At 42.3% G+C, this 72089-nt stretch overlaps 1 protein-coding gene and 1 non-coding gene across 2 annotated transcripts; both read right to left on the bottom strand.

Moving 5' to 3' along the window:
- Positions 1 to 16259: 16259 nt before the first annotated feature.
- Positions 16260 to 64511, bottom strand: LOC124796087 (c-Myc-binding protein-like). Its single transcript, XM_047260173.1, has 2 exons — positions 64302 to 64511; positions 16260 to 16502 (listed from the first exon to the last, which is right to left on the bottom strand). The coding sequence occupies exons 1-2, from the start codon at positions 64509 to 64511 to the stop codon at positions 16260 to 16262; spliced, it is 453 nt and encodes a 150-aa protein (XP_047116129.1).
- Positions 49516 to 49588, bottom strand: Trnaa-cgc. Its single transcript has one exon. It is a non-coding gene; the product is annotated as a tRNA-Ala (tRNA).
- Positions 64512 to 72089: the final 7578 nt, after the last annotated feature.

Here is a 72089-nt window from a genome sequence, read left to right as displayed (position 1 = left end):
GGGGAATTTTTGCTGTAATTTCTCTGCAATACTTATAAAATGTTTGTTAACATAGTTTGCTAAGTGCTGTGGATCATTTATTACTTTATCCCCCTCCCTTAACAGTATGCTATTCTGCATTTGTTTGCCTCTCCCCATTTCCTTTTTTATAACATCCCAGACTGCTTTGCTTTTATTCTCTGCATTATATATTATTTTGTCATTAAATGACTTTTTTTTGCAGCAATCAGCACCTTCCTACAGATCTTTTTGTATCTACAATAGAAAGTTAAGAATTCTGGATCATTGCAAATCTTTTTCATGGAACTGAGGTGTTTAAGTGTTTGGGAGGACTTCCTTAATACCTGCTGTTATCCATCTGTTTTTGTGACATGTTGATACAGATATGCATACTTTTGCAAATGCTTTTCGAAAGTTCAATTTAAACAATGTGGAGAATTTAGAGTATTTCATATTCACACTTCATCCCAGCTTTGTTTTTCTAGTTCTTTTGAAAAATTTTTTATTTTGATTTCTGACAGATGTCATTTGTAGGCGTGTGGTTTAGAGAATGATTGGATGCCTGACCTTACTGTTGTTATTTGACAGAGATGGTCGATAGTCTGAGATATTTTACAGCTACATCACATTTTTCCTGTCCATATTTGTGGCCACATGGTCAATTACTGATGAAGTCATTGTGGTAACCCTTGTTGCACTATTGACCAATAGGGACATGCCAAAACTTCGAAGGATGTTTATGAAGGTGCTGCTGGATTCATTTATGATATTAGTGTTGATGTAATCTCCCCACACAGAATTATTTTGACCTTTGTAGTTGAGACTTTATCTAGAACTTCTGTTAACTTATTGAAAAAAAGTGTCTGCACTACCACTAAGAGATCTATACACACACAAAATGATTAATTTCTTGGTGTTATCAAGCCCTGTTAATTCAACAGCTGATATTTCAAAGTGTTTGTCTTCACTTAGGGTATTGAGGTCATGTCTTGATTTGAACTGTGTTCCTTTTCTGATGTAAATGAACAATCCTCCACCCCTTGAAGTAGTTCTGCAGTAAGAGTTTGCCTTTTCATTTAATGATAATACTACATGTTGGATTTCTGTTTCTCTACACCAGTGCTCAGTAATACAAACTACTGTGCAGTTCAAAGATTGGAGCTCAACTTCTAACAGTTGTATTTTATTTTTTAGTGATTGCATGTTTTGATGGAGGATTGTTAAGTCTGTGAAAAGCTCCATGTTACTCTTTCCCATGGTTTGTTTTTCTTTTATGACAACTGGTATATGTGACATTTGAGGTGTTAAAATCTGTCTTGTGAGTGATTGTTTCAGTATTTTTTAAAGTGCTGGAGATACTCTTTAGGCAGGGGAACCCGTTGTCTGGATTTATTCTAAAAGGACCTACTTTTCCTACCTATGGCAACAGGTATTTGACTATGTGTGGCTCGAGATCCACCCCCTATACTTTCATGAATTAGCTTTACCAATCTTCCCTTCCAACTTCTGTTTAGGTGTAGGCCATGCCTAGTGAAACTCCATCTGTTGATAGGCCCAACAGGCACCAGAGAAGCATGAGCAAAGTTGGCTGTCCTGAGAGCCATCCCTAACCCCACATTGATTTGCCTCACAGCTCCATCAAGGTGTGGTTGATCATGACACTGGAACAGCTCAACAAAGTGTAAATTCGTGCCATGAGTCAGGGAAGCTATCTTGTCCAGGTCACCACCTATGTCATATGCCCCATCCCTGTCCAAACTGTTTCCCGCCCCACCCACTATCACTACATGGTCCTCTTTTGTAAAGTCCTTACATAAAAACCCTAGGTCCTCTATCACATGACTTAGCCCTGCATTTGACTTGAAGGTACTGGTGGCCTGGTTTCCTGTAACTGAGGGCCTACACCTTGCCAATGGGTACTACCTAGCAGCAGCACTTTCTTCTTCCTAACACTTTGTACATTCCTAGGCTTCTTGACTGTGATTTGAAGTGTGCTGCACATTTCCTGCTCCTCGTTCTACCTGAGGCTCTTCTCCACTTAACTCTGGCTGTGATGATACCTGTACTTGGTGTTGATGATGAAACTGTCAGATCATGTTCTCTTTCTTCCTATCCTCCAACCACCCTCCTCCCCCATATCTCCCTTGAATCTTACAGGCTCCTTCCTTGCTTCCTCCAACTGTGCCTGAAGGGCACAGATTTTCCTTTCCTGTTCCCCAATCAAAATGTTCCTACTCCTTACACTGCAGTTCCAGGAGAGAGCCTCTTCTGTTCTCCCAACATTCTCCCCATTGCAGCCCCCCCCCCCCCCCAGTGAAAATATTTCCTACAAGATTGGCAACAAATCCCTCTACTCACTACCCTATAACAGCTCCCACAATTCTCACTCATGGTCAGTTTAGAAAGAATAATTAAGTTTAAAGAATGTTTTAAATTTGTCAAGGATGATAGATTCGCTGTGTGTAAGCAAAAAATGACACAAAGGTCTTATGTGTGGTGGTTGCTTTTTTGTACTGATTTAGAGATACAATGACAGAAAAATGAAATTGTAATTAATTTGCTTGTAGAGGATTTTTGTTATCAGGCATATTTGGTCAGGTTTTTAAATTTTTATCACTTGGAAAATTTAGGCCTAGATCATGTCTATCTAACCAGTAAACAATATGAAATGTGTTACATACATAACTAGCAGGTTAACTGTGAACATGTCATGTTTAAATGGCAATGTAGTCACACTGCATACAACTTGGTTTCATATTTCATGTTTCTCAACAAATTCTGAATTTTATTTCATTATTTTTGGCCCAATGAAGACATAATTTTTATCTGGCACTAACAACCAGTATACAGACAGGCACAGGCATTTCCACGGATTTTTGTACTCAGTTTGCTACATAATTTTGACTTATTTAGTTTCATAATGAGGAAAAGGTTTTTCACATGTGCACTTGTTTGTCAAAATATTGTAGCACTTTTGCAGCTTCATTATGGAGACATGGAAACTCTACCTGCGGAAAACGATGTAGAAGTCCTGGACAGTTTTAGTGTAAAGGGATTTGTCTTTAGAATGGGAATTACATTGCAGATCAATCAGCTACATCTGTACAGACAAATGGGAACTTTCAATTGAAACAGCAAACAGAGTCAAAAACAGCTGAAAAACAGATGTAAGATTGGCAGTGTCCTCAAAACTTTTAGAAAATTATCATTTTAATTCTTTCAAGGCCTGAATGAATTCCTCAGACCTCACATTGTTCTTAACACCAGTGAGCTTAGGCAACTGGACTGTGTTTGTCAGACTGTGTCCCTTCTATGATGTAATTTTCTCTTTAAATGCTTCCCCATCAAATCAGAAATAAGTTCTTTGTCACCCTGAAGAGTCTTACTGTGGGGTTCAGTCAGTCAATTCCACTTAAAAACTGATGTTTGCAATCCATTCCAGATGTTGTAATACCCTGTTTTGCACTCCTTTTTCCTCCATAAATTCAACAGCAGCAGATTTTAAATAGAAAAATCATTCCAGTCTAGACCATTACCTTAACAAATACACTTTGAAGTAAAATATAAAGTAACCACACTCTTCATTCAGTTCCATCAAAAACTGTTGTAACTGTCAGTGAAATAATGTGTGTGACTTCAGAAATTTTACTTTTTGTACCACCAGTTTCTTCACATGCTCCATGCTGTCAAATGTAGCACAAAGTGCTTCTTGACATACAGACAATGAACCTTGTCTGACAATCATTGTAATTTTTTGCTGTTTCATTGTCAAATAAATCTTTAAATTCTTTCTGCATAGTATTGTAATGTTGTTTCACAGTAAATCTGCAGTATTCATCAATTATGCAATCACATAATAGATATTGAGAACTGTCATCCCTCTCTTCCATCATTTTTATTAATTTTTAAAGGCTTGTGAGAATAGACAGCTAAACTGTCTGTTTCTATGTAAACAGTCACTGGATCTGTGAAGACCCTTCATACCATGAACAAACACCAAAGCATTCCAGCACTGACACAATGATTCTGCTGGACAGCAGACAGTCTTCCTGACTAAAAAATGACACATCTCAACACTGAGTGGAATGTTGTGATAAACTGAGCAAAGCGGAGACAATCTGATGCTTGACCTGCACGTGATCTGCACATCTACCTTGCATGCAGTTTGGCATGCCATGACCAGCCCTGCTCTTTTGTATCCCCTATACTTGAGAAACACAATCTTCTGCCACTTATATCATCTCCAAACAGTAAATATGCTCTCCTGGGCAATTTTAACCAGCTTCCTTTTCCTAGACCATCAGACAAGTCCTAAGATCTACCTATACTGTCAACAACAAACTACAACATCTGTCTTATGACAAATTAAGACTTCAACCCTCCCTCTTTCTGCCTAACTGAAATCCTATCAGTCTTTTCAGCCCTATATCCCACCTAACAGGTCCTTCCCCAATATGCTACCAACAGATTTCTTAATATAAAACACTCTCCAGTCGCCTTTCTCATTTAAATTCTTCATTTTTTAGTTACCAAGAGCTCTTAGCATCACCATTATCACAGAGCATAAAAAGAACATTTTCAAAATAATGATTCTAGTATACCTTCTCCATTTTCTGTTTCTTTCTCCTTTCTTCAGATCAGTTTGGCAGCTGTTTTCATTTCCTTCCACCCACAGAAACATTCCACTTTTAAACTTTCCTCCTAAACATTTGTATCCTCATTTTTTCCCAACTGTTTCTAGAATTCTTGAATTTTGGTGATTGTTGATCTTTGTTGTCAGAGATACATGAAAATTCATTTGATTCATTTAGTTTCATTAGTTCAACAAATATGTACAAAAAATAGCAAACATCTCTTTCTTATTATTTCTGATATGTTTGCTATGTTCTCATAAATTATATTATTTTGTACCCTCTGAACTCTGTCTGAACAGGCTTTGAAAGGTCTAATGTTACTGATCGACCACCATGTCAGCCTGAACCAATAGGCTTCATTGGATGCGGACATGGAAGGGCATGTGGTCAGCGCACCGCTCTTCTGGCCATTGTCAGTTTTCATGACTGGAGCCACCACACATCCCAACAGAACTCAGCCGACCCAGGCAGTCACCCATCCAGATGCTGGCCAAGGCTGACAGTATGTAACTTCGGTGATCTGATGAGAACTGGTGTTACCACTGTGGCAAAGCTGTTAACATATTATTTTGTACACTACAAATTCTAAAGGCTGTAGAAGGCCTAATGTTTTCCTTATAATTCCTGTTTGTAATTATTCTAATTTTTCAAATGGTTCAAATGGCTCTAAGCACTATGGGGCTTAACATCTGAGGCATCAGTCCCCTACACGTAGAACTACTTAAACCTAAATAACCTAAGGACATTACACACATCCATGCCTGAGGCAGGATTCGAACATGTGTCTGTAGTAGCAGCATGGTTCTGGACTGAAGCACTAGAACTGCTCGGTCACAGCGGCCAATCAAATTTTTCAAGTTTATAGTTTAGCATTAAATATTCACTGGCAAATAGGCATTCTGGTTTCAGTACTGTGTTGTACTGCTTCATTTTAGGTTATTCAGACAAGCACTTTTTTTAATAAGTGTTCTTAGATTTACTACAGCAGATTTTTTAAAAGTGTTTACTTGGATTTTTTCTCCCAAAATATTTGAATTTCTATACTTTTTTTATTAGACTAACAGTGTCCTAAATTTTTTTGGAGCGCTTTTTTATAATTGACGTGTATTTTCTTTCTTCTACAGAGATTTCTAAGCCTATCATGTCAGCTGCCCTTCCAGGAAACTGACTTGTATTGCTGCATTTTTTCAGACCTCCAGAAAGAAAATGAGAAAATAATCTTTAAAAGCTAGACAAGTTATTGCAAATCTTTAGCTTTCTTCCCAGCATGAGTGGGAATGTTTTGTGTTCTTTGAGCTTTTCATTCAAATTTCCCACAACTTTCTCAGGATGACAGTTAAAAGGAATGGAGATAAGTTTTTGACTTAGTTTGGAAGGTCAGCATACCTTGCCTATAAAGTTTACTTTAGGAATTGTGTATGTAATGGTTTCATGGATTAGGTTTGCCAAGTTAGATTTAACTCCAAATTCAGGACAGCTTTGTCTAGGATTTTTCTGTAAACAGTGAAAACTTTTTTGAAACCAATATCAATTACGGTACATTTTGGGAATTCATTAACCTGTGAGGAATATTATGGACATGAAGTTGGAAATGTATACAGAACAGGTTTTTTTTCCATTTGGTGAAATAGATGTACTTCTGTTATTGTCAACATCATGCTTTCTGCTCTTCTTGTGTAATGGGTATATTAAAGACACTTTCCATTTCTTCAGGATCTTTCTTGTTTTCCAGATTTCTTAAATCATTAATGATTTTTAGTTAGGAATATTTTAAAATTTAGTTTTTATATTTCTGTTATTTTTTAAATAAAGATTGAAGAGCAGTGACTTGGCTTGTGACATCCTTCTGTTGATAAGTGGAATAGAAACTAAGAACAATAAACAAACAACGTGGTGCTGAATTAAGAATTCACTCTGCTTAATATACTGTTTTCAGACTATTAACTCTTTTCATTTTTTAGTCTTATTGCTGAAGAGTAGTTGAAACAACTACATCTGTATCTCATATGCCTAAAGTGAACGAAATGATAATAGAAGACAAAAAGTGGCATACTGCATCTCAGAATTGTCCTTGCAGCTATACTCTTGCTATTGAAGGACCTAACAGGCAGCTAAATGTCACACAGACAGACGTTATTTTATTTGGATCTGTAGATGTGATTACATTTGACAACACGTCTTCCATAATAAAGAGTAGCCAACATTTTTGAAACTGTTTCAATCAAAGTAGAATAAGTCCTTTTTTGCCACATAACATTATTCACCTAAATGAAATAGCATTTCAGTTATTGTTAACCATATACAACAGTACATTAATTAGTTAGTTACAGTAATTACTTGTTCCATAAACTATATTCACAACAAATGGTATAACGAGGAATGTGTCAAAAGAGAAAATACATTTATGACTATAAATAACTAAAAAGTAGAAGAAAAAATATTTTGTGGATTTGTGCTGGCCATTAAAATGTTTGTTCTGTCAAAATGACTATTTCTATTCAAGAGTTCTTCTGTGGTACAGTAGAAGTTATACAGAAGAAATGTGTTGATGTACTTTTGAAAATACTTCTGGTATCTGTCAGACATTTTATTTGCATGGGTAGATGGTCAAGGACTTTTTTAGCTGCATATATCACCCCTTCTGTGACAAAGTTAGACTCAATATATGTAATTACAGATCATTTTCCTCTCTGGTGTTGTACTTGTGACTGTCTTTGTTAATCTCAAACCCAGGTGGAGTGTAGATGACTATTTTTGTATGTGTATAAATATACTGCAAGATTCTGTTTAATATTCCCAGATGCTCAAAGAGATTTATATATGTGAACTCCACACATAATTCTAATTGTCTCCTTTTGTGGAACAAATACTTCTTGCGTAAGAGAGGAGCTGCCCAAAAATATTATTCCGTAAGACACCAGTGAATGAAAATATGCTAAATGTTGGATGTGCTTTGTTTATTTCAAAGTTTAAAGCTAGCCAATTTGTGCAAAACTAGCCAGTATTTTCACAAAAACATTAATTTATATTTTATCTGTTGGTGCTTCTTTGCTCAGCAAGATTTTTTCTGCTGTCTAATTTCTCCCCATTGCAGATGATGTAGCATCACTCATTGTATTACTCAGACAGCCTAGCATAACTTTCGGAATTCTATGTCTTAAATAAGAACTAAACCAGGCACCTGCTGAACAATGCATTCTATAAAAAAATAACTTCTCTAATAGAACATTATAACTGAAACAATCAAATGTCTTCAGTAAGTCACAGAAGATCCCAACTGTGAGATTTCATCACATATTATAGAGCCCTAACTTTTGACTGTCTTATGGAGAGTCAGTTCAAGCTTAAGGTTTAGTCCTTCAGTGGATCTCAGTCTTTAAACTATATACGAGTGAGTATTCCTTAATTTTATGGAAAAGTCAGATTGTTTTCTTTTGAAGCCAGACTAACTATAAGGAAGTGACAAAAGTAATGAACTAGTCTGTTACCAAGTGTGTAAGTAAAGATGTTTTTTGTTTATGGTAACAACTTCTGAAAACAATTCTGTTATGTGTTACTTCATAGCAAATCTTGCTTAATTTTGGGGCAGGAAGTGTGGTGCAGTAGAATGTTGCATTATGAAATTATGTTGTTGTGTGCAGTGTCACAATTGAGTGCTTTGTTTGCAAACGGGAATGAATTGCAGTTTTCATAAATATCTATACGTTTATTTTTGTGAGTTGGTAATTTTTGCTTAAGTGTCCAGGAGATTCTTGTGGGCAGTGTGACGCAGGTCCCAACGTAGCAGAAAGTGGGCTGGCTTAAGTCTTCTGGACTCCTGAAGTTCCAGCAGTGCCCACCAATGAAGAAGTGTGATAAAAGTTTTTTTTCAAATATTGTCATTACCAAAAAGTTTATATAATTTGAGTCTTTTATGTGCAGCTTCTACCTGATCTGTAATGCCCATAATACATTGGGATGAACCCTTTTTTATATGTTAAAGTTTCATTCTGAAGTGAAAGGTGAATAAGTTGTAATAGTCAACAGGACTCACATAGTGAAATACATACGAGAGTCATCCACAAAGTAAAGTACAACTGTGTACCACATCCAGTGCCGATCCCCCGCCACCGTGAATGCAAGCATGCCAGTTATCTCCTTCCCCCATCTTAGTGTGAGACGAGTTCTGTTGCCGAGCAGTCACGCCTTTAAGTTCTATAAACTTTTCAAAATAGTGGCACTCTTTGAAAATCGCGCCAAATGTGAAGAGCGGACTGTCATTCGTTTAATGAATCCACAAAATATTTTGCATACTGAAATTTGTAGACAAATAAAGAATTTTTATGGTGATAGAGAAATGAACGAGTCGCCATTGACATGGAATATTGTCTGCAAAGGTGTTTTGATTCACGACTATGTGCAACCCGAATACAGTAAGGACTTACGTCTTAAGTGAAAATTATTGGATACCACCCTTACAGCCCTGAATAGGCACCAAGTAATTTACACTTATTCCCGAAATTAAAGAAATTTTTGGGTGGAAAACAGTTCTCAACTAGGGAAGACCTCAAACAGGTCTGATGGCTCAAATCTTTGGTGGCAGAGAAGTACAAGGGAACTGAAATACTGATCCCATGTTGCAACAAGTGCCTTGACAGTTGTAGGGACTACATTTAAAAATAGGGTAAGGTATTGCAACTTCGGAAATAAATTTTTATGTCGATATCTTTCATTTTCATTTAGTTATACAACAGTGTTCTTTACTTTCTGGATGATCCTCCTATATTGAAAGCTGATGACAATAAGAACAGAAGTGCAGGAATTCGATTTTACACAAGCATTAAAAAAGAATAACACTTCACTGTTTCCTTAAATCAATTAAAGGAATGCCAAGATAATGGCACTGGAAAAAATGGCTTATTATCTTCTGCATCCTTGACACATCTCCATGAGCTCCATCGCAAGTGACCGCATTGTCAACAAAATATTAGTATTTGCTTCCTTTACCTCCGATAGAATGTATCACTGTTAAGTCCTTCAATAGTGCTTCCCTTTTTCCATGGATTTCGTAAACAAATATCTTCGGAAACACAGCTCGCTGCATTCGTTTGTGAAATCCAAAGTGTTGTAGACAAAGGCGTCGATGCTGATACCGTGCTCTTTGACTTCCAGAAAGCATTCAATACAGTCTCATACTGTCATTTAGTCAACAAAATACAAACTGGTTCCAGTACTTCACTGCAGTTATAACACAATACATTGCCAAATGAAACTATATGGTTCCAGAGACCTTTCCAAGTGTTTCTGGTACCGCGCGCCATGGTTTTGAATCTGTGCGAGGCAGCATGGACGTCGAACGCCACTAGAGGTCTCTGCACCATCACGCCGTGAGCCGTGGCGGCGCGCGCCTCCTGGCCCACGTATAATGTGAGGGCGCCACGGTGGAACACGTGATCCCAGCGGCCAATAGCGGCATACCCGATCATGTATTTAAACGCCTGCCTCTCGCTCAGCTGGTCAGTCTGATCTTTGCTTGTGTGTATCGACATCTCGCCTACAGACAGCTTGTTTACGTTACTTCGTTCTGTGTACTAGTGGATGTGGTTGATTTGTGTTTTTTTTTGTGACTCTGTTGCTTCTTGCGTGTTGTTGTTCATAAGGTATCGCTCGGTTGTCCTTCATTGTTCTTGTCCGTCCTTTCCCGTTTGTGTTGTTGTCGGTGGGTCCCGCCGCGCTTTCCTTCACTGCAACCCCACGACCGTTATGGTCGCGGTTACAACAGTGTTAAACATGTCTGATGTATATATGCAGACTGAGCGATGAATGAAAATTTGTACCATGGCTGGAATTCGAATTTGCCTCTCCTATTCACTAGGAAGATGTGTCAACCACAATGGCGTCCTAGCACAGTGCCTTTGCACAACTGGATGAACTACCCTAGCATGCCTGTCTCCTGTTTCCAAATTCCTATTCACGACCCAGCTGAGGTGTGCCACATTGGTGAAGTGGTTAGTGCATCTGCCTAGTGAGCAGGAGACACAAGTTCAAATCACTGTTCTGGCACAAATTTACATTAGTTGATTCAGTGTGCAAATATACAATAGCCTACATGGCAAATGTAATTTGAGGAGTACCCCAAAGGAATGTTATAGAGCAGTTACTGTCCTCAGTGTACAAAAATTATCTATTGGATATTGTCAGAGTTCCAAGAGACCGTTCACCATCAATGCTGTTGCCTACAACTTTGCAATGGCAGAAACTGAAGTGAAAAGCAGAAACACTTTAGAAGTACTGATGTTAGTGCAGAGGCTGGCTTGTGAACCTAAACGTGAATAAACTTAGTGTACTGCGTGCAAATAGACGAAGAGAACCACTACTGTTCAACTACACTATTGGTGACAAATTACTGGAAACAGTAACTACTGTAAAACACCTACGAGTAGCTATCTAGAATGACCTACAGTTAAATGACCACATAAAACTATCTGTAGGACATATACAGGTCAGGTTGAGAGTCAGTGAAAGAAATATAATTCAACCAAGGAAGAAGCTGCTGATCAAACACTTCTTGAGTTGTGCTTGTGAATATGGGATCCTTAACAGATAACACTGACGGAGGAAGTAAAGAAGATCCATAGAGGAAGAGAGCATTTCTTCAAATGATCACGTGGTAAGCTCTCATGTGTCATGGAGATGGTCATCCAGTGTGAGAGGCAGACATTACAGGAGAGGCGTTGTGCATCACTAAGTAGTTTACTGCTGAAATTCTGAGAGAGCACATTCGAAGAAGAGTCAGACAATGTACCACCTCGTACAACACAAATGTCGCAAAATGACTACTACTAGAAGATCAGAGATACTGGAGCTTGCACAAACGTTTATTGATTGTCGTTCTCTCAAACATCATTCTTGAATGGAAGAGGAAAATTATAGTGGCATCAAAGATGTCCTCAGCCGTACCCCATTAGGTGGCTTCCAGAATATAGATGTAGAAGTTCAGGTTATGCACAAGTATCTCCAGTGTTTCAGAAGTCGATTGTTCGAAACATAGAAGAGACACAGCAAAATGACACTTGTCAGTGGATAGAGCATGTCTCCAATTTTTGTTTCATAATACGCAGCATGGTGTAATTGCAGAGCACACCACTAGAGGGCAGGCATGTTAGAAAATGGCGTACAATGGAGCGAAGTGTGTAATTTTTTTCCCTTGAATTCGCTAAATATGAGTCCCCAGAGACGGTTCAGTGAAGATATCGTATCATATATCTGGTAAAAGTTCCAACAAACAAAACAACCCATGTGTGGTACAAGACATTCCACGAGAGTTGGTGCTTATGTGGTGAGAAGATGTTGGCTAGGAGTGTCAGCAGAGAATGTAGGTCATGTGCAGGAATCATTGGCCAGGAGCCCAAATAAATCGATGACACGTGCGAGGAGAGGACTCCAGATACCGTAGTCAGCGTCTGATACATTCTATGTGAACATTTGCTTGTAAATCCAAGGCCGCTGCAATTGGTACTTGTGCTGACTACTGGGGACAATGAGCTTCACTTTGATATTTGCAATGACTTTTCGATTTAGCGGATTTTCTCATGTGTCTGGAAAGGTGAGTTTTCATAATGTATGTGTTTCAGGCATGGAACATCCTTGCGAAATTGCGCAACAAATTCGTGATTCACCTAAAGTTAATGTTTTTGTGCCATAAAAGTGTCTGGATAATTTTTCCTCTCAGAGAAAACCATGACTCGTTTCGCGTATCTGCACATTATAACAATCGTAGGTTGACAATCTGTGGCCAGGACTGAACCTATTAATGCCCGATTTCTAAAGTGAAGACACGAGTATAATTTTTTTAACTTACATGCTTTTCGTTTTTGGCAGGTGAGATTTTTTTATATGTTCAGAAGGCGTAAATGGTGTATCTCAAAGAAGAATAGGGATACAGGTACTGTACATTTGATTAAAACCCATTTGAATAAGAACAGCGATTGGATGTATTAACAGAAATAATGTTTTGAAATAACACATTAATTTCTCCTTTTGATGTACAAAAATTTATTTCACAATTTATTATTTCATACCTCTGTAACTTCTTGGAAGCTATCTTTGTTTTACGTGTACTTTGATTTTGGAAGGGTGGGCTATTTGGCATGTATGTAACAAAGTATGAGGAAGGAACTGAGTTAGCATTCTTGTACTTCGGTACTAATTGGTTATTGCCTGTAGAGAGTTGTTGGATATTTGGATTATACAAAGAAAAGTCTGATTTCACTGTCATTATGATGAAAATGGAATGTATTGTCTGTGTCAAAAGCACACAAAGAGATTTCTCTTGGATTGAATAAACAGCCAAAAAGGAATTATGCATTTTATTCAAGCAATTGATAAAAACCTGAACCATTATTAAAACCAGGTTAACAGAAGAAATCACCCTCGAGACAATGCTGCTTCAGTTAAGTATCTGCAATCAAAAATGAATTGTACTCGTCTCCAAATTAAGTCAAAGTGCAAAACAGAATCTGTTTGCTCTGAAATGTCTTCACTAACTATTTATTCTCAGGAATATCATTGTGGGATCTGGGTACATTTGAACGTGCTGCAGCAATGGCTTATGCCACAACTGTAGCAAGACGGTGGAGATTTTATTTTGCCAACAAAACTGTGCTCTACACACTTTGTTTCATACGTTAGTGATTACTTAAAAGCCGAACTACATCAATGTTGGACTGGATGTGCTTCCATCGTAACTCTCCACTTCTTCAGTGATCGACATGGTCACCAGATTTAATTCCACGTCATTTTTCCTTAGGGGGAGTGTCTGCAAATGATTGTGTCTCCTGCCTCCACAGTCACTTAATGTGGAAGATTTGCAATGAAGGATAATTAATGCGGTAGCTGATAGTGACCATGACATTTTGGGACATGTGTGGCAAGAGGTTGACTAATATATTGACTTGCATGAACGAAAGATCTCCTCGCTAAGCCATGGAGGCCCAATTGGTGTCTACCGGTTGCTGTCATCCTCTGCCTTGCGGCTTCATGCAGATGTGGTGTAGAGGGTCACGCGGTCAATCACACCGCTTTCCTGGTAGTTTTGCAGATTTTCCAGATCGTGGAGCCACTACTGTTTTGTCACGTAGCTCCTCAGCTGGCATTACGAAGGTGAGTGCACCCCTCACCAGTCCTCCCACGAAGGAAAAATTCTTAGCAGTAAAGGGAATCGAACCAGGGTGCTCCACACGGCAGTTATCCACACTGGTCACGCGGCTACGGAGGCAGTTGCATTGACATGTACTATATCAATATTTAGCACCTGTAATGTGATTGAACAACGTGGAGAGATGCCCTATCCAGCAATGTGTGTCTAGTTCCTGTACGAAAAAAAATTGTTCAAATGGCTCTGAGCACTATGGGACTCAACATCTATGGTCATAAGTCCCCTAGAACTTAGAATTACTTAAACCTAACAAACCTAAGGACATCACACAACACCCAGTCATCACGAGGCAGAGAAAGTCCCTGACCCCGCCGGGAATCGAACCCGGGCGCGGGAAGCGAGAGCGCTACCGCACGACCACGAGCCGCGGACGTTCCTGTACGTCTTTCAATGTTTGCACAGTCGCGTTCTGAAACCCCGGAGGTACGAGTATCATTTGAAAAGTTCTACACACCTTATGACAGCTTCCCAACGCTTTGGAAACTTCTGTATTTCGAGTAGGGCACCTTCATTGTTGAGCTGTCTGATTACTCGGGTCATGTCACTGGAAGCTTCATCAGTTGTATCAAAACGTTAGTCCTCCAATTTCGGAAATAAATCGAAGTCTGGTGGGTTCATATCAAGACTCCATATCAAGTACTTCTTACCCAAATTTGTCGAGCATTTCTGTCACTGGTAGGGCAATACGCGGTCTTGCATTATCGTGCAAAATGACACCAACTCCGAGCATGTAAGATCTTCTTTGACGAATTATCGGGTGGAAAACATTATGCAGAAACAGCTTGTAGTACGGGCCTGTTACAGACGTCCCCTTGGGCACTCTATTTGCGAATATGAGTCCATTCATGTCATACGTAAAGACAATCATCAGTGGCATCTTTAATTGTTGGTGACAAATTTTTTCGGGCGAGGGAATCGGAACTTTTCCCTTGTGACGCCTGTGACTTCAGGTCTCCGCCAAAACGTGGTATTCAAGTTTCGTCAAGTCAACAATACTTTTCAGAAGCTATTCTCCCAATTCCTTTGCGACCTGACTTCCATTCTTCACTCAGGTGATGCGGAACCTCTCTGGCAGCAATTTTTCTCATCTTTAACTTTTCAGTTAGATTCTCTGAGATGAAGTGAGAGACATTCTGGCCTCATATGCAATTTCCTCACAAGGTTTTCGTCTATCTCCTCTCAGAATGTCATTAATAATAACTTGAAAGATGTTGTCTGTTGCAGTTGAAGTGTTTCCACTTCTTGTGTTGTCCTCAGTGCTTACTCGACCTTCATGAAAACAGGCAGACCATTGTGATAATGTGCTAATATACTTCGCATATTTTCATACGCTTCTGTCGTATGGTATTATTTTTTGGGGTAGTTCTTCTGATTCAAAAAGGGTATTTTTGGCTCAAAAACGGGCTGTTAGAGCTATATGTGGTGTAAGTTACAGAACCTCTTGGCGACCCCTATTCAATAGTCTGGGAATTCTGACATTGCCCTCACAGTATATATTTTCTTTAATGTCGTTTGTTGTTAGCAATATTAGCCTATTCCCAAGAGTTAGCAGCTTTCACTCAGTTAATACTAGGCAGAAATCCAATCCGCATGTGGAATGCACTTCCTTGACTCTTGTGCAGAAAGGAGTGCAGTATTCTGCTGCATCCATTTACAATAAGCTACCACAAGAACTCAAAAATCTTACCAGTAGCCCAAACGCTTTTAAGTCTAAACTGAAGAGTTTCTCATGGCTCACTACTTCTATTCTGTCGAGGAGCTCCTGGAAAGCTAAAAAATTAAGCAAATTCAGTGTTACAGTGTTTATTTTCCTTATTTAAACTTACTACTTGTCACCTGAATATGTTTTTTTATATTTCATTTTATCTGTTTCTAATATCGTGTTATAATTTCATGTATTGACTCGTTCCATGACCATGGAGACTTCTCCTTAATTTGGTCCCATTGAACAATAAATAAATAAATCCACTACGATATTCCCACAAACCTCTTCCAACGTGTTATAAATTTCCGTTACTGTTCTTTCCACGTAGGAATTCGATTTTGATGTAGGAACGCTGGGCACTACGTATAATCCGAGTTGACTCCGTTTCAGCTTCCATTTTGAAACTGAATTACGATACAGCTACGTGAACCAGTGAAACACATATACGACCGTCGGGCCTTAAGTCTCGGTCACTACTTACAAGAATTTCAACTTGATCGAGTGAATGTAACGGCCGGGGATGCGCAGTATGCAAGACTTTTGAAATGACCCTCGTACTTACGAATAACACTGTAAATGTAGATTTAGCTGGCAACTTCGAACCACGGTTCAAGGAGTCATAAATAATGAAAAAGAGTAGCTCCCTTTCCGGAATAAAATGGTTGCAGCGAGACGTTAGTTTAGCATCAGTTTTATTGACGGGAAATTAGCGTGGCGAGGCGCATCACTCGGCGGGCGCGGCCACGACCTCCTCGGTGACCTCCAGCGCCGCAGCCTCCGTCTCTTCGGCGTGATGCTCCTCGGCTGGTGCGGCCTCTGCTTCGCCGCCCTCAGCTGGCGCCGCCTCCTCCAGGTCGTCTCCGGGCCGCGGCTGCGCCAGGATCTCGTTCTCCGGCTCCAGCTCCGCCAGCTTGCCTCGCAGCAGGTCGTTCTCCTCGCGCAAGTTATGCAGGGCCGCCACGCTTTCCTGTGCGCATTTTTATTTATTTAACAATTACTGGCAGTGGTCAAATTGGCTCTCTTCAGCTATATGATTACATACACTACTGGCCATTAAAATTGCTACACCAAGAAGTAATGCAGATGATAAACGGGTATTCATTGGATAAATATATTTATTACGCCAGAACTGACATGTGTTTACATTTTCACGCAATTTGGGTGCATAGATCCTGAGAAATCAGTACCCAGAACAACCACCTCTGGCAGTAATAACAGCCTTGATACGCCTGGGCATTGAGTCAAACAGAGCTTGGATGGCGTGAACAGGTACAGCTGCCCATGCAGCTTCAACACGATACCACAGTTCATCAAGAGTAGTGACTGGCGTATTGTGACGAGCCAGTTGCTCGGCCGCCATTGAGCAGACGTTTTCAATTGGTAAGAGATCTGGAGAATGTGCTGGCCAGGGCAGCAGTCGAACATTTTCTGTATCCAGAAAGGCCCGTACAGGACCTGCAACATGCGGGCGTGCATTATCCTGCTGAAATGTAGGGTTTCGCAGGGATCGAATGAAGGGTAGAGCCACGGGTCGTAACACATCTGAAATGTAACGTTCACTGTTCAAAGCGCCGTCAATGCGAACAAGAGGTGACCGAGACGTGTAACCAATGGCACCCCATACCATCAAGCCGGGTGATACGCCAGTATGGCGATGTCGAATACACGCTTCCAATGCGCGTTCACCGCGATGTCGCCAAACACGGATGCGACCATCATGATGCTATAAACAGAACCTGGATTCACCCGAAAAAATGACGTTTTCCCATTCGTGCACCCAGGTTCGTAGTTGGGTACACCATGGCAGCCGCTCTTGTCTGTGATGCAGCGTCAAGGGTAACCGCAGCCGTGGTCTCGGAGCTGATAGTCCATGCTGCTGCAAACGTCGTCAAACTGTTCGTGCAGATGGTTGTTGTCTTGGAAACGTCCCCATCTGTTGACTCAGTGATCGAGAGGTGGCTGCGCGATCTGTTACCGCCATGCGGATAAGATGCCTGTCATCTCGACTGCTAGTGATACGAGGCCGTTGGGATCCAGTACGGCGTTCCGTATTACCCTCCTGAACTCACCGATTCCATATTCTGCTAACAGTCATTGGATCTCGACCAACGCGAGCAGCAATGTCGCAATACGATAAACCGCAATCGTGATAGGCTACAATCCGACCTTTATCAAAGTCGGAAACGTCATGGTACGCTTTTCTCCTCCTTACACGGGGCATCACAACAACGTTTCACGAGGCAACGCTGGTCAACTGCTGTTTGCGTATGAGAAATCGGTTGGAAACTTTCCTCATGTCAGCACGCTATAGGTGCCGCCACCGGCTCCAACCTTGTGTGAATGCTCTGAAAAGCTAATCATTCGCATATCAAAGCATCTTCTTCCTGACGGTTAAAATTCGCGTCTTTAGCACGATATCTTCGTGGCGTAGCAATTTTAATGGCCAGTTGTGTAATTTGGTAAAAGTCTACATCAGGGCCAGTGGCCGGGCTTTTGTGTTCGTGCAGCAATGTTATCAGCATTTTCCACAAAGTATGATGAGAACAAAAATATGTGCTGCAAATAGTCTACACGGGTTTGCCGCCGGATGACTTTGTGCAAATTCCACAATATTTCCTCGGAGCAACTGTCCGACAACTTCAGGAGGTTGAATCTTACTGGTGGCTAGGTACGACTGACGGTATGTGCACGTCGACGTCCCTTTATATAGAACACGCACGCAAAGAGTGTTCTGTGTACAGGGGCGTCGACGTGTAGATACCGTCAGTCGTACCTAGCCACCAGGAAGATTCAACCTCCTGAAGTTGTCGGACAGTTGCTCCGAGGAAATACTGTGGAATTTGCACAACGTCATCCGGCGGCAAACCCGTGTAGACTATTTGCAACATATCCACTGGGAAAACTTGAAGAGTCACAAAAGTGGGTGTGTCCGTTGCTCTATCTACACAGCCAATGAGAGAGAATCGGGCAGAGAACACGTTTGAAAGCAAGAGAGGATGGAACATTGTCACTTTCTCACTTCAATATTGATGCGAAATCAGTTGAGTATATGCGATGAAAAAATAGCTGTGCCGTAAGGTCCCAGCATACCCTCAAAATCTTATATTGTGGCGTATTTGAAAAGAACAGTCAAATGTTTCTGACAACAATGATTATATACATTCTAAGGTAAAAAATAAATCAGTAAACAGACGCATCACGAACGAATTATGGAACTGTCCGAATGGAATGGAAATCGGTAGATGTGATGCAGATGTACAGACAAATAAATGATTATAATTTCAGAAAATTTGAATGATTTATCCAATTAAAGAGCTTCACGAATCGAACAAGTCAACAACTCGTTGACCCACCCCTGGCTCTTATGCAAGAAGTTTTTAGGCTTGATACTGATTGATAGAGTTGTTGGATGTCCTCATGAGAAAATAATGCCAAATTCTGTCCAATTGGCGCTTTAGATCGTCAGAATCCCAAACCAGTTGAAGCCCCCCCCCCCCCCCCCCATGACGCTCTAAACGTTCTCAATTGCGGAGAGACGGAGAGATCATGCGACCTTGCAAGCGAGGGTTGGCTTTGGTAAGCAAGATGACAAGTGGTAGAAACCCTCGCTGTGTGCGGGTGAGCACTGTCTTGCTGAAGTGTAAGGGGCTACTATCACCGACGTACTGCTGTTCTGTAAGGCTGCCACGAATGACAACCGAAGGGATCCTGCTATGAAAAGGAATGACATCCAGACCATCAATCCCGGTTGTCGGGCTGTATGGCAGGTGACAAGTCATGTGGTATCCCCACTCTCCACGGCATCTTCACACACGTCTTTACTTTGGCTCAGTTCGAAGCGGGTTTCAATTCTACTTCAGTTAATGAGATTCCGGGCCCCGATGACTAGTGATGATGTTTTCCAAGACGTCCCAGACAGCAATGGGATACCAACCTGAATATTGCCCGCCATGCTGCCCGACAGCATGCCCTCTTTAGTTATCATATGCGGCACCCTCACAGCACAACGGTACATCGACGATATTCTACGCCCCGTTTCGTTGTCCTTCATGGAAAGTCATCCTGAGCTTACATTTCAGCAAGATAACGCCCGTCCACACGCGGCAAGAGTTTCTACTGCTTGCCATCATGCTTTACAAACTCTGCCTTGGGGCCAGCTAGGTTGCTAGATCTCTCCCCAATTGAGAACGTTTGGAGCATTATTGGCACGGCCCCCCAACCCTCTCCGGATTTTGACGATCTAACGCGCAGTTGGACAGAATTTAACACGATTTTCTCAGGACATCCAACAACTCTATCAGTCAATGCCAAGCCGAAAAACTTACTGCGTGGGAGCGAGAGGTCGACCAACTCGTTATTGACTTGCTCAGTTTGTGAAGCTTTTTCACTGAATAAATGATCCAATACTTTTGAAAATGTAATCGTTTGTTTGTCCACACATGTACTTCACGTCTACAGATTTTCGCCCCATTCGGATAACTGTTTCTTGGTGCGACGTTTTTGTTTTGTTTTGGAGTGTATTACATTACTGCTCGTAGAAACTTTCGTGTCTCTCGCTGGTTATGGAAAACTCGCTACACGAAACTGGTGCATTGCAAATGAATGAGCTGTAAAGAAACACTATTGTGACTGTCACTGGCTTCAATCTAGACTTTAGTCCACACTTTTTATGCTTAATATAACATAATTCAAGACATTACAACAATTAATGATAATTATGACAAAATGATGATGATGATGATATGTGCACTGGAGAGGATGTTATAAGGAAAAGTATGTGGGATTTCTGTATGGAAAGCATCTGAAGGATATGAATGGAATGACAGTTGGGCAAGAAAATTTTTGTCACAGCCTTCATTTGGGATGGGCTCGTTAGGGTATGTCATTGTTGGCAGGATGAGCAGATTTCAGGAAGGATGGACTATTGAAATCCCGCTGGGAAAGGACGTGAAGTATTTAGAGATGGAGGGAAGCTGGAGCATGGTGATAGCGGCACAGCAGCGGGTCAGAGCTAACAAGACTGTGGGGAGACTATTGAGTGTTGGGACTCAAGTTTACCAGAGATGAAGAAGAGACACGAAAATTCCAGATGTTTGACAAGATGTGGAAAATTTGTGAGCCAGTACAGCATGTTGATGGGAGAAAGTAGATTGGTATATGAAAGTGAGGTAGTGTGTGTATAGTTCAAGAATATGGAGTGACTGATAAAACTTGGCTGGAGAGCAAGTCCATGCTGTACTTGCATAGGTCAGTATAGAATGGATGAATGTTTTGTATGTAGATGATAGGTGTAGGATTTACTCTCCATATTCTGTCGGTTAGTAATTTTGTGGGGCTAGTTGGGAAGGCATACACGTTAGATTTTGATTGAATGTTTGTCCGAGGCATTTTATTGTTTTAGTAAGGTAGGTTAGACAGTTGTGGGTTGTCAGACAAAAGCCTCTGGGATGGAATTCATGAATGGTGTTTCATATAATTATTCCCTTTGTTTTTGCAAGATAGATGGGAAGGTACCAGTGGTCACATCAGAAGGTAAAGTTGTTGAGAGAGGTTCAGAGGAATCGCTGGGTAGGATGAAGGATAGGATGGATTACAAGGGAGGTAGTGTTATCAACATATTGGAATAGGTACACAGCAGGGGATGGTTATGAGAGGACAGGTGTGTATTGGAGATAAAGGAGCAGTGACAGGGTGTACCATTGCGGCATTCCTGAATGTAAATGGAAAATTCGGTGGCGATGTGTGTTGTTGATTGTTATATAAGATGGACAGTTAGTTGGAATCGAAGCCTGTGCTTGCTTTGACGCAACGTTCATACGCTCACAGATGTTTTATGCCTTACGTTTTGGCTCTTCAAATAAAATATTTAAGCCATCTTTAAGAACATTAAGTCATCTCTTTATGCATGGGTCCATAACTGTTATGCATTTTTGAATGACAACATTTTTATAACTGACTTTAAAAAAAAAATAAACGCTTTATTTCATGCAATGAGTTTTATTCATTACACTTAATTTTATTCCTTACACTTTTTATTCATTATACTTTATGTCATTGGCTAATTTCGCCTACATCACACAAAATATTACAATGTACTTGTTACACATCATGATCCACACATCAGTGTAAGAAGAACTACACAATGGGTCTCTATCAAAAATCATGTGCACGCAACTATCAGATATGTAAAGTATTATATAGAATTTACAGTACACTGCACTTTTTCCTTCCAACACAAAAAACTTCAAATTTTAGATAGGATGAAGGAATCCTTCCTTCTTTCTAATTTCTTATTCATAATTAAATATTTTACACAATTGGAGATCACTCTTTTCAGTTGTCAGGAAAATCCGGTGCATAATAATCTTGCTTTACTTCCTCTTCAGTTTACTTAACCACTTAATCTCCTTTCTCATGCCCACGGTTGATGATTTCACATTGCATAGTATGTCATACCACTCTGTCTCTTTTCCATCACAAAACTTGAAAAGAATTCCATCTTCCATTAAAAAGTTTTCATAAGGCTGTGCTTTTCTACATGTTTTGTCCCAGAAGCAGATCAATGTTTGATAGTGAAGGAATGCTCTTTCAAGACTAAAACCCGTCTTGGTATCCTTGAAATCTTTCCTATCCGTAATCTTTTCGGATGCAGTACAGTCTGCTACAACTTTGAAATATATTCCTAGAAAATACACTCACATTTCTTTAACGCATTAACTGAAGATAAACTTCAAACTCATAACTACTATATTTGTCTTACTCATATGCAAGATCGGATGGAACTTACCATTTAGAGATTTTTGTAATAACATGGCACCAAAGCCCTCTTTGCTTGTGTCTGTACGTAGCTCAGTTTCTCATTTTGGGTTGTTGATTTTAACAACTACATCCACTGAAAGGATATCTTTGAGCGTCTTAAATGCTCACCTCTGCTCTTTGAAACTTATACTCTCGATTATTTCTCAATAAATCACTCAGAGGTTCGGTAATTGTAGAGTAATTTGAGATAAACTGGGAAAATACCCTATTAGTTCTAGAAAACTCTGTATTGCTGCTTAAAGTTTCGTTTCTGGAAAGTTTTGAACAGCTATTGTTTTATCAGAGGCAGATCGGATTTATTCACACTGTATAGCATATCGAAGAAACGAACAGCTCTCTTCAAGAACTGGGATTTTGCTAAATTAATTTCCAAGTTGTATTCTGCTGTAGTTTTTAATACTAAACCAGCCTGTTGAAATGCCTCATCATTACTCTTGGTTCATATAATAATATCGCCCATGTAAATAGATGCAATGTTCTCTCGAGCCAACGACAAAAACGTTCTTCTGTTCAACGTTATAACACTATAAACGAATTTGAGAATTCGAATGAAACTTTCCTGAATTGCAACTTCTCTGAGTGTGTCGCAAACGAGGTCTATTTTCGGTTTTTCTTTTCAACATCAGCGTGAAAACAAAATTCTTGAAGTCTAGCGTGTAAAGCACACATGTGTCTTGTAATTCATTTAAAAGATCTTCATTGGGGGGCAACGGGTAACCACCTTTCACTGTAATTTTATTTCGTTTTCTGTAGTCTATACAGGCGCAATGTTGTCTATTTATTTTTACAACTACAACTTGGCTAACATATTCAGATGAACATGGTTCTGTTATTCCTTGATGAAGTCACACCTGGATTTAGTTGTCAACAGTTTCTTTCACTCCTGGTGACAATGTTCTTGATTTACTTTAGGCTGGTTGCTCTTCTTTCACAATAATCTTCACTGAGACATCAATGGACCTTGTCATTGTTGGAGTGTAATTAGTCACTAAATCTTCTATAGGTTCCTCTGTTTTATCACTAACGGAGCTTTCAGTATCTGATTCTGGTCTGTCAGCTATATGAATACAGAAAGATGAGCTTCTCGTTCTGGCTTCCTAAGAGTAACTCTGTCCTTGTTTACTAAAACGTCAGTTTGGTCTAGAAGATTGCTCACAACTTCTATTTGCTAATTCATGGTACCTCTGGAAACCAAATAATGAACTGTTTCAAATCTCTGATTTGGTAACCTCAATCAAAATGGGAAGGCTAACATGGTTAGGACATGTTCAGCGGATGACAGATGATGGATGATGGAGAGGGTTGTGTGAGCGCACGACGGCAAGGTCTTCAGTGCCCGCTCAGTAACAGACTGAGATGGGTGTCTAGAAAATACTCAGAACAGTAAGATAAGACACAAAGTAAAACACATGTAACAAGGTTGGAAAAATATGTGCCTACCCACACCGAAACGTGGGACGAAGCATGCTGTCAGCAGTAAAACATGGACAACACAATAAGAAAGTGGTAGAGGGAGCTAAAACAATATAGCAGATGGAAGTGGCTGGCTGACCTCAAGGAAAAAAGGGAGGAGCCAGCCACTTTGCAATAAACTAAAACCTCCAGCCTAAAAGTTTAGTCCAGAGTCCAGACACATCACAAAACTTTAAAACCCTAGACACACACGTCTCAGCATTAGCTAAAACACAGGGCAGATCCCCATCAACTTTTGCTTCTGCTCTTGGATCACGGTATAAAACGCAGTCTGTTAAAATGTGCCGGACAGAAATGTGCACACCACAAGCATCGCAAAACGGGGGATCCTCCCGCCGTAATAGAAAGCTATGTGTGAGAGGACAGTGCCCAACCCGAAGACGCATGAGGGTCACTTCCTCCCATCTGAGCAACCGGTAGGAGGAACGCCGTGGCCGAGTTGTTGACTTCACCAACCGCAATTTATTGGCCGTAACCGCCAGCCATTCTTCCCTCCACAACTCCATGCACTTCTTGTGGAATGCAGAAATGACACAGTGCAAGGGGATAGGACACTGGACCACATCCTGCTCTCTGCAGGCCTCCTTGGCAGCCCGATCGGCCTGTTGATTGCCCTATATTCCTACGTGAACAGGCACCCCGCCGTTGGAGCAAGTACAGTTGGTCATATATCAGCTGGACAATCTCCTCAGTTGGGCACAGATACTGCAATGGTTGTAAGGCACTAAGAGAATCGGAGCAGAGTAGAAATCGATTGCCCCGAACACGATTCATCTGCTCCAGTGCCTTCAGGATCGTGTGAAGCTCCGCTGCGAAAACGGAATATTCATCAGGGAGGCGAATCCGGGTAACATGATCAGGGAACATAGCGGATGGCAGAAGAAAGGCTTCCAAAGAAGATGATGATGGGACTTCCTGGTGGTAGTAGAAGGAAAGGAAGACCGCGTGAGAGATGGCTGGAAGATGTGGAATCCGACCTGAGAGTGGAGGGAGTGAGGAGGTGCAGGCGTGCTGAACACCGAGACGATTGGAAATCTGCGAGTAAGGAGGCCAAGGTCCACAGAGGACCGTAGTGCTATGGAGTAAGTAAGTAATCTTCACACCATCAATTTCAACAATGCCTATAACATACTCACGTCGAGAAACGAAATTTTTCCCAAATCCTGTCAATACTGCCCCTGTATCTTACGAATGTGGAGCATTGATGATCTGGGAAATATTTTGTCTTAATAAATTAAGTTGACCGCCAGAGTCAGTAAGCATCTTCGCCTCTCATTTACTTATTCGGAATGCACTCGAGGTCTAGGGGTAGTGTCACAGATTAGTTATCGAAACGTCCTCCGTCCCATGCTCGAACCCTGCCACGGCTTAAATTTTGAATAAAAATCGTTAGCAATGGCGTGGCGAAAGACTTCTGGCATAAGATGCCACTCTCGTTCTGCCAACAGCCTTGTCAAAGGGGGCAAAGGAATGGGGAAAGGCTCAGGCCACTCTCTTGTCCTTGGGGTGGGAAACTGCCCCGACAAGGCCGAAGAATCAGCAATGATCAATGGCGTAAGGATACAGAAGGCTCTGGAAACCACTGCATTAAAGACACATAATATTTATCCACAGGGCATGTTGCCTGCAACTGAAAAAAGTGTCAGGATGATCTATCCATCGGCAAAAGATTTTGGACTAATTCCCAACGCAGATCTCTGGTAGGGGCTCCAAGAGGGGAGGTAGCCATGAGAAAAAGACTTAATAACCAGTAAAATGACGCTGTTTTACGGGTCGAGGCGTGGAATGTCAGATGTTTGAGCATGGCGGGGAAGCTGGAACATCTGAAAATGGAAATGCTCCTGACTCAATCTAGATAAGGGGGAGGGGGGAGTCATGAAATTAAATGGAAAGAAGACAAGGATTTCTAGTCAGGCGAGTATGCAGTAATATCAACAACAGCAGAAAATGGTATGACGGGAGTAGGATTCGTTATAGGAAGGTAGGGCAGAGAGTGAGCTACTGCGAACAGTTCAGTAATAGGTTTTCATCATCAGCATCGGCAGCTAATCAATACCGACAACAATAGTACAGATATATGTGTCGACGTCGCAAGCAGAACACGAATCAATGGAGGAAGTACATGAAGATACTGAACAGATAATTCAGTAGACCTATGTACCGGGAGATGAAATTCTGATAAGTCATGGGTGAGTGGAATGCAGTTGTAGGGAAAGGCGCACAAGAAAGGGTTACAGGATAATATATATTGGTTGTTTGATTTGGGGGAGGGGAAGAAACAGCAAGGTCATCAGTCCCATCGGATTAGGGAAGGATGGAGAGGGAAATCGGCCGTGCCCTGTCAAAGAACCATCCCGGCATTTGCCTGAAGCGATTTAGGGAAATCACGGAAAACCAGGATGGTTGGACGCGGGTATGAACCGTCGTCCTCGCGAATGCGAGACCAGTATGCCAACCACTGCAGTTAGACAACATCATGGTTATGCAGAGATTCCGAAATCAGATATTGGACTTTAAGGCGTACCCAGGAGCAGATATACAGGGCTATTACAAGTGATTGAAGCGATTTCATAAATTCACTGTAGCTCCATTCATTGACATATGGTCACGACACACTACAGATACGTAGAAAAACTCATAAAGTTTTGTTCGGCGGAAGCCGCACTTCAGGTTTCTGCCGCCAGAGCGCTCGAGAGCGCAGTGAGACAAAATGGCGACAGGAGCCGAGAAAGCGTATGTCGTGCGTGAAATGCACTCACATCAGTCAATCATAACAGTGCAACGACACTTCAGGACGAAGTTCAACAAAGATCCACCAACTGCTAACTCTATTCGGCGATAGTATGCGCAGTTTAAAGCTTCTGGATGCCTCTGTAAGGGGAAATCAACGGGTCGGCCTGCAGTGAGCGAAGAAACGGTTGAACGCGTGCGGGCAAGTTTCATGCGTAGCCCGCGGAAGTCGACGAATAAAGCAAGCAGGGAGCTAAACTTACCACAGCCGACGGTTTGGAAAATCTTATGGAAAAGGCTAAAGCAGAAGCATTTCTTAAACAGGAGATTGGAAAACCGAAGGATCGGTCGTGGTGCAGATCATGATCAACAATTCATGTCATGGCCTCCACGCTCTCCCGATTTAACCCCATGCGATTTCTTTCTGTGGGGTTATGTGAAAGATTCAGTGTTTAAAACTCCTCTACCAAGAAACGTGCCAGAACTGCGAGCTCGAATCAACGATGCTTTCGAACTCATTGATGGGGACATGCTGCGCTGAGTGTGGGAGGAACTTGATTATCGGCTTGATATCTGCCGAATCACTAAAGGGGCACATATCGAACATTTGTGAATGCCTAAAAAAAACTTTTTGAGTTTTTGTATGTGTGTGCAAAGCATTGTGAAAATATCTCAAATAATAAAGTTATTGTAGAGCTGTGAAATCGCTTCAATCATTTGTAATAACCCTGTAGATACAGATCACAATTTAGTAATGATGGAGAGTAGTCTGAAGTTTAAGAGACTGGTCACGGAATTCAAGGTGCAAAGAAGTGGGGTTCGGAAAAACTAAGGAATGAAGAGATATGCTTGAAGTTCTCTGAAGCCTTATGTACTGGGATTCTGAACAGCTCAGTAGGTAGTTTGGTTGAAGACGAATGGACATTTCTAAAAAGGCCAATCGCAGAAGCTGGAAACAAAAACATAGGCACAAGGAAGGTAACTGTGAGGAAACTATGGGTAACAGAAGAAATACGACCGTTGCTAGACAGAAGAAGGAAGTACAAAAAGGTTCAACAGAATTCAGGAATGCATGGGCACAAGTCACTTAGGAACGAAATAAAAAGGAAATGAAGGGACGCGAAAGTGAAAAGGACGTATGAAAAATGTGAAGAAATCGAAAAAGAAATGATTGTCGGAAGAAATGACTTAACGTATGGAAAACTCAGAAAAACCTTCGGTGAAATCAAAAGCGAGGGCGGTATCATTAAAAATGCAATGAGATATTCCACTGTAAGATGCAGAGGAAAGAGCAGATAGGTGGAAGAGTTCATTGACGGCCTGTATGAGAGGGAGGACTGGTCTAATGACATGACAGAAAAGGAAACAGGAGTTAGCAAGGGAGAGACAGTGGATCCATAGGGTATCTAGTACTAGAATCAGAATTTAAAAGAAGTTTTAAATATTTAAGATCAAGTAAGACAGAAGGGATAGAGAACATTCCTTCGGATTTTCTAAATTCCTTGGGGGCGGGGAAGGGGGGGGGTGGAAGTGGCAACAAAACGACTATTCACGTTGGTGTATAGAATGTACGACACCGCTGACACGCCATCAGACTTTCGAAAGCCAATCATCGACAATATTCTGAAGATTACAAGAGCCGAAAAGCGCAATAACTATAGCACAATGAACTTAACAGCTCATGCATCCAGGTTGCCGACAAGTGTAATAATACAGAAGAATGGAAAAGAAAATTGAGGATCAGGTAGATGATGATCAGTTTGAATTCAGGAAAGGTAAAGGTACCAGAGAGGCAGTTCTGACGCGGTTGACAACGGAAGACTGAATAAAATGAAGACACATTCATAGGATTTGTCAACCTGGAAAAGTATTCGATAGTGTAAAATGGTACAAGATGTTCGAGATTCGGAGAAAAATAGGATAAGTTGCAGGGAATGATCGGTAATATGTAGCACGTACAAAAATCAAGAGGGAACTATAAGAGTGAGGACCAAACTGAAAGTGGAAGACTGAGTTGGAAAGGGTGTCAGACAGGGATGTATTCTTTCACTCCTACTGTTCAATCTGTACAACGAAAAACAATGACAGAATTAAAAGAATGGTTCAAGAGTGGGATTAATACTGGAGGAGAAAGGATATCAGTGATAAGATTCGCTGATTACTTTGCTACTCTGAGTTAAAGTGAACAAGGATTGCAGAAACTGTTGAATAAAATGAACAGTCTAATGAGTACTGAACATGGTTTGATAGTAAATCGAAGAAAGACGAAAGTAATGAGAAGCAGCGGAAATGAGACCAGTGAGAAACTTAACATCAGATTTGGTGATCAGTAATTAAATGTTAAGATCGCAGTCTCAATTGAATGACATTCGACAATGAGCGAAGTATCGGAAATACACCCTGCTAACGGCTGTGGCTCTGGAAATAGAACTATCTGTACTATTCTTATGATTTGACATACTCTTCCCTTTGCAGTCACAGTATTCCAAGTCAAATTCATACCTTCCTATGCACATGTCTGAACACAAACACATGCTTTATAAGCCTGATGCTCAAGGCGAACCTATGGCGCACCCCAACTACTAAGTATAATACTTTGTCAATAACTGATCGCTGGCGACGCGAAATAATACTGACCGAAAACCAACGATGGGTGGACATGTCTCATAAGTTTTTCTTGCGAGTGCTACCAACGTGTCTTAGAAAGAGCAGTTTAATTGTCTTACAAGGCACGAGATGTTAAAAAACCCATTCCTGACAACTGCTATATGTTACTGTCACAAGGAGTCTTGGTTCTACATGTGCACACAAGTATCTACGTTAAAAGTTATATCAGCTTCATAAATCCACGTATGGAATTACGTACAAATCATGTGGTTTTTCCAGACAAATAGCGAGATGGTGATCACAGGAGTGTATATTACCAAACCAGCAGTCTGGTTACACGTAGCCCACAATGCAACCTCGTAGTAAAATCGCTGAATTTTTAAAGTGATTCATCTAAGGAGTGTGGTATGAAACCGGTATTAGCAACCCCCCTCACCCTGCCATAACTAGATATTTCTCCAGTATTTGTAATGCATTCTGTCTCGATGCAATGTCAAAGGGTTGGTGATACATCCACTGGGGTATAGGAAATTTTTGATTGAGGAGGATCACAAACGGTAGATGGAATGATGATTAAGGTCATAAGAAATGTACATTAGGTTTTCAGATATTTAATGCCACACTAGCTGCTAGAAATGCTGTCTGGGATTCGGAATCAAGTACCTCCATTCAATAACATACATGCATTGGATACTAGGTAGAATTCTTTTAATGATTATAACCACGACTGAATCATAATTCTGGCACTCTCATTACTCGAAGCGACTCACATTTCCCAAATTTGTCTGATACAGTCAAATTCTAGTCTCGTTTTAGGTGGTCCCCATACATCCGGTAACAGCCCTCTCAGACTCTGCACTACCATCCCTGCAGCTTGGCGCATGTGATCGTTCAAATGTAAGTTGTAATTGGGTAGAAGTCGGAGGAAACCATACCTACCACCTTCTGCATATCATGTAGAAATGGACTAAGCTGGGACAGGACTGTGTTTTGACCATTCCATGGAAACAGGAACTGAGAGAAGGACGAGGATTTTGGCTTCTGCACTGTGGTGCAGCCGCAAACTACATACATGTACTACAGATCGACGTCCATTCACATCTGTCTTCCCAACATGCTATCTTCGTTATTCTTTAACATCCATCAGAGAAAAATTACGAACTATAAAAGCTCATCTAACTTCATCCGATAGAGAACTAGATGAGATTTTTACCGCATCTCCCTCCTCCCATATATCAGAAACAAATACATCATGCATGCAAGCATCGAGCACATGTGACAATCCTACTAAATATACAGTTAGTGATCAACCGCACAGGCCAGTTTAAAGTTCCATCACATGTACTCTAGGAGGATGATCGTATCCCAAGGACTGTACTGTAAGTCGCAAGAGACACCCCCTGTGGCCCAGTCATGTTGCTTGAAACATACAGAAAACAGAGCAAACACTCTCCAATGTGGAGGTGACTCGACACAATCAAGTACCGTGGTATACTACACCTCCCGATCAGTGCATCTGGGCTAGGTTTTGGTAGCTGTGCTACATTTACAAGGAATTTTAAGGCAAAGAACGAGAGGTTATGTCATGATCTCATTGATAGATCTGATACAATCGATAGAATCGCGAAAAATGACTGGGGAATAGGTATAAATTGACCGAATATACACCGAAATGCGGGGGAAATCGAGGAAGAACTTGCGTATCTTTGGGTTCGCCCAGAACAATCTCTACATGGGAACAAGTACGTGGGAGCAAGAGGAATCCGAGAAAACGTCGACATGGAAATGAAGGGAATCAGGAAGCAGCCAATTTTTCTCCGTCAAGGCAGTATTACACTGTATATCTCTTGAGGTACCAGTGATACACGCGAGTTGACTACTGTAGTGGACACTTTGTAGGGAGACAGAGAAGCATCCGCCTCTAAACTTACATGCATCTGCGTTAAAGGATAACAGAGTGTGGATGGGGTGATCGATTGAGATGGAGCTGTAACGAGGTACGATTTAATGATTGACTGAGTCATTCTAGAGAAGGGGAAGTAGCTGGAGGTCAATTTTTTTCCAGTGTTCTGTCCGGATGCATCAGTTGCGTGGCATAGCCTGCGTTCTACTCGTATACAGCCACGTGTTCTGTATGCGGTTTAAAGCACTGTCTACTTGTGAATGATAACGGTAAGCTTGTCGGTCATCAGAGGACTTCCATCTCATGTGTGATGAAACTTGACACATTCCTCTAAACGAACTTTGATTTATGCGATGTATTCCACCCCCCTATCGCATCTCGGGTGTAAATTCGAGACTTCATCATCGTAACTAAGTTAGAGATAGGAACTTGTGAGGGGTTGCAATCCCTGTGTACACATTCGCCCGACAGATGTGCTGTTTACAGAGTTAGTGGCGGAATGACTTGTAATTTTCACATGTCGGGCGCTGCTGCTATACGTTTATCTGTTTCCTTGTAAGTGGTATTCCCCATTACTAATTATCATTTTATATAGGGCTGTGTATAATTTCTGAACCGTGATCGGATGTGATCAGTGGACGCTATATATCTCTGGAAAGCTATATTGTTGTCGTATCACACAGAGCCAGTGTTTTAAAGCAGTCGTTTTTTCGTTTTACGGTTCGGTGACATAGTCTATCAGAGAGAAACCGGGAAGAAGGACGTATGTCCTGCCCTTGAAATATATTTCTTACATTGGAATATTAACAAGCCGACATTCCATACGACTGATGGTCGGAAATGCATGTGATACAAAATTATAGCCCGTTTTAAGTGCAGAACGCCTTAGGGGTGCGTGTGTTTACGTTATCTCTTACCAATACCTTCCAGGTACTGACACTAGACTCTGGAATAATACTTTAAAAGTGATAGCTTGGTTGATTTACGTAAAAATGCGTCAAACTCCATCCACCTGGAGCTCCATCGCGCATAAAAACTTTCAAATCTGTTACTATACATTGATAAGGAGTTCTAATCTTCTCGACATGGGCGCGTCTTGAGCAATCTTCTGTAGTTGGACGGGTGAGGACTCGGTAAGCTCCATTCATTCACAAGGCGTGGAATACAACGGTCTACTTCTGGTCAGTTGCAGATTAAATCGGCAATGGCGCTGCAGGGCAGGTTGGTCGGTGACAGTGTGAGGGGGGTCTTTCAGGCTCTAATTTTACCCTAAAACTGCGAGAATGCTCTGTGACTCCCATCAGCATAGAGATAGATCATAAATTAAGCACTATGCTTGAGGTGTTAGAAATGCGGAAAGCACTGTCTGAAATACTTTGATGATGTTTGTGTTCGAAAATTAACAGTGAGTGGATGTACTGCATTGTCATCTATCCACATTCGCAATGATACTCGCAAAGTGGGGAAGGGGTGGTTTATCTATGATGCTAAAGTTGGGAAACACGCTGTCACATCATTGGTCGGTGTTGAAATTAGTTTAAAATTGCTAAAATCGTTGACAGTGTCAACTGAGATGCATATTATTTCAGTACATCGGCGGTGTCTTTCCCATCCCATCCGTCCACTGGCATGCTGTTGGTTACAACATAATAATTTGACAGCACTTGTTTGAGTTAGAGAAGGAGTTTTGTGAAGGGGTAACACCTTCTGGGGATGGTTAGCACTGAAACAGTGATCGTGTACATGATTGCAATATGAGGAATCAGTCAAAACGGGATGCAGAGCCATCAGCTATTCGGTCAGTGTGACAGATGAGATTAAATGTGGTTTGGAAACCCACGCCAACGCCGTAAAACTCTTCCAATTTCCTTATGTTGTAAATGACTTTTATTTAAAATCATCCAGTGTGTGAGGTGCGTAATGGTAACAGCAGTAACAATATGATTTACACACTGTGACGTCTAGAGGTAGCCTAATTAACCTATCTTTCCTCCAAAATTAAAACTTTCCGCTAGGGGGGCTTGGGAGCGGCGTGTGACACTTTGCAGCCACCTTGGGTAATATTACTCACGTTATCACCTGACGTCACGTCAGCCATCTTGAATGACGTCAGTCATGTCACAGTGCAATGTCTTGGACAACTGTTCTTTGGGGTGATGTCTTTGTTTTCTGTGAGAGGCCATGTATCAGAACGTGTTAATGAATGACATCAGTCCGCAGCTCGTGGTCGTGCGGTAGCGTTCTCACTTCCCGCGCCCGGGTTCCCGGGTTCGATTCCGGGCGGGGTCAGGGATTTTCTCTGCCTCGTGATGACTGGGTGTTGTGTGATGTCCTTAGGTTAGTTAGGTTTAAGTAGTTCTAAGTTCTAGGGGACTGATGACCATAGATGTTAAGTCCCATAGTGCTCAGAGCCATTTTTGAATGACGCCAATCGCATCATCAGCTGATATCACAGCAGCTATCCTGAATGACGTCAATCATGTCACAGTGTGACATCTTGGATAACGGTACTTTGGGGTGATGTCCTTGTAGTCTGCGAGAGGCAGTGGATCAGAACGTATTAATGCCAGTTTAGAACCTGACACAGACCTCGAAGTCGTGGCAGAAAAACAAATTGATTGGCAGTGTAGAAAGCGAGTTAGAGCAGAAAATTTTAATGTTCCAAACATCGAGACAGGGCCACAGGGGGTGTCTCTTGGGACTTACAGTATAGTCCTTGGGATACGATCATCCTCCTAGAGTACAGGTGATGAAACTTTAAATTGGTCTGTGCAGTTGATCAATACCTGTATATTTAATAGGATCATCACATGTGCACGATGCCCGCATGAACGACGTATTTGTTTCTGATATATCGGAGGAGGGAGATGCGGTAAAAATCTTATCTAGTTCTCTATTGGATGAAGTTAGTTGAGCTTTTATAATTCGTAATTTTTCTCTGATGGATGGTAAAGAATAACGAAGATAGCATGTTGAGGAGATAGATGTGAATGGACGTGGATCTGTAGTACTTGTATGTAGCTTGGGGGTGAACCATCGTGCAGTAGCAAAAATCCTCGTCCTCTCTCGGTTCCTGTTTCCATGGAATGGTCAAAACACAGTCCTATCGCAGCTTAGCCTGCTTCTATACGGTATGCAGAAGGTGGCAGATATAGATTCCTCGGACTTCTACTCAATTCCAACTTACATTTGAACGATCACATGCGCGAAGCAGTAGGGATGGTAGTGCAGAGTCTGAGAGGGTTGTCGCAGGATGCAGGGGGACTACCTAAAACGAGGCTGGAATTTTACTGTGGACATGTGACTTGCTTTGAGATATGAGAGTGCCAGAATTATGATTCAGTAGTGGTTGTGATAGTTAAAAGATTTCTCCTTAGGATCCAATGGCAAGTATGTGCTTGATTCCGAATCCCAGACAGCATTGCTAGCAGATAGCGTGGCATTAGAGGTCTGTAAAGCTAGTGTACATTTCTTACGAATCAATCATCAATCCATCTACTGTTTGTGATCCTTCTCATTCAACCATTGCCTATAGCCCAGTGGATATTTCACCAACCCTCTGACATTGCATAGAGACAGGATGCGTTACAAATACTGGAGAAATATCTAGTAGTTGCGGGGTGAGGGAGTTGCTAATACCAGTTTCATACCACGCTCCTTAACCGAATCACTTTACAAATTCAGCGATTTTGTGACGAGGTTGCATCGTGGGCTGCGTGTAACCAGACTGCTGGTTTGATAATATACACTCGGTATGTGTCTGGAAAAACAACGAGATTCATAGGTAATGCCATACGTGGATTTATAAAGCCGACATAGCTTTTAACACAGATACTTGTGTGCACATGTAGAACCAAGACGGCTTGTGACAATAACATACAGTAGTTGTTGGGATCGGGTTTTTTAACATCTGCCGGTTTGTAGGATGATTAAACCACTCTTTCTAAGACACGTTGGTAGCACTCGCAAGAAAAGCTTATGAGACATGTCCACCCATCGTTGATTTTCAGTCAATATTATTTCGTATCACCAGCGATCAGTTACTGACAAAGTATTATACTTAGCAGTAGGGGGTACGTGATATGTTTGCCTTGAGCATCAGGTTTATAAAGTACGTGATTGCGTTCAGACATGTGCATAGGAATGTATGAAATTGACTTGGAATACTGTGACAGCAAAGGGAAGAGTATTCAAGTCATAAGAATGGTATAGATATTTCTATTTCTAGAGCCACAGCCGTCAGCAGGGTGTATTTCCGATACTTCTTCATTGTAGGATGTCGTTCAATTGAGACAGTGATCGTAACATTTAATTGTAAGTATTGTCCGCCTCCGTAGCGTAGTGTAGCGGTAGCGTTACCGTCTACCATGCAAGGGGGCCTGGGTTTGATTCCTGGCAGGGGACTGGCTGTTGTGTGTCCTTCATCATCATTTTCATCATCACTCACACGCAAGTCGCCGAAGTGGCGTAAGTGAAAAGACTTGCAATATGGCGGCCGAACCGTGAAGGTGTACATCCTGGCTGATAAATGCCATACGATCATTTCATTTCATTTCATTGTAAGTACGGTGACAAAACATATATGTGACCTGTTTTCTAGGGTGATTCTGCCTATGCATGATTGACATGGAGGGACAGTGACGGGGATGATTCACGTTTCCCATTAATGGTAGGAGCTGTCCGAATGGAAAGGCCTGTTGGAGTGTAAGAATGTAGCTGACTTAACCGTGTAGTCCTCTAGACGGCTGAACAGCGAACTGTTACTTAGTATGTGTTGGGCAGCTTTTGTGATCACGTAGAAATTTGAGCAGATTCAATATGGACGTGTGTTTGTGCTGGGACATTATTCACGCCCATGTAAATTGTTCGGTTGACTGGTCCTTCACATTTCGCGTCTTTATTTAGTTAAGGGAACGTTGATTGTGGTGTATGCATCTAGCAGTTGGAAGACACTTTTGCTAGTTCTCTACACATGAGAAACGCGTTATTTGACTTTGCAAATTATAGAGATGACTTGGAATCTGTTACATCAGCGAAATCGGTATTGGCGAGTGGAAATATCAGTTTGCTCTATGTTTCTTTTGTCGCGTTTTTTTCACGTAAAGGTCTTCACAGATGGGGTAAATTTCTAGTTACTCAGTGGTCTAGAGCACGCTCCACCTCACTGATGTTTGGGGTTTCTAGGGAAATAATTTCCAGTCTATATCTTCGGAATTATGTTGCGCGATTGATTGGTAGTCTACTGCTGCGTGCTTGATATCGAGAATTACCGCGAAAATGATATAATATTATGGCAAACCATGCGAAAATAGATGTGTTCTTGTAATCCCAGAGTCTGGAGATGGGTGTAGAAAAGCAAGCAAGGAATCAGGTTTGGACCAGAAACAGTAAAGCAGGTGTGCTGAGTGGGAACGAGCCCGAATTTGTAGAACTGTTGTGAGAGTGACTTTGGTCTGCTCTAGGGTGCTCTGGTCACCTGTCGGGAATGGATGACCACTGCCTCGCAGGGAAATATCTAGTGCTGTGAGGAGTGTATACGTTGCTGTCTGTCTTTGTGGTATATGTACGAACGATGTAAAAGGGCTGATTTTGTATGGCACTGGATACAAATTGTATGTTTACTACATAACATGGTATGCAATGATATATTGCTTGGTTGGAGATCAGTCTCATGCTCTAATATTCAACTCTTCAGTGAGAGAGCAGAGTAATTGAGTAAGAGTTTTTCAGTATTAGACGATATGTAGAGGCACTTTTCAAGGTTTAATTGTTGGTGCAATATGGCGATCTGTGTAAAACAGTTTTTGCTGCTTAAAGTCTCATCTGTAGAAAGAAAAAAAAGGTAGTCCGTTTTTCCACACTGGTGGCATCAGTAATTCGGTGGGTAAATTCTATAAGAGCCAATCATAATGCACAATTCATCCACAAAACATCCTTTGTGCTGGGATATAGGAGTCTCTATATAGTGGTGAAAACGTTTGCGCATGTTGAAAGCAGAAAGGGTAACATGTGATGGACGCGGTGTCACATTAAGATCGCGAGGAAGAATGCATTCGACGTTATTCTGGGCTATTTTCGTAAACAGATTCTGTTAGGGCAAGAATTTCCGTGCATACAAGCTGAGACATCACAAAAGTGCAATTAAGTATTTCTGGGGCACTATACGATTTCCAAGAGTTCAACTTGGTTCTTATTTCAGATAGCCATGTGGCTTCAGCATAGCATTGAGAACATTGCTAGATGTGCTTGCAATGGTATTTAGCTATGAACAGTGATGTGTCAGCCACACATCACTTAAGTCCCGATGGAATTGCTAGGGAGAAAGCAGCCTGTGCTATTCTAAGATGGATTTCTGTAGCGTCTGCGAGGGTGTGTTGATCGGCAATTAGGTCTTTGCTGGACCGTATGTAGAGAGAAGGTTCACACCAGCAGCAGTGAAGACACGCTCGTGTGACCCAGAGGATGACTTGACACCTATTTAGATTGACATGTGACATCAGTGTAGCACTTGAAGAACTTTAACTGCAGAGGTGACTTTGGTATGCTGCCGGCAGTGGCGTGAAAGTGATGGCTTGCTCTGGCTTGCATCTGGTGGTGGCTCATGGTGGTGTCAATGCGTGCGCGCACTTCGAACGTCTGTGCTCTGCAAATAGGTCTTTGCTCCTGTCTGGTCGCGCCAGCAATGGTGCCCAGGTGATCACGAATTTCGAGAGGAATTTCTCAATTGTCAAGTATGAAAGGGATACCGCCACCTCATGCTTGAGGGACCAAATGGGCACCTGTGCATGGCTTGGCAGCTGCCAGTGCGTCCCTACTTCTGGGAGAGTTTGCAGTAGCCTCCTGTGTGATCCAGGGGACAGGGGGTGGGGTGCGGTGCCTGCGTAGGTTGTTTTGCGTGTCTGTTACATTATTTTGTGAGCAGGTCTGTAGGCTGTGCTATGGGTCATTTGGACAGTTTATGAGTTTATTTTGTGTCTGCACATCAGTGTACTGCAATATTTAGGGGGAGTTTGAATGTCTGTGTACTGAAATTATTTCAGTAATTTAATAGTTGTTTGCGTGTTTGCAGGGCGTTATTTCAGTAATTTATAATTAGTTTACAGTTTCAGTGGGCTGTGTGGTGTGATCCCAAGCATGTCAGAGAATGTGTTTGTGTCAGTGTGATAAATATACTATCTAAAATCCATCCCTAAATAAATTGTTCCAAAATAAATAAAGTACACTTTTTCCTCTCTCCAGCAGACCAGCACAGACTGTGTCATTTTCCCCTCCACACAGATATCTTGGGTTACGTCATGGAATGGACAACAGCATCCTCTGGTGGCAGGACTGTGTACTAGGTCTGTTGGATTCTGGATCCCATGGTGACTACACTTGATGGTGGTACTGCCCCTAATTGTTTAAAGAAATAGTGCATGCAAAATAGAGACTTATGTCCAGTATAGGCTGAGTCCTTTTCCCCCTCCAGTTCCAAGGAAGAGGTGGCGGTTGAGTGACTTAGGTTGGTGGAGGTAGCCCAAGTGCCTTTTCTTTGCTGTAGAGATAGCACAGGTCACCTTTCTTTACTGCTAAAATTCACACTTCCCACCAGTCCCTAGGAAGAGGTGGCAGTTGCGTGATAGAGGTTAGTGGGAGTAGTCCAATTCACACATCTTCCTGTCATTTTAGTAGATTAGTGGAGGTGTGTTGCTTTATCCTGATGGAATTTGAACTTCCCGCCAGGGGGGTGTGGTACTTTCCCGCCAAAAGCGCCATCTTAGTTAACTGTACTTGCGCCATCAGCTGACGTCATGGCCGCCATCTTGGATGACGTCATGCACTGTTGCCAAGTCTACAGGCTGCCATCTCGGATGACGTCATCAGCGCCCTCTTGGATACATCTGGCAACGATGGAGAGTTGACTGATAAGGTAAGGAACAAGGAGATTCTCCAAAGAATCGCTGAGGAAAGGAACATACGGAGAACACTAACAAAAAGAAGAACATCTGTTAAGATATCAGGGTGTAACTTCTGTAGTATTGAATGGAGATGTAGAGAATAAAAGCTGTAGAGGATGACAGAGTTTGGAACACATCCAGCAAATAAGTGCAATTGCAGCAAACCAGTGAATGGACTGATGAGTCAAACAAACAGATTTTTAATTTTACAGTTGTTAATACTCTTCTTAACGATATCTGCATTCATTGCAGCCTTTTGATTGTTCTCAGTCGTGAATTCTGATGAGATATGGACACACACGTTGTATCTGAACCATCAGTAGCCCTTACCATTGTGGTTGTAATCACTACACCTGTGTCCACTGGCACTTGTTGGGATACCAGGCTGCGCTTTTAGTATTTCTGTTACTTGAGTTTTTAGCATCTATCGTTCTGGAGTTCCAGAATTTTTCATCGCTGTAACTGTTGTTATTTCTTTTCGGTAGTAATTTCACAACTCTTTCGCAATGCCTTAGGTTTCCTTAAACTATTTCACACTTCTAGCGTAGTAGGAGTTTTGTACCTGGATCGTCTTCTATTCCATCAACCAGATACTGATGTAACGAGTCGTTATCAGTATCAGCATGGCTGACAATTTCTTTCATTAGGAGAAAATATTTTTGAAGGGACTCTTCCCGTTTCTTTTTCTGTAGTCGACTTGAGTTGGTGGGTGTCCGCAGCACTTTCTTCCACGTCGAATTCTTGCAAGGCTTTCTTTGGTGCAGCCCACGATTTAAGACTATCCTCAACGTGAATAAACGTTTTAGACAAATCTTCAAACTTCTTCTTTTTTTTTTTTTCAAACGAGCATCTGGAGTTGACTCCAACCCATTAAAAACGCCGGTTCCTCGTAATTAACGATCCACATTTTAACTAGATATCCGTCACTGCCGCTAATTTCGTCTGTTTCTAAATCGGAATCTTTTTCCGTCTTCTTTTCAAACTCAATCTACTATCGCTACCCATTTGGATTGTATCCTCTTCATCATCAGCGTCATTGCCGTCCTTCACATTCTATGTCATCGCTAATTTTCACCACAAGTTTGTCACTGTTACATAAATAAAAACAAATTTCGATAGTCATTTAATTTCCCCTCCAACTGTCTATGTCCAATATGGTGAGATGACTCCGAACTCCGCTCCTGAAAATGATACTTCAATAAATGACATCTTAGCTTCAAGTTCACCAGGTATTGATTAACAAATAAAACCAGAAAATTCTCTCAGTCGTATTCAATTTTTTTGGAGCCGTTTCGAAAATTAATTTATTTAGAAATTTAGTTGTTTTAACGGGCGAAGGGGTTATACACTACTGGCCATTGAAATTGCTACACCAAGAAGAAATGCAGATGATAAACGGGTATTCATTGGACAAATATATTATACCAGAACTGACATGTGATTACATTTTCAAGCAATTTGGGTGCATAGATCCTGAGAAATCAGTTCCCAGAAGAACCACTTCTGGCCGTAATAACGGTCTTGATACGCCTGGGCATTGAGTCAAATAGAGCTCGGATCGCGTGAACAGGTACAGCTGCCCAAGCAGCTTCAACACGATATCACAGTTGATCAAGAGTAGTGACTGGCATATTGTGACGCGCCAGTTGCTCGGCCACCATTGACCAGACGTTTTCAATTGGTGAGAGATCTGGAGAATGTGCTAGCGAGAGCAGCAGTCGAACATTTTCTGTATCCAGAAAGGCCGGTACAGGACCTGCAACATGCGGTCGTGCATTATCCTGTTGAAATGTAGGGTTTCGCAGGGATCGAATGAAGGGTAGATCCACGGGTCTTAACACATCTGAAATGTAATATCCGCTGTTCAACGTGCAGTCAATGCGAACAAGAGGTGACCGAGACGCGTAACCAATGGCACCCCATACCATCACGCTGGGTGATACGCCAGTATGGGGTAACCACAGCCATGGTCTCCGAGCTGATAGTCCATGCTGCTGCAAACGTCGTCGAACGGTTTGTGCAGATGGTTGTTGTCTTGCAAAGATCCCCATCTTTTGACTCAGGGATCGAGACCTGTCTGCACGATCCGTTACATCCATGCGGATAAGATGCCTGTCATCTCGGCTGCTAGAGATACGAGGCCGTTGGGATCCAGCACGGCGTTCCGTATTACCCTCCTGAACCCACCGATTTCATATTCTGCTAACAGTCATTGGATCACGACCAACGCGAGCAACAATGTCGCGATACGATAAACCTCAACCGCGATAGGCTACAATCCGACCTTTATTAAAGTCGGAAACGTGATGGTACGCATTTCTCCTCCTTACACGAGGCATCACAACAACGTTTCACTAGGCAACGCCGGTCAACTGCTGTTTGTGTATGAGAAATCGGTTGGAAACTTTCCTCATGTCAGCAAGTTGTAGGTGTCGCCACCGGCGCCAACCTTGTGTGAATGCTCTGAAAAGCGAATCATTTGCATATCACAGCATCTTCTTCCTGTAGGTTAAATTTCGCGTCTGTAGCACGTCATCTTCGTGGTGTAGCATTTTTAGTGGCCAGAAGTGTATTTTAATTAGGTTTTTAGCTTTCACCCAACGCTGCCATTTCTAGATTTTTTTCCCCGGCTATTTCTGTTTTCGTCCGAATGTTTAAAAGTTCTCCTCGTGTCGCTCTGCTACTGCTACTCGTTTTTAAAATGTGAATCCTCGTAAAGCTGCCACGTGGGGCAGCCGCGCGGTCTTAGGCACTTCGCCACGGCTCACCCCCCCCCCCCCCTAATCGGAGGTTCGAGTCCTACCTCAGGCATGTCTGTGCGTGTTGCCCTTAGCGTAAGTTAGTTTAAGGTAGATTAAGTAGTGTGTAACCCTATGGACCGATACCTCAGCAGTCTGGTCCAATTTTTTTCCTCCTCGTGGAATCCAGAATCAACACATTTTCACGTTGCTACGCCTCAGAAAAGTTTGTCGTAAACGTCGTAGATCAGGCAGGAAAACTGCGTCGTCCCTCTTACAGTTTATATCAGGCAGAGGCCCCAAAATGTGTAGGAAACTGGTTCTAAATTTCAGGTAGAATTATTTCATTATTTTCACAGTTGAAATCTCTAATGCTCGACGGAAAAAACAGCAGATTCGTATTTTTCCGCCGGGCGCATTTTCTCTCGTGCTTCGGCAGATATCTGCAATTTCGTTTTTGCGATGTGTTGATGGAGACAGCTCAAACTAATACTGCTCATCAGGTCTTTCATGCGACGCCCAGCGTCGACGATAAGCGTCGACATGTTTCCCGGTACAAAGAAAATAACTTTTAAAGTGGAATTTTACGTACCCATTCCATACAGCTCCCTTAAGTTAATGAAGTGCGATGTTTTGTTTATGTGTATTAAGGGGCATTGCAGTAGCAACCTTCGCGGGCCAGGGCAGTGCTGTCGCTTCTACAGTACTGACTATGCTTTGTGTTTTACTGTCCCTGTTACAACGTATCGAAAAAACGAATATTGCGTTAGATAATCTGGGATTGTTCTATGGAAAGGGCACACAAAATTCCGCTTTAAAAATGATTTTTTTTGTTATGGGAAACACACTGAGAGTTTCCGTCGACACTAGGCGTCGTATGAAAGACGTGTGAGGAGCCTTTGTCTGATCCGACTCCATCAACACATTGTAAAAATGAAATTTCTGGTATCTTCCGAAACACCAGAGATAATACATCAGATGGCTCTTAGGAGAGATACCATGTATATTCGTAACCTTTTATCTGAATTAATTGACTCCATCTAAGCAACTTGATTTATTACATTTACTTAAAGCAACAGCAGTCTGGCTCGCCGTCATATTAACTACACTTGTAGAAGCCGAACGAAGCATATAAACATTATGAGTTGGGGCAATCAGTTATCTGACTTCATCACGTTTTGCAGTTTAAGATCACTAGCAGTAATTATTAGCTCTCTGCACGAAATTAAGCTTTAGACGGGCCAAGGTAAGTCGATGGCTGCTATTGTGGACGATCGCTGCTGACTGAATGTACTACAGAGTGAACTAGTATATTAGTGACGTGACAGAAAGGGGCTTTCTAATTACAGCATTAGGTGGAATTTACACTCTGAGCTTGTTTTCGGATCTTAAAGGTTAAAGACTGGTTTAATTATTCTTGCAAATTCAGGGTTAATGATTGCATATCTGAGGGAGCAGCCCCATTTGCACTGCTTGGTTCTATAAGCCCAAAACAAACACATCATTCAATTCTTGGACAATTTCTTGATGAATCACTACTTTTATTTAATGTTCAACAGTAGCGACGCAAACTTAATTTCAATTGCGCTTAAATTTTGTAAACGTGTAAGTCTTGACCGTTTTGTTAAACATTTGTGTTCACACATCGTTTCGAATTTGCTTTCTGGGCCATAAAGGTTCATATTTTACTAAATTGCGTAATAGTTTACAACGTTAACTAATTTTTCGTGGTAGCACTTTAGATTTTTCTCACAAACACATCTCAGAACTGTTACACTCAGGGGCTACTCAGACTCGCCAAGTATGTTATGGTACTCTTGGTACATCTGTGATAGTTTATGTAGTCAGATGGAAGACGCCTGTTTTTTGAAGTATTTCTTGTATAGCAGCTGTCACATGCTGATATCGAGAATATGTGCTGCCTGGCTCTTTCGATTTTTGGATGATTGAGTCTGGTTTTAGGCACATGTCTCTCTCTGTTGTCACCGTGAATAATACTGGAAAACTAAGCTTGCACTTTTAATAGAAACGGTGGCTCTAAGCGTGTTACTAACATCGAGAGTCTATGTAAACCATGCTTTACAAATGGGAAGCATTTTATTACTGACTATTGATGGTATTTGAGGATGAGGAATATCGTTTCCTGCTGTGTAATAAATTAAACTCTCTTCCTTTGTGTTTGCTTTTCTGCAGTTCTAGTAAGATGAGCGACATCAGCACTACGTTTAGAATAATCCCTTATGTTTCAAACTTCTCCAAAAGTCGTTTCCCCTCATTGCTTGTGAAACGTTCTTCACCCTTAGATCTACATTCATTCAGTTCCTTGCACTGACTGGCTCGCACTTGACTGTGACTGACTGTAGTATATTGCAAAGTGAATAAAGCAGTAAACTTCTACGACCATCTAGAACTTGGCTGACAGCACAATGAACAGTAAAGTCAATAATGTTTCCAAAAACTTATGAAAAGCTATGCCATTTCAGCCAGTGTAAAAGGATACATGTAGACATATACTTTCTAGCCCGTGTTATAAAAAGGATGCATACTCATAGTCTTCCACCCGAAGGTCATATACACTCTAAGGCCAAAACTCGATGCGTCACGAAGAAATTATCCCAATGTGATGGAAATTCCTAGATGTGATGTATGTGTACAAACAAACAAATGTTTATAATTTCAGAAAAAAATTGGATTATTTAATCAAGAGAAAATGTTCACTAACTGAACAAGTCAATAACGTGTCGGTCCACCTCTGGCCCATGTGCAAGCAGTTATTTAGCTTGGCATTAACTGAGAGAGCTGCTGGACGTCTTCCTGAGGGATTTCGTCCCAAATTCTGTCCAGCTGGGGCCTTAGATCGTCAATATCTCGAGATGGCTGGAGCACCCTGCCCACAATGCTCCAAACGTTTCCAATTGGGGAGAGATCCGGCGACATTGCTGGCCAAGATAGGATTTAGCGAGCAAGAAGATAAGCAGCAGAAACTCTCACTGTTTATGAACGGGTATTATCTTAGTGAAAGATAAGCCCCAGGTGGCTTGGCATGAAGGCCGACGTACCTGGTGAGCTGTGAGAATGCTGCAGATGGCAACCAAAGATATCCTATTATAAAAAGAAATGTCACCGTAGACCAGCACTCCTGGTTATCAAGCCATATGGCGGGCGACAGACAGGATGGTATCCCATCATGTCTTCCGACTCGTATCTCATTGGCCAGAGAAGCCGCGTCTGGAGATTCTTGAGGTGTGGAAGTACATAACTATTTTTTACTAAAGTCGTCTGTGTTAGTATCGCAGCTATACCATCACGAAAGCCCCGACTCTTGGGGTGACATCCGGAATGCTGTTCTACGACCACAGTTCAACTCTACGTCAGGGCAGCCCGTCCAGAGATCACGGGACGCAGAGCCGCAACCACATTGGGCCTGCCTGGGCCCGGAAGTAGTGTGCCCCGGCCGTCAACGTGATTCAGTGGGTCACGGCTGTTACGTCATCTGCTGCCACCGTTGGTAGCACGAGGAACACAAAGTGTGCTGCTGCACAAATGGCCGCAGCCAGCTGTAGCCGTCGTACCCGGAATTATCGCTGGCAGGAGAAATTGCGTAGCAAGCCATCGCTCGGCATATGCCCACTCTGTCAGCACTGTTGGACGATACGTCACACTGATGCTGCCCTGTAATGAATCATGGTGGGAAGCCACAATAAAGTAACTGGGAATTACTGGCTGTTTGGCTAGCCCCGCACGGCATCACCCTGAATCGTCCTGGCACCAATCTCTACAATAGTGCCAGAGACTGATGTCGCCTTTTCAGCAGTGTGTCTAAACCAATAGCCCTTAGGTAGTGTGAGTCAAGAAATTTAATTGTTGTTGGAATGTCTTGGTCATGAAAAAAAGGCTTGACTGCTACGCTATTTGTAAAATGATTTACGTTAAAAGTAAGAATTTAATGGATTTTCCACACCTTAGGGGAAATGGAGGTCATGAATGGCCAGGACATGTCAGACGTATGAAGTGTAATTTAGAAGGATATTCAGCACCACGTACAGAATCAGTGTTGGCAGTGTTTCACATGTAAGCATTACGGGCATATTACTAGACAATGCAGAAAACCGAAATGGTCGATGACTATATGTAACAATTAGGTAAATGTGTTTTGTTTTGTGTGTAATTATTGATGTTACAGAATGAGTACCAAGGAGGACAGGGATTTGGTAAAGTTAGAGATGCAAGGTGTATCAGAACCAGAGGCAGTTCGCATATTATTGGGAAAGGCAGCATAATTGACATCAGAAAATACGAAGTTACATGGTCAAGTGGAGTTGCAGTCGCCACAGCGAAGTATAGATTTGTCAGTCACAAGTTTAGTTGCTCCTTTCTCTGGTAAATCAGCTGAGGATGGGCAAGCGCTTTTCGAGAATCTTAGAAATTTGGCATAGATGGAAGGGTGACCAGACACCGAACTATTGAGAATAGCAAAAGTAAGATTAATGGGAGAACGAGTGCTTATACGGGCTATACGGAGGCTCTCAGGGGAACTGGAACATTTAAAGAATTTAGAAAGGGATTAGTTCAAAGGTGTGCAAATCAGAACAGTGCCAGACATTCCAGGGAACATCTAGGCACGGTAACAAAGAAGGATGCGGAGTCAATAGAAGAATTTGCGGATTGGATAAGGAGGATAACGGGTTGTACATGTGAGTTGGGAAAGACTGTTATGGTGAATGAAGTAATTTTACAGGAGGTTGAGCAGAGGACGCTTGATGAATTTTTAATAGGGGTGCCTTTGGAGACGTCAAGAAGAGCGGTTGCAATTGATTTGTGCACAGCTGCCAGATTAGCGCCAGAGTGTGGGAGCAACATCACCAGCCACAGCACAGGGAAGTGGGGACAGAGGTCAAAAAAAAAAAAAAAAAAAAAAAAAAGGCTCTGAGCACTATGGGACTTAACATCTGAGGTCATCAGTCGCCTAGAACTTAGAACTACTTAAACCTAACTAACCTAAGGACATCACACACATCCGTGCCCGAGGCAGGATTCGAACCTGCGACCGTAGCAGCAGCGCGGTTTTGGACTGAAGCGCCTAGAACCGCTCGGCCACAGCAGCCGGCGACAGAGATCAGCATAATGGTAATGGTATTTTCAGGAGCTGGGTATTCGGAAAGGAGCGGGCGTTAAACGTAAAAGAGTCTACCTACGATAATTCCCAGTAACATTAGATGCTACCAAGTCTTATGCAGAGGTAGATTGTTTGGTCGTGGGAATAGTAGGGAAAAAGAATTGCACGATATTGTTGGACACACGGGTGCATGTGTTGGCTACCAGTGGTGATCTGGTGGAACATAAGCAGTGGAACCCACTACCGCATAGACTGTGTGGTCTGCGGAACAGAGATATCATACGATTGGGAGCGGTGGGCTTAGTTTCTTGCCTGGGTACAGTTAAGTTCAGGCAATGTGTAGGGACTGAGATACACGTGAGTGAGGGCTTTGACACGATTCTTGAGTTGGATTCCTTGGATCAGCATTGCGCCATAATCGATCTTGGACTGTACATGGTGGAGCCTGATGAAACAATGTTTCATTTGGATGAAACCATCGCCAATGTAGCAGTGTCATAGGGTGAATCCAAGAACCATTTAAACCGCGAGCAATCACACAAAGACTCAAGTCACACGATTGGGTACCTAAGGTTACAGGGAAATCGCTTTGTGTAAATGTTCAGCGTAACTTACTAGTAGGGATAATGCGTGTGGTGGAACCATTGGAACTAAATGAAGTATTGGATCAGGTAAGTTACTTAATGAAAGGAAGTATTTTATTAGTAAGTGAGGTAAATGGTGAGAAAATGGTATCTGTGTTTATTTATCATTTTAGCACTGATGATCTGAGGTTAACAACGGGCTGTTGATCGCTAACAAGGATATCCTGGAGGAGGAAGAGTGGAGTACAAGCGGTGCCGGGCATGAACAATTGGGAAACACTGTTTCAACTGCGTTATGACGGGAGGTGAAGCACGCGAAGGTAAGTGATAAAGAACACTTGGAAGGTTTCTGTTGGAATATTGAAATTTATTTATTTATTTATTTTTGAGAGGTCCGTTACCAGCAACGCATATTACGCAGCACCAAAAACCAGCAGGAGATGAATCAACTGTTTACTGCAAACCATAGAGAGTCCTGAGGTACTTGCAGCATATTCTGGAGGAGTTTATCGATTACCAGCTGAAGGATGGAATTATTGAGGAAAGCAAAAGTCGATAGGGGCAGGAGTTGTTGTCACGCCCAAGAAAACAAAATGGTTCAAATGGCTCTGAGCACTATGGGACTTAACATTTTAGGTCATCAGTCCCCTAGAACTTACAGCTACTTAAACCTAACTAACCTAAGGACATCACACCCATCCATGCCCGAGGCAGGATTCGAACCGGCGACCGTAGCGGTCGCGCGGCTCCAGACTGAAGCGCCTAGAACCGCTCGGCCACTTCGGCCGGCCAAGAAAACAGTGGCTGGGTCTTGTAAATATAAGTTTTATTGCGATTATCGACTTCTGAATGCTAAGACTGTAACGGATACCTACACTCTGCGAAACATTATAAAAACCATAGGCCAGTGCAAGTATTTTCAACGATGGACTTAAGGAGTGGGTGCAATCAGCTACAAGGTGCTTGAGAGGACCAACCAAAACCAGTAATTTCTTCGTTGTAGGGTCATTATCAATACAGGAGGATGCCTTTCGGATTAAAGAATGCACCTGCGACGTTTCAGAGGTTTTCGGACGCAGTTCTCAGAGGACTGGAACTACGTCAGTTCATGGTATCTTGGTGATATAACCGTCTTTGCGAGTAATATAGGCCAGCACATACAACGCCTAAGGGAAGTATTCCTGAGATTGAGGACCGCGAATTTAACGATGAGTACAGGTAAGTGTAATACTGTGTTAAAAGAGTGGCACACATTGGTCACATAATTAACAATGATGGGTTTAAGACAGGCCCCGAGGTTGGTTAAAGCTATATATAAATTTTCGGTACCTGAAACAGTGAAGCAACTACACTCATTTCTTGGGGGTCGCAAATTATTATAGAAGTTTCATAAAGGGTTTTGCAGATGTTGCCAGACCATTGACGCAATTGGTGGGGGAAGACTCGAAATTTGTTTGGTCAAAGGATTGTCAACAAAATTTTGATAAACTGAAGGAAGCTTTTGCAGCAAGTACTAACTTAGTGTTTCAAAATTTCAAGAAAGAATTCATTCTGTCATGTGATGCATCCAGCCATGCTTGTTTGCTGTCTCAAGAAATAGAGGGCGTGAAACACACGGTAGCCTATACATCAAGACAAATGAACTCATCAGAGAGGAATTACTCCACAAAAGAAAAAGTAATGTTGATTCTCATCTATGGAATCACCTACTTCAAGTTATCTCTGTGGGAAATAGTTTAGAGTGAGAATGGAACATGTTGCGTTGAAATGGTTTCTGGGGTTGAAGGCTCCATCCACTAGGTTGACACGACGGGCAGTACAAGTGAGAGACTTTGACTCTGAGGTCGTACATAAGCCTGGAAAGAAACACGGTAACACGTGATCTGAGTAGGAAAAAACGGAGGAGGAGGAGATTAGTGTTTAACGTCCCGTCGACGACGAGGTCATTAGAGACTGAGCGCAAGCTCGGGTGGGGGAAGGATGGGGAAGGAAATCGGCCGTGCCCTTTCAAAGGAACCATCCCGGCATTTGCCTGAAGCGATTTAGGGAAATCACGGAAAACCTAAATCAGGATGGCCGGAGACGGGATTGAACCGTCATCCTCCCGAATGCGAGTCCAGTGCGCTAACCACTGCGCCACCTCGCTCGGTAGGAAAGAACGTAGCATTATTGCAAATAGGTGGTAATGAGCTTAAGCTATGGCAAACAGCACAGAAGCTGGGTGATGAATGCAAACAGTGTAGTAAACGATCACAGTTTTGTATACATGATGGGCTGCTGTGCAGAGAAACCAAGTTGGGGCCATAGTGGTAGTGCCAGAAAAGCTGGGGGATAGAGTATTAAAGGAGACACATGATCGTGGATTAGCAAGTCAAGGGGGTGTAGGTCTACCAACAGAAGAGTAATGGAGAGATTTTAGTGGAAGAATAGGGGGACGGTCATGGACCAGTATGTGCGGAACTGCATACAGTGTATACAAAGAGTGAATATGTGGTGAATGAGAGTACAATTGCAAAGATTCTGAAGGATTAGCACTGTTTCAGTTGCTCAGAATTAATATCTCAGGTGCTTCCAACAAAACACCTGCAGGGAATAAATAGTACAATTATAGACGATTCTTCAAGACATGTGGCAATGCTCACAATGCCCAAGCAATTGGCAGTAACAGTGGCGCAAGAGCTAGCAAACATCTGGATACTGAAGTTCGGAGCACCTGAAACGGTTGTGGAAGATAACAGAACCAACTTGGTGTCGCATGTGTTTGAGAAACTGTGTAAGCTGTTACGTGTAAAGAATTTTAGAATGAGTCCTCTACTTTCTCAAGCTAATGTAAAAACGGAAAGGGATCATAGAACTATAGGGGAGATGCTAGGACACTATGTGGACGCACACCATACCATTTGGGATGTTTATTTAAGGCATCTTGTATCAGAAAACAACTCGAAGCGGGACACGAATACAGGATTGTCACCAAATGAGGTGTACATGATCATCAGATGTCATCTCCATTAGATATATTAAAGATCAGGAAGATAAGGCAACAGAATTGTTTAAAGAGTTTGTGAGAGTCATAAAGGAAATATGGAACAGGCTTCACAATGCTAATATACGGGCACTAGAAAAGAAAGAGGAAGCAGTGAGCGATACGGCAAGGTTGCGGCAATCCAAATTCGGTCAATGGGTAATATTATCGACCTCTTACACTCCAAATGGAAAAACGAAGCAATTTTTTGCAGGATATCAAGGGCCATACCAAATTGTTAAAAACGAAGCAATTTTTTGCAAGATATCAAGGGCCCATACCAAGTTGTGAAAACTATGTCAATAGTGAACGTCAAGATTCAGTTGCGAACAAAGATGGCAGTTGCACATGTGGAACGTTTGAAACCATTCCAGATGAGTCCAGAAGTTACCTCAAGCATGGTGGAGTCAGACTGGAAATAAATAGTGAAAGAGAAGGTCTGGAGGGAAGAGCGAGAGGTTGTAGGTGAACCGCTAATAAGAAGTCCATATGCGTTAAAACCTAGAGGATATAGAGCAGACTTACGTTCTATTGTGCTAGATATCAGGGTAGCATGGTGTATATTGTAGGGGAGCTGAATTGCTGGGGGGCAGCAGAGGACGTCAGGGGCAGAAAAAGGTAGTGGGTATCAGTGTTTTCAGTAGCCATGCTACTGGACGTCATCGGAGTGAAAGCGTTACAGAACCAGCAACTGGAAGGAGGAGTGCTGTTCGTGAAGCAAGAAAATTTATGGTGGTCGCCGGTCAGCGCTGGGTGATACAGGTGATATTTAACACGTGGGAGATGACTAGAGGAAGCACTTGCCAGATCCCGGCAGGATGCAGAGAATCAAAGAGTACTTGAAGGAGTTAAGAGGGGCATGTATGTGGATGCACGGGACTTATGAGAAGCTGAGGGACGAGAAGAGGCAGGTTCTGGGGATTATACCTCATAAAAGTCGTCGGAGAGGTCGGACTGATGCAGAAGATCGACTTCTGAATGGCACATCACGCATACCGCAAGTTTGGAGAAATGTGTTTTAAACAATTCTCGGTTACTTCGCCAGCTGACACAGGAACTAACCAACTACGCGAAAACCGTGGAGGAATCAGTGAATCAGAACATTAGGAGGTTACAAACAGAAGTAGAACTTTTGGACAAGAAAGCAGTGGTAAAGAAATTGTTAAAATGTTCCGAAAATAATATATGGGAAGCGCGCGGAAACGTATCACAGTTGCGGGAAGCTATTCAGCAAGCCGCCTGAGGACGACTAGGAGTAAATTTGTTGTCATCGGATCAGTACCTGGAGGAGCTACAGAAAGTGCAAAAGGAGATACCTTACCTCCAGAATTAAGGTTGACTCTGGAAACTAGTCATGAAAACTAACCGTTTTATTTTAGCCTAGCCACGGTAGCAGCGAGGACAGATGGAGCAAAAATGTACAGTTTCCTTTTCACTAGCCGTAGCCGGCCGCTGTGGCCGAACGGTTTTAGGCGCTTCAGTCCGGAACCGCGCTGCTGCTACGGTCGCAGGTTCGAATCCTGCCTCGGGCATGGATGCGTGTAATGCCCTTAGGTTAGTTAAGTTTAGGTAGTTCTAAGTCTAGGGGACCGATGACCTCAGATGCTAAGTCTCATAGTGCTTAGAGCCATCTGAACTATTTGAACTAGCGCGAAAGCAGACACAGAACCAATATTACATAGTCCAGGTATACCCCATTAAGTGGAAGACGCTGAAAAGGTTTGTCAGGAAAAAGGTTCAGCGATTGTTATTTATTGCGGAAGATAAGAGCAGGCATGTGGAATTGGAAGAAGCGGAATTGCAGGTGTTACAAGGGTGAAGTTACAGTTTGTCTGAACAGTGTAGTTAGAGGTCAGAACTCCTGTGAAGTAAAGTTACTGCTGGATCGGAAAACCGAAATCGATTGCAAGAAACAGGTGATTAAGCTTGCGTTGTACTTCCAGCAAATTGAGGCACACGTGTTGTACTCCCCCTCTAGAAAGTGATAGTAGTAGTCCGTTGTTTCGAAATGGGAAACTCACGACAGCGAGAAGGGCAGAGCTGAATCGGAGTGGACTGTTAGTAAACGGGACATCATGTGAAACGGTGGATCTACTGTCCGTCTACCTGCCACAATTTCAGGGATAAACCATTAAAGCATTTCGCCGTCTCAATGGTATTGGCAAGAGTAATCGATGGATGTATTACCAGCCGCAAGAGCTACACTTTAGGACACGAGTTAATCCAGTCCGTAGACAAACTCATTAATGAACGGGAGGGACGAATAACTGTGCAGACGTTGGTGTAGAATGTCCGGCAGTACAGGGAGGAACTGCCAGAGGGAAATAACGTTGACCGTTGCCATACCAGGTGCGGCAGTGACACTTACTCTGCTAAGCGTAGTCCTTGTTTGCATGTGCACGATGCGAAACACAGGACGAAGTTGGGACCCAGCCACTGTTCAAATCCCTGTGGACTGGATTCCTAGAGCCTACGAGGCAGAAGAGGGAATTGTAACTGTAAGTTAAGCTAAAAGGAACTAACGGAACCCGGAATAAGTTGTGCTTAAGAGAACGTGGTGATACAAGTCATCTTGAATAGTGACTGGATCGGAACCAGTTGGGCCAGTCTCCAGGGAACTTGTCACTCTAGTTTCATGAGAATTATCTAGATTAAGGCCACCCAAAGGACCTGGTCTTGTTAAGGAAGAGGGCAGCTTCGCGCACCGACCATGTTCAGACAGAAATATGCTGAGTACGAAGTAGATTGCAGCAGCGCCAGCTTCAGGCGGATGTTATGCCTTACAACACTTAACACAGCTGTCGCAATGTTGCGAGGCAAGCCAGTCTGGAGGGGTGTGGAAAGAGTTGAAACAGCAGCGCCTAAGTGGAAGAAGGCGGCTGTTTCCACACTTGCAGCCACGGAAGTGTTTAGTAAACACGCTGCAAGGCATAGCAAGGCCCAAGCAAGCGCAACCTGAAAGCATATAAACGCCTAGCCATTTTGTACTAAAGTAATTTGTGTTAGTATCGCAGCTCTACCTCCAGAGGCACTCTGATACTTGGGACGACATCTGGAACGCCGTTCCAGGATCACAGTCCCACTCCATCAGGACAGCCCACCCTGAGATCACGGGGCGCAGACCCGTTACCACATTGGACCCGCCCTGCCCCGTGAAGCAGCGCGCTGGCTGTCAACGCGACTCAGTGGGTCACATTCATTACTGCTCCTGCCACCGCTGCTAGCCAGCAAGAAGGATTCAAGAAGCGCCACCACTCGTGAAGCCTCAGCCGCTGGAGCCCAGAGTTGTCGCTGGCAGAAGCAGATGCGAAATGCGCCACCACTTGGCCTACACCACACGCTGTCAGCATTACTGGACCATACGCACACGCAACATCACGGAATGCCGCAGCCACTCAGACGCTGCTTGTAATGAATCACGGTGGGAAGCCACGATAAGCTAATTTTTAATTCTTGGCTGTTTGCCTGACTCTGCACGACGACTACCTGAACATATGTGACCACAGACCTCTTCATCAGAAATGTAAAACTGTGCACTTTATCAATCTAAAAGAGCTAGTATCCTATGACTACAGTAACAATGAGTCAGAACTGGAATCGGCAAACGCATACAGACACCTGGGCATAACAGTTTGTAGAGATATGAAATGGATCACAAAGTCTCAATCATTGGTAAAGCAGATGTTCATAGGTTCACTGTAGAATAAGAATGAAATGCAGTCAGTTCAGAAGGAAGGCTATCCATAAAACACTGTTGTGACCCATCGTAGAATATTGCCCACATGTGTGGGACCAAGACCAAATAGGACTCACAGGGGACATTCAGCTATACTTAGAACGACAGAACTTATGGGCACAGGTTTGTTTGACCCATAGGAGAATACCACGGAAATGTTGAAGAAACTGAACTGGTAGACGGTTGAATATCGATGCAAACTATCCTGAGGAAATTGACATAGTAACATTTAAGAAGAAAAGATGCCTGCAGGTGCGAAGGATGGGGAAATCCTTCCCAGTCAAGCAGATGAACCTGCACTTCGGGGTATCCCCGCCATTTATGCCATAAGATTTTACATTTATTTTAAATAACCAGCTTTAAATGATAAATGTAGGAATATACTACAACCCATACCTATCAGTCCAGTAGGGATGACGAGGACAGGTTTAGGCTAACTACAGCTCTCACTGAAACATTTAAGCAATAGTTGTTCTTACGCTCCTTCTTTCCTAAGTAACCCTAGCCGGCCGCTGTGGCGGAGCGGTTCTAGGCGCTTCAGTCCGGAACCGAGCTGCTTCTACAGTCGCAGGTTCGAATCCTGCCTCGGGATTGGATGTGTGTGATGTTCTTAGTTTAGTTAGGTTTAAGTAGTTCTAAGTCTAGAGGGCTGACGACCTCAGATGTTAAGTCCCATAGTGCTTACAGCCATTTGGACCATTTGAAGTAACCCTAACAACTAGTATAATGGGAACTACCCTCTACTATGCACTTCACAGTGGTTTTCACAATAAGGATGCAGATGTAGATGTAGCTCTATTGTTATAAAGTAAATTGTTTTCATGTTTTTAAGTCACATACACTAATGGGAGTAAGAGAAGAAGCTACATTCAATTTACGTCCACAATATGCATGCACAACCGCCTTTTAGTTAGTATGAAAATGCATATTATTTACATTACATTTACCATTACTGATCAACAGGTATACATCATATTTTATGTTGACGTATGTTTGGAAAGAAGAAGAGATGCTATTTCTAAAAACTGTGCTTGTAATTCTGTTTTAATGTTTTCTACAGTATTTTCTGAAGATCAAGTCATAAGTAAAAGACAATTATTATTGCGTCCAATAGAAAAATTAAAAAAAAAGGTAATCACTTCCAGTTCTATAAATTTAGGCATTACAGTTCTTGTTCGGGCATCTCCAGTCCTGTAAGAACCGTCAGCTCTTCTACCTGCTGGCCAAGGCTTGGAGATTAGACGGGGGGGGATTAGTAAATCCTTCCTCGATCTTTTCCGGGCGGAAATTTCACTGGGTGCAGATTTCACTGACTGCAGTTGACAGGCCCTCATGAACAGGTAGGCTGGTCCGCCGATCAAGTTGCCAAGCAGGTCATCCCAAACAGTTTGCTTGTGTATTGGTGATGGGCTCATGGTTGGGTCAAGGGTCTGGATCCGTCAGTTCCAACAGCAAGCCTCTACCTGATTAGTCCGACTGTTATCTGCCAGCCCACACTTCGTCAATACGGCCAAGTAGAGTCTGCCAAGTTTTCGCTGGTGTCCACACACTGCTTGACAGGTAGCTGTTGCAGTGGTAAGTGGGTTGGAGGATCAGTTGGGCTGTAATGGGTGCATTAACTCTCCCATTCACTGTCCAGCAGGTCAGATGACCCACTCGCCGACCTGTTCGAATGTATGTGGACACTGGCAATTTTGGCGGACGTTACCTGCTTGCACTGACGGATTATGGGCCGGTGGGTAGAGGTGCGGCAAGCAGATAAAGGCATGCACTTCGAACTGATGGACTCAGACCACAGTGCCTACAGCAAGCCCATTGTCCGCAGATAGGCGAACAGGTCGGGGCAGACCCACTCAGTGAGCTGGTCAACAATCCATTCCGGCTGCATATGGGGACCTTAACAGGACACCCAACAGGACGCGGAGGCGCTTAGCGAGATCCTATTAACAAAAGAAAATTAAAAGTACTTCATCCACTGGACATCATTACCCTAAAAGAGGAGCTAATGTTTCTCCAGTAGGTTTACTAAAAACCGGGAGAATCGATTGTCAGATTGTCAGAGCCCTAAATGTGCCTACTCTGCTGAATAAATTATGCAGACGAAGCATTAGTCATTCCATAGCAGGCGAAGTCCAGAACGGCTAACGATGTTGAACAACCGTCAGCGGGTCGACCTCAGAACTTCTAGATGTCTTGGCTAAGATGAGCACTCTTGAAGGAAAATTAGTGACAGTCAGGTAACAGCTACCAATTTCTTAGGGTGAACTATAGCTTCCGTCGGGATATTATCAATCAAGAAATAGCGGAATAGCTTACACACAAACATCCCCTTCGCTACCTGTGTGTTACTGGCATGGCAGTTGCCGATGTTTTGGGGGTACAACCATCGCACGAATGAGCTTCAACCATGCGTCACATTGGTGTTAACGTCATCCAGTCCGCGTGAATACGACGATACCACTGACATAATTTGTTGTAGAACCTTAGAAAAAGTTTGGGCTAAAATGAAATGAAGAATCTTGAGCAACATTGGCTCTTCCATGTCAGTAAGCGTGAATTACGGAAATATTGGTCATACTAAAACTGAAGTCGAGTTTTTGTTGCATGACATCCTAAAGGCTAATGGACAAGAAAATCAGAAAGATGTAGCATTTATGAAAAACAATAGAATCATTACGATACCAATATGTGGGGTATCAAAATAAATTTGTTACTAAATAGAGAATTTGTCGGTAGGTGGATGCAGCATAGGCGAAAGTGGGGCAAGACCGGTTAGTGGGGTGAAACCGGGTGCCGTGTTTCTAATCTCATTATTTATGCGCTGTGGTGGAGAGATACAGAACTGTAATCCGCTAGTGAAGAAGAAAGAGCGATCGTACTGGCGTTCTGTTGCTGTTCAGTTCACTTCGTCTGTGGAAGTAAATTTGTTTTACGATATCCACTGAATAATGTTCTTTTGTTTTTTTTAAACCGTGGTTATTTTATAGTCACTAAACTTATAAAAACTCTATTTAATCAGGAATATTAGCTGAATAGTAAGTACTTATACACCAGTAAGCAACAGGGATCTGGTTCAACAATAGTGTGTTTTTGTTTCGTTTTTATAATCTGTACCTGGTCTTGCTCCACCATACAATATTACACAACTTTTTTGTTTTTGAAGTATGAAATACAGTGTGAACTTTCCAGAGGAAGAGACAAATAGAAAATAAAACAAATGAAGCCAAGAGAGCATGGAAGGGGCAATAGACGAAGTGTTATCGGGTTGGATGGGCTTCTTGAAGGTGCAAGAACTTTCAATGCTCCACAAAGTATCTCAGAAGATAGATTAAAAGAGGGTGGGACAAATCAACTAACTTATAACCAAAGCGGTAAGAACGATGGGGTCATGCCTACTGGTGTTATCAGAACAACAAGAAAAAGAGTTAGTCGACCATATATTAATGATAAAGAGTAGGACTTTTGCTTTAACTTTGAGGGATGTTTGTAGATTAGCATACAAACTTGCGACCAAATATAATTTTAAGTATAAATTAAAACGATGAAACGTACATGACAGGAACTGACTGGTTATGTGGTTTTCTAAAAAGAGTGTCTTTGGGATTTTCTGAAAATTCTTCAATATGAAGAGTCGTGGGCTTCAATAAACAGCCTGCTGGAAATTTTTTTGATTTATTATAATATGTATATGAGAAGCATAAATTTTTTCCTTGTGATATATGTCATGCTAATGAAACAGGAGTGACCACTCTTCCTAATAAGCCATCAGAAGTTCTTGCTTTACGAGGGAAAAAATAGGTTGGATTATTGGCATCAGCTGAATGTGGTACTCTACTTATAGCTAAAATTTGTATTCGTGCAGTCGGTAACTTTATTTTCCCTTTCACATTGATGAAGCACTGTCAGCTACCTTTCCTCAATACCATGCTTCTGGATGGACATAAACTGAAATTTTTGTGTACTTGTTCCGAAAATTTCTTGAGTTTTTTAAGCCATCTGCAGATAAACCAGTACTTTTGATTTTGGATGGGCATGCCACACATACGAAGAGCCTCAATCTGATCAACTTGGCCTGAGAAAATGTTGTTACCTTTTTGTGGTTGCTACCACATGTTCTCCACAGAATGCAACCGCTGGCCGTGACCTTCATGGCTCCTTTGAGCAGCTATTGCCAACAAGAAACTCGTCACTGGATTGCATCACGTCTGGAAAGGCTGTGAACATTCATCAGGTAGACAACTAGTACGGCGCTGCTTACCTTATAGAAGCAGGAATGCAGACTGCAGCAAATGAGTTCAGGAAAACGGGAATTTACTCACACACATGAAATATTTTTCCAGACCACTTATTTGGCCTTTCTATGACCACAGATAGACCTGGTCCATCAGAGGTAACTACCTTTCCAGAAGAAAGCCTATTTCTGGATGAAAGCCCTGCTTTAGATGAGAACCCACCTCTATTGGCAAATTTGATTCCAAAACAAGACCAAGCTGCAACAGAAAATCCTGCACCACAAACAAAGAAAAAAACCTGGGACTCTAGCTAAGCGTCGATCTCTTTTAGAAACCAAATATGTTGAGTCATTTAAGAATGAGCCCTGCTGCCCCAAAAGTTTGGAATCACGAAGTTCTGGTAGTAACACCTTGGCTATGTCGTCTGTGATTGCTGTTATCAGCCAATGATGTAATGCCCCCACCTCGATTTGGAACAAGAAAACAGAAAGAAGTGGTAAAAGAAGGGGAAAAACTGTCATTTTAACATCATCATATAAAACTGAATTGCAATGTCAATTAAAAGATAAGAAAAACATACAAGAGCAAAAGGACTCAAGGAAGAGAAAATTGCTCTTTGGAGACATGGAAAACAGGGAATGACATCATCAAAGGATATCAGCAATAAAGGGAAGCATGTGAAGAACCGCCATAAAAAGTAGTGTCATCAAAAAATTCTTTGTGCTTCGACAATGAGTCAGTGGATGAAGAAGATAAAAACAAATCAGACGCCAATTGCTTGTATTGTGACGACGTATCTTCCAACTCAGAAGAAACAGAAGATTGGATTCAATGCGAAAAATATCTCTGCTGGGCCCACGAAAGCTGCAGTGCAGCAGGTGATGAGAATTCTTACATTTTTACATGTAAATTTTGTGAATAATATTTTAAATTAACTTATATCTTAAGAATCATATCTGCAAATTTTCCAGAGAAGATCTACAATTTTTTACATTCCCATTAAGTTAGTATGTGTACCCGCTAAGATCCCACTAGCTGGATAAGAACAGGTGATTTGATTTTTTTCTGTAAAAGAAGTTCTCATTAAAAAAGTAATGAAGCTATGACTTTTCAGAAATAATATATTGTGCCCAGTTAAACAATGATTATTTTTACCAAATCTGACAATCTTTAAGTTAAATAGCTTAGCTCCAAAGGGCCTTGGAGTATTAAATACCCAATCTTACCCCAGTTTCCCCTATGTCTTAGATGTAGAGTCGCCGACACATGTAGAAGTAGTTTAAAGCGTGTCCCAGAGAAATGTAATGTGAACCAGCAATTCATTTTATGTACGAAAGACCTGGCAGGCAATATCAATAATAAACGCAGACTCTTTTAGACGGCACAATCAGTGAGATCTTCGTAAAATTTCAAAGTGGCGCCAAGATTGGATGCTTACTTTAAATACTCATAAACGTCGAATTTCCCACTTTACAAACACCAGAATCGTAGTAGCTTATTACTAGTGTATCAGTGAGTCACAGCTGGAATCACTCAACTCATACAAATACTTACGTGTAACAGTCTGTGAAGATATGATCTGGAATGACCACTTGAGCTCAGTATCTGAGGTAAAGCAGACTGCACGGTTCGCTTCATTGGTAGAATATTGGGAAAACGTAGTCAGTCTGCAAAGCAGATTCTCGTTGGAATCGTACTGGATCCCGTGTGGAATCGATATAAAATATGACTAACAGGCCTATTGAACGAATACGAAGAAGGGGTTTGTTTGAATCATGTGAGAGTGCCACGGAAATTCCGAAAAACATGTACTAGCAGACGGATAAAGACAAACGTCAACTAAACAGCCTTCTTCCGAACGCCGAGTTACAAAGTCTCAAGATCCAGCATTAGCTGAAGAATCTAGGAATACTGTAGACACCGCGACAACAAGATTAGAGAAAATGGGCATTCATGTAGTAATTCTTTCCACGCTCTTTATGCAAATGAAACGAGCAGAAACCCCAAAGCATAGTGAAATGAGAAGTACCCTCGAGAATTGTTTGCAGAATACAGACACACACACACACACACACACACACACACACACACACACACACACACACACATACACACACACATTGATGAGACAAAACATTATGATTGCCTGCTGGTTCAAATGGCTCTGAGCACTATGGGACTTAACATCTTAGGTCATTAGTCCCCTAGAACTTAGAACTACTTAAACCTAACTAACCTAAGGACATCACACACATCCATACCCGAGGCATGATTCAAACCTGCGACCCAGACTGAAGCGCCTAGAACCGCTCGGCCACTTCGGCCGGCGACTGCCTGCTGAACAGCTCGTTTGTTCATCTTTGGAACGAAATAGATCACTGTTTCTGTTTATCAGGGATCCGTTTGTTGGCAGGTTTGTGGAGGTACACAGTGACAATTGTTGAATTATATGAAGAAAAACGTAAATTAGTTACAAAATACGACGTACAGACACTTTATTCAACATGTAAACGTCACTGCACGTATTCGGATTTGGATTATGACACGTTAGTTACGCCTGCCATCATTGGCGATGATGTGGCACAGACGAATAGCGAAATTCTGCATGATTCGCTTAAGTATCGGAACATCAATGCTGTCAATGACCTTCTGTACAGCTGTTTCCAGCTGAGCAATGATTTTGGGGTCTGCATGATTCGCTAAAGTATCGGAACATCGATGCTGTCGATGACCTTCTGTACCGCTGTTTCCAGCTCAGCAATGATTTTGGGGTTATTTCTGTACACCTTGTCTTTCATATAGCCCCACAAAAAGCAGTCGCATGTGTTCAGATCCGGAGAATATGGCGGCTAATGGAGGCCCATGTCAGTGCCCTCTAGGTACCCCAGTGGCAGAACGCGGTCCCCAAAATGCGCCCCAGGACATCAAACACACTCCTGCTTCGATGGGGTAGAGCTCCGTCTTGGATGAACCACATCTTGTGGAAGTCAGGGTCACTTTGGATAAAGGGGATGAAACCATCTTCCCAAACCTTCATGTACCGTACGGTAGTCACATTGCCATCAAGGAATATCGCACCGATTATTCCGTGACTGGACATTGCGCACCTAACAGTCACCCGTTGAAGCTGAAGAGACTTCCCGATAGCGAAATGCGGATTCTCACTCCCTCAAATGCGTCAATTTTGCTTATTGATGAACACATCAAAATGAAATTTGGCTTCGTGGCTAAATCAAACAGTTCCAGCATACTAATTCCCATCATGCCCCGCGGCCAACGGTGCAGTTTAAACATCCTGACGCAAGTATTTCAGTGCTTACGTCGATTTTATTTCATGTAGTTCAATAACTGTCACCCCGTATGTGGCATTAGATGTCTACGCGTAGGCCATGTAATTCGTGTAAATAACGGACTGCTGGTTTGCCTACGCTGTGATGGCGCCCGATAGCGACCCATGTGGGTACCGTACGATTTACATCAGGCGAATTTGGTCGTTGAGATATCCAGATGAGTTCATTATAATGCTCCTCAAACCACAGTAGCACGGTCCTGGCTCCGAGACACGGACAATTATACTGCTGGGAGATGCCGTCACCGTCGGGGAAGACATCAAGCAAGTAGGGATGCAGTTGGTTCGCAGGTGTAAGCGTGTCTTCAATTACTACCACATGTCCCACGCAAGGGAAGGTGAATGTCTCCCATAGCATAATACTGTTCCACCAGCTTGCGTCCTTGGTGTGCTGCACGTTTCGAGTCGCCGTTTATCTCGATGACGAGGTTCGTGGAGACGACCATCGACCTAGTGTAGCAAAAATGTGATTCACCGAAGAGCCGACCGTTTCCATTGATCAACGGTCGAATCCCGATGGTTCAGTACCCATTGCAATCGTAACTACCGATGTCGCTGTGCCAACGTGCGAGCACCAAGGGATGGTCTGCTGTGGAGCTCCATGTTCAACAATGTACAGTGAAAGGTATGTCCCGAAACACTTGTGCGTGCACCACCACTGTACTACTTCGGCTGAGATGCCACAGATCACCATCTGTCCTACTTTACAGAGCAGACAAGCGTCCGAATCCCTCGTCCTGTGAAGAGTCGTGGACGTCCAACCATTTAGCCCCTAGTTGTAGTTTCACTGCCATTCTACCTCTTTGCGTAAATGCTGACGACAGTAGCACATGAACATTGGACCAGCTTCGCCGTTTTCGAGATATTCATTCACAGGCTCTGAATAATAATAATCTGCCCTTTGTCAAAGTCGCTTATATCAACGAGTTTCCCCATTTGCAGCTCACAGCTTCCTAGGGTGATCCCCAGTCCGTATCTGCTCCGATTAAGTATTTTTGTTACTGTGTCACGTGCCCGCAACGCCGGCAGGAAGCATCCAACGTTGCGGTAGTCAGTGGTCATGATATTTTCGCTGATCAATGTAGATGTAGAACTGTTCAATAACTAGTGACGTCTGTTGACATCTGTACTGTAGTACAGATATAGTATACTCACACTCGTTGTAAAACCAATAATAGTGTTTAGCTCGATTCCGCTTATTCCTGTAAACATATTACAGTTATCTGACGTGCAACACTCTCCTTAGACTGTAGCATACCTGGCATTTAGTTACAGGAGGACAGGCTGTGTTAAGAGTAGATCATTAGCTAGATCACGTAAGATCTGGTTGCGTGCAGTATTCGAACAGCTCTAGCTGAATTTTTTTATCAGTAGTTTTGCTATACTGCGTGACCCGCAACTGCATAAGATTATGCATACGAGATTTTTAAATTAACTTGCATACAGACACACATTTAGTGGAGAATAGATGTCTGAATATCACACTGGCCTTCCCAAAATCTATTGGAAACTGGAGAAACCCAAATAGGCTTTAGAATTTAGTACCAGAAAGCGGTAGGACAGAGATATCAAATGTTTTCTACGTCCTTTTTTCACTATGTTGCACCGATTCAATGATAAAATAAAAAATCTTTCAGAAAATCAGTAAGATACTGAAGTTACTTCAAAATGCATTTCCAAGTTTTAAGTAAAGTTATATTTCTTGCTATTGTAACATTACAAATAGTTATAATTTTTAATAATTTCGGTTCTCCTACAGTAGATACGTAAAAGTGTAAGAAGAATTTGAATTTTATTCGATCATGACGTTAACCCAGCTCAAATCGGTATAGTGAATAATCCTCAGTTAGACTGCGGAGACAAATTTGCTGGAGAAATAAACGTTATACACCTCACATGTTCCAGATATGGAGGTATGAAAGAGCGAATGCGTAAAAGAAAGAAAACAGGAATCAAATCTTTTAATTTTCGGAAATTATGTGGGCCCTACACACACACGCACGCACACACACACACACACACACACACACACACACACACGCACTCACACCAACACAAACATAATTCACATCGTATTTATTATAACGAATTAACTTAGTCTGTAACTGGTTTTGTATTCTCCACATTCCAACCACTTTAATTCTAATGCAGCCTAACTCGAATGTTTTCTCTGAAATAACAACGTGCTGATACTACAACGATATCTACAGAGAGAATTTTGTGGTGATTTGTGTATTTTGTTTGTCACTTTGAGGTATAATTGTGACTAAATGGAATTTCTTTCAGAGATTTTAGACATACAAGAATAATTTAAAGGTTAAATAAAAAATATTGAAAACTTAATATCAAAGTTATATGAAAATACCATGATGCTATTAAATATCTTTTTTGGTAATGATTAGCGCAGAAACTACAGCTATATCATTTCTGTGTATTCCGTGGCAAATTTTAAAAGAAGTTACTGTGATGTGTAGCATGTCTTGAGGAGAAAAAAATTATGCTCGTGGAAACATGACTCACCTGGACCTGTTCACGCGCCTGCTCCATCTCGCCAGCAGTGGGGCGTAGGTCGCCTAGCGCCTTGCGAACGTAGTCGACAGGGTCCGGTGGTTTGTCGTTTTCCTCATAGAGGGCGACGAGTGCCCTTGTCAGCGCGTCCATAACGCCCCCACGCTCCAGATACTGCCGGAACTCCTCGCGCTTCTCATCCACCGGCTTTGCCTCTGCCATGGTGACTGCTGTTTAAATACAGCACAGGTACGTCCTTATAAATACGACGCTCGCTGTTATGTGGCGGGAGCGGCGCAGATAGTTTAACTTAGCTTGTCTTTTCTACGTGTCACTCAGTAGATTTCCTTTCCAGTGGCATCTGTACCACGCCCAAAATTTAGCGCACATTTCTCCAAAAAAGTTATTCCCATGGAATAACGGCACCTGTTATTTATCTTGAAAGCAAAGACAGTATTTATTTCGTTTATTTCAAAAGGCGTCCGCAAGAGGCGCTTCAGTTCCGCAAAGAGTAAAAGATCTTCGTAGGGATCACAGTCGATGTCTTATTTGTGCAAATAATTGAATAGTTAACCTACGGCATATGTCTTACATCTCGAATTTTTAGTATTTGTGCGCGACCTTTATATCGATTATCATTTTGTCTTTCATAGGAACGTAATAAAGGGTCAAGAGAAACATGCGATGCTGCTGTCAGCGTTGACCAGTGGCGTAATGGTAATGGCTGCTGTGGCGTCACTTCTTTTGAAAGATATTTTTTTACTGGGTTATTCGTTTACGTATATTTACTGTTAACATACAAATTACTTTTTATTCGTTGCTGTGTATGAGAAAAAATATTATATTTCTTATTTCTGCGCTAATTCTAAGATTTCGTCAAGTTATAAGTCTTCTTTGATTACGAAGTATGGAGACGGCGTCAGATCCGCATATTGTACCTACTTCTGCCGTTATTTTAAAGCCAGCGGGAGAGCTTATCGTGAAAATACGGGACTGCGTTTCGTTCATCTGAATTTGGTTGTGAGAACAAGACATCCGAGGCAACGCGTTAGCTTTTTTGGAGAAATGTGGCTTCATGTTGCACTAGCCATATCGATTTGCTTATAAAGTTTTTATGTACTATGTACTGTACTTAACACTTGAGCTACAGGGCTATACCCAAAGTTTATTTTGCGTTATTAACCTTGCTCCCTTTTCGATATATATTAATTTTTAATCTGTGACTGAGCATCGTAATTGCAAATCATATTATTTTTATCCGATTTACAATATTCGCATAGTGAGAGGTGCTTGTTTCATTTGCAGCTATCCTTCGTCCACAAATTGGTGTCAGCCCTGAAGCCAGCATCAACCAACATGCATGGGACATGTCTGGCTCACAGATCCCCGTGCATTTGCGGTTTTGAGCGTGAGTAATATTGTTCCACTGTTCCTGAGACATTTCAAAAAACTCAATTTTGAGAGAAATACGACGAAGACGACGAACGAACTCGATTTCGAAACAACAAAAACAGAAAACAAAAACGTTGGAGCCAACGTGTGGTCGATTTATCGTTATTGGCCCAACGCCCTTTGATGCTTGATCGAAATACCGCCAAGCAACAGAGTAATATGAACATCAGGGCCAACGTTGGTTCCAATGTTATTTTATCTATCCACACTTTGCTCGAACACTGTTGACGCCAACGTGGCCAAAGATATGATGTTATAGTCGTCATTCTGATTACGTAGTCTGACGTACATGTACATCCCTGGTGAAATTAGACACACAGGATCGCAATCTTAACTTTATGTCGTAATAAAATCTTTTCTGTAGAACAATTTTCTGCTGAAATAATGTGTTCTGCGATTGGCTTTGTCTTTTTCCTTTCTTGCTGACCACGAATAAACTGATTTTTGGCACCAGTTAACTAGGACCAATCATTCGGAAAGTGTGTGGTACTCTGTAATTTACAAAGGTGGTTTACTGTGATTTAATGTAGTCCATTGTTAAAAGTTTTGTCGCCGTTCCTGTACTACTTTCGTAAAAATGGTAAGAAAACAAACCGCCTTCATTATTGTGATTTTGTTACAATTTACAACAAATTCCAAGGCATGTTGGTTGATCTACAGACTGTGCTTGGCAAACTTTGACAACACTGTCTGAAACAGGTGACTACTGGTTCTGTTAAGTGTACATAGGCGTACCACAGATGAGATTCTTGACAAAAAGAAACCCGCATGCTAACTTGATGGCCGGTAGGATTTTAAAGATTAACAAAAATTAATTATGCCTTTATCACACTGCTTGTAGCGAACACATGAACGTGTCTCTTACCGAGATGCTACTCTGTAATGGCAACAATTTGTATTGTCCTTCTGGAATGCCTTTCTACATTTCTTCTTCTCTTTCCGATGTGTAAGTGTTGTTCCCGTACGTATATCGTATTTCGTGCGAAGAGGGCGTAGCTCGACATTTACTTTGGAATCAGGGCATATTATATTAGATTTTCTGTAAGTGTACTGTGATGCAGGACAAGTAGAGGAAAAGACTGTCGCAATCGAAGGGTTGCGCATCGATATCATACTGTTCAATTCACTTCACATGGACGCAACACTTGACACCAGCCCTATGAAATTTTAACTGAGAACAATGATAATTACAAAATACTACAATGGCGACTAAAATGTTGCATTAACCATTACAGAGGAAATTTTGCTTTCCTTACCGGCGGCGTGAATAGCGCCTGTGGCCATAATTGCGCGAACTAGCGCAAATCATCATCTGTCGTAATAGATGTTTTAGAAAATATCGTTATGACTTATTTAATGTAAATATTGTTTAGCAGTAATAACATTCTGGGATTAGTTGCTCTATCTTTATAATCTCATTTATTTTGATTATACAACATATTAACATGTTCTAATTCGGTTTGGAACTGATTATTTTATTAGTTCAAATTATACGTTGCACCCACTATATCAGTACCCCGTATTAACATTTTTTTGTCCACTATATGTTTTTTTTCCCTTTAACAACGAATTTGATCAACATGTTTCCTGCAATACATTATGAAAAATGTGAGCACTTCAAATATGTGTTGTAAATAATAGGTAAACGTCTCATGAGTAATTTTTAAAAGCCATTTTCGCCATGGACACCACTATTTATTATAATTTTTACCGTTATAGTTTCTACTTCTCAGTCATTTTTCATGTGGTTAAGGATCTGAAAACACAGAAATCCATGGTGAAAACATTGACTTTTAAAAAATTAAACGGGACAGCGACTCAAGACGAATACAATTATGTAATACGAATATAATTGTTGAACTCTTCTCATACGAACAATTTACTAGCCAAGACCGCAATTGTCGAATATTCACCTGTAGCTGGCATCTTATGCATTTTCATGTATGAAAACGGTGATTCCAATTTGTCGAAACTAGTTATCACTATACAAACAATTGCGATCTTGGCAAATAATGTGTTCGCATAAGAAGACTTCAACATTTTCAATTATAGATCGCCTCCTACAAGAATGACTTTGTCTGGTTATCGTCATAGGAATGTTATTGACGAATACACCGAAGCGCCAAAGAAACTGGTATAGTAAACAGGCAGAATACGGCGCTGCTGTCGGCAACGCCTATATGACACAAGTGTCTGGCGCAGTTGTTATATCGGTAACTGCTGCTACAACGGCAGATTATCAAGATTTGAGTTGCAACGTGGTGTTATAGTTGGCCTAAGGGCGAAGGGATACAGTATCTCCGAGATAGCGACAAAGCGGGGATTTTCCCGTACGACCATCTCACGAGCGTACCGTGAATATCAGGAAGCCGGTAAAACATCAAATCTACGACATCGCTCTGGCCAGGAAAATATCCTGCAAGAACGAGGCCAACGACAACTGAAGAGAATCGTTCAACGTAACACAAGGGCAACCCTTTCGCAAATTGCTGCAGATTTCAATGCTGGGGCATCAAAAAGTGCCAGCGTGCGAACCATTCAACGAAACGTCATCGCTTGCCGGTGTGGCCGTTCGGTTCTAGGCGCTACAGTCTGGAACCGAGGGACCGCTACGGTCGCAGGTTCGAATCCTGCCTCGGGCATGGATGTGTGTGATGTCTTTAGGTTAGTTAGGTTTAATTACTTCTAAGATCTAGGCGACTGATGACCTCAGAAGTTAAGTCACATAGTGCTCAGAGCCATTTGAACCATTTGAAACGTCATCGATATGGGCTTTCGGAGCCCAAGTCCCACCCGTGTACTCTCAGTGATTGTACGACACAAAGCTTTACTCCTCGCCTGGGCCCGTCAACACCGACATTGGACTGTTGACGACTGGAAATATGTTGCCTGGTCACACGAGACTAGTTTCCAATTGTATCGACCAGATGGACGGGTACGGGTATGGAGACAACCTCATGAATTCATGGACCCTGCATGTCAGCAGGGGACTGTTCAAGCTGGTGGAGGCTCTGTAATGGTGTGGGACGTGTGCAGCTGGAGTGCAGTTGGAGTGATATGGGAGCCCTGTTGCGTCTAGATACGACTCTGACAGTTGACATCTACGTAAGCATCCTGTCTGATCACCTGCATCCATCCATGTGCATTGTACATTCCGACGGACTTCGGCAATTCCGGCAGACCAATGAGTCCAGAATTGCTACATAGTGGCTCCAGAGACACTCTTCTGAATTTAAATACATCCGCTGGCCACCAGACATGAGCGTTATGAGCATATCTTGGATGCCTTGCAACGTGGTGTTCAGAAGAGATTTCCAGCCCCTCGTACTGTTACTTATTTATGGGCAGTCCTTCAGGATTTATGGTGTCAGTTCCCTCCAGCACTCCTTCAGACATTAGTCGAGTCCATGCAACATCGTGTTGCAGCACTTCTGCGTGCTCTCGGGGGCCCTGCAAGATATTAGGCAGGTGTACCACTTTCTTTGGATCTTTAGTGTATATGTACATATATAAAGTAGGTACATATTTGGACTGAAGTAGGTTTGTTAACCAAAAAGAAAAATATCATGTAGTACAAGTCGTTGAACGTCAATTTAGTGTAAGTTATTTAACGTATGCCACACCGAACTGATATTCGAAACACACAGTAGCCATGGTAAGACAATATAAATTATTAAACAGCGATCACATTATTGTTATTAAAGGACTTTATTGTAGCTGACGGCTGATGAGAACCAAGCTTCTCATTAGAGATTGTCGCGTCTTTCACGGCACAGGAGCCGAGAAATTTAGAAGAAATCAGCATATGAATTAATTATTATTCGCTACACATGTTCCTGGTGTGCATTTCATTATTTAAATTCGTATGTAGTACGCTGCGGTGGGTATTATTAGCTTGTCCTTGTACGAGGGCAGTTCAATAAGTAATGCAACACATTTTCTTTCTCGGCCAATTTTGGTTGAAAAAACCGGAAATTTCTTGTGGAATATTTTGAAACATTCCCGCTTCGTCTCGTATAGTTCCATTGACTTCCGACTGGTGGCAGCGCTGTAAGGAGCTGTTAAAATGGCGTCTGTAACGGATGTGCGTTGCAAACAACGGGCAGTGATCGAGTTTCTTTTGGCGGAAAACCAGGGCATCTCAGATATTCATAGGCGCTTGCAGAATGTCTACGGTGATCTGGCAGTGGACAAAAGCACGGTGAGTCGTTGGGCAAAGCGTGTGTCATCATCGCCGCAAGGTCAAGCAAGACTGTCTGATCTCCCGCGTGCGGGCCGGCCGTGCACAGCTGTGACTCCTGCAATGGCGAAGCGTGCGAACACACTCGTTCGAGATGATCGACGGATCACCATCAAACAACTCAGTGCTCAACTTGACATCTCTGTTGGTAGTGCTGTCACAATTGTTCACCAGTTGGGATATTCAAAGGTTTGTTCCCGCTGGGTCCCTCGTTGTCTAACCGAACACCATAAAGAGCAAAGGAGAACCATCTGTGCGGAATTGCTCGTCATGTGGCTGAGGGTGACAATTTCTTGTCAAAGATTGTTACAGGCGATGAAACATGGGTTCATCACTTCGAACCTGAAACAAAACGGCAACCAATGGAGTGGCGCCACACCCACTCCCCTACCAAGAAAAAGTTTAAAGCCATACCCTCAGCCGGTAAAGTCATGGTTACAGTCTTCTGGGACGCTGAATGGGTTATTCTGTTCGATGTCCTTCCCCATGGTCAAACGATCAACTCTAAAGTGTATTGTGCTACTCTTCAGAAATTGAAGAAACGACTTCAGCGTGTTCGTAGGCACAAAAATCTGAACGAACTTCTCCTTCTTCATGACAACGCAAGACCTCACACAAGCCTTCGCACCCGAGAGGAGCTCACAAAACTTCAGTGGACTGTTCTTCCTCATGCACCCTACAGCCCCGATCTCGCACCGTCGGATTTCCATATGTTTGGCCCAATGAAGGACGCAATCCGTGGGAGGCACTACGCGGATGATGAAGAAGTTATTGATGCAGTACGACGTTGGCTCCGACATCGACCAGTGGAATGGTACCGTGCAGACATACAGGCCCTCATTTCAAGGTGGCGTAAGGCCGTAGCATTGAATGGAGATTACGTTGAAAAATAGTGTTGTGTAGCTAAAAGATTGGGGAATAACCTGGTGTATTTCAATGCTGAATAAAACAACCCCTGTTTCAGAAAAAAATGTGTTGCATTACTTATTGAACTGCCCTCGTATTTGTAACATTGTTAAATAATGCTAACAATTTTTCCGTAATTAGCCTCCTGATTTCATACTCTAACTGTTGTCTTCTTTTCATGTCATCAACTTTGTATCTAATCAAAAAGTTCTATATTGCAGTAGTTATGCATATTGGTATCTGACCTTTCTTGCTGACAAGTGTATTACTAACGAAGTACAAACATCAAAAAACGGTTCCCAGAACTCCTGAAGATAGGCGTCGACTGTGGATAAGTTTTGCATCACTCCGGTTCCCAGAACTCCTAAAGATAGACGTTGACTGTGGATATTGTATCACGGACACAGTCCCTTTGGCTGTTCAGAGATGTCACTAAACCCGCCGAAAGATGTAAACAACTATGCATGAGCAGCGCCTATTAGACGGAGGGCGTCCGACAGATGTTCAGCTCGTCATTCGACCAGGAAGGAGTTACATGGCTCGCGTTGTCTGTAGTTCAATCATACCTAGACGGTCAATACCGCGGTTCGATCGCGTCCGCATTGTTACTTTGTGCCAGGAAGGGAAGTGTCCAGGCGTCATGGAGCGAACCAAAGCGATGTTGTTCGGATATGGAGGAGATACAGAGAGACAGGAACTGTCGATGACATGCCTCACTCAGGCCGCTCAAGGGCTGCTATTGTAGTGGATGACCGCTACCTACTGATTATGGCTCGGAAGAACCCTAAGAGCAACGCCACCATATTGAATAATACTTTTCGTGCAGCCACAGGACGTCGTGTTACGACTCAAACTCTGGTACCGCGCGCAGCGGAATTTGAATCCCCACCAGACGTCATGGACGTCGAAGACACCTAGAGGTCTCTGCACCATCGCGCCGTAAGCTGTGGCGGCGCTTGCGACCTGGCCCGCATTTAGAGTGGGGGCGCCACAGTGGAACACGTTGTTCCAGCGGCCAATAGCGGCGCCCCCAGTACAGTTCTTAAGCGCCTGCCTCTCGCTTAGCCAGACAGGTAATCATCGTAGGTCGTACCACTCGCTCCTTCCGGCTCCTGGATTTCTCCCTTACCGTCTGCGCCCGTCCTGTCCGCCTCTCCCCCACCCTCACCTACCTTGGCCACACCATTGACCGTCACCTCACC

Source organism: Schistocerca piceifrons, chromosome 4 (assembly GCF_021461385.2).
Source record: "Schistocerca piceifrons isolate TAMUIC-IGC-003096 chromosome 4, iqSchPice1.1, whole genome shotgun sequence".
NCBI lineage: Eukaryota > Metazoa > Arthropoda > Insecta > Orthoptera > Acrididae > Schistocerca > Schistocerca piceifrons.
Note: the sequence above shows the minus strand (reverse complement) of the source record. Positions and strands in the feature narration are given on the sequence as shown.

What these genes read in the sequence shown, in the direction of transcription:
- LOC124796087 (XM_047260173.1), bottom strand. Translation starts at nt 64,511, where the DNA reads ATGGCAGAGGCAAAGCCGGTGGATGAGAAGCGCGAGGAGTTCCGGCAG. An exon ending in AGGCGCGTGAACAGGTCCAG is followed by an intron (nt 16,503 to 64,301) that starts GTGAGTCATGTT and finishes AAATGCGCACAG; the next exon opens with GAAAGCGTGGCGGCCCTGCA.